The sequence below is a fragment of the Oncorhynchus clarkii genome, unplaced genomic scaffold (assembly GCF_045791955.1).
Source record: "Oncorhynchus clarkii lewisi isolate Uvic-CL-2024 unplaced genomic scaffold, UVic_Ocla_1.0 unplaced_contig_1656_pilon_pilon, whole genome shotgun sequence".
NCBI lineage: Eukaryota > Metazoa > Chordata > Actinopteri > Salmoniformes > Salmonidae > Oncorhynchus > Oncorhynchus clarkii.
This window is the reverse complement of record NW_027261069.1, coordinates 56,820-127,592: the sequence shown is the minus strand read 5'-3', so window position 1 is coordinate 127,592 and position 70,773 is coordinate 56,820. Positions and strand designations below refer to the sequence as shown.

General features: G+C 44.4%; 5 protein-coding genes across 5 annotated transcripts in view; 3 read left to right on the top strand and 2 right to left on the bottom strand.

Moving 5' to 3' along the window:
• The window catches only part of LOC139404540 (cytidine monophosphate-N-acetylneuraminic acid hydroxylase-like), an 11,284-nt gene extending 2,602 nt beyond the window's left edge, over positions 1-8,682 (top strand). The window contains exons 4-10 of the mRNA XM_071147240.1: positions 714-851; positions 1,140-1,275; positions 1,422-1,562; positions 1,944-2,118; positions 3,040-3,156; positions 8,168-8,283; positions 8,517-8,682. Coding sequence (XP_071003341.1) covers positions 714-851; positions 1,140-1,275; positions 1,422-1,562; positions 1,944-2,118; positions 3,040-3,156; positions 8,168-8,283; positions 8,517-8,682 — 989 coding nt within the window. The remainder of the gene's footprint in view (positions 1-713; positions 852-1,139; positions 1,276-1,421; positions 1,563-1,943; positions 2,119-3,039; positions 3,157-8,167; positions 8,284-8,516) is intronic.
• A 1,619-nt stretch (positions 8,683-10,301) lies between these two features.
• LOC139404542 (GLIPR1-like protein 1) lies at positions 10,302-16,000 on the top strand. Its single transcript, XM_071147242.1, has 6 exons — positions 10,302-10,570; positions 11,302-11,556; positions 11,971-12,089; positions 15,275-15,369; positions 15,566-15,592; positions 15,702-16,000. The coding sequence occupies exons 1-6, from the start codon at positions 10,379-10,381 to the stop codon at positions 15,854-15,856; spliced, it is 843 nt and encodes a 280-aa protein (XP_071003343.1). The 5' UTR covers positions 10,302-10,378; the 3' UTR covers positions 15,857-16,000.
• Positions 16,001-16,411: 411 nt separating this feature from the next.
• LOC139404541 (KRR1 small subunit processome component homolog) lies at positions 16,412-26,844 on the bottom strand. Its single transcript, XM_071147241.1, has 10 exons — positions 26,766-26,844; positions 26,290-26,465; positions 23,386-23,520; positions 23,103-23,228; positions 22,129-22,212; positions 20,956-21,012; positions 19,803-19,973; positions 18,647-18,724; positions 18,336-18,432; positions 16,412-17,406 (listed from the first exon to the last, which is right to left on the bottom strand). The coding sequence occupies exons 1-10, from the start codon at positions 26,839-26,841 to the stop codon at positions 17,264-17,266; spliced, it is 1,143 nt and encodes a 380-aa protein (XP_071003342.1). The 5' UTR covers positions 26,842-26,844; the 3' UTR covers positions 16,412-17,263.
• Positions 26,845-28,847: 2,003 nt separating this feature from the next.
• LOC139404537 (uncharacterized) lies at positions 28,848-40,178 on the bottom strand. Its single transcript, XM_071147239.1, has 16 exons — positions 40,041-40,178; positions 39,814-39,878; positions 39,608-39,701; positions 39,040-39,312; positions 38,441-38,734; positions 37,784-38,035; positions 36,892-37,212; positions 34,615-34,700; positions 34,221-34,440; positions 33,728-33,889; positions 33,274-33,464; positions 32,927-33,078; positions 32,479-32,736; positions 31,929-32,082; positions 31,266-31,398; positions 28,848-28,972 (listed from the first exon to the last, which is right to left on the bottom strand). Exons 1-16 carry the CDS (start codon positions 40,072-40,074, stop codon positions 28,848-28,850), a joined length of 2,814 nt encoding a protein of 937 aa, XP_071003340.1. The 5' UTR covers positions 40,075-40,178.
• Positions 40,179-41,538: 1,360 nt separating this feature from the next.
• On the top strand, positions 41,539-50,772 carry LOC139404543 (crystal protein-like). The gene is made up of 8 exons (XM_071147244.1): positions 41,539-42,121; positions 42,365-42,566; positions 43,342-43,475; positions 45,563-45,690; positions 46,527-46,645; positions 47,020-47,160; positions 47,801-47,973; positions 50,320-50,772. Exons 1-8 carry the CDS (start codon positions 41,603-41,605, stop codon positions 50,770-50,772), a joined length of 1,869 nt encoding a protein of 622 aa, XP_071003345.1. The 5' UTR covers positions 41,539-41,602.
• The last annotated feature ends 20,001 nt before the right edge of the window (positions 50,773-70,773 follow it).

The window sequence follows — 70,773 nt, the reverse complement described above, 5'->3', positions numbered from 1 at the left end:
GGACTCTATTGGCATGGACTCTACAAGGTATTGAAAGTGTTCCACAGGGATGCTGGCCCATGTTGACTCCAAAGCTTCCCACAGTTGTGTCAAGTTAGATGGATTTCTTTTGGGTGGTGAACCATTCTTGATACACACGGGAAACTGTTGAGCATGAAAAACCCAGCAGCGCTGCAGTTCTTGACACACTCAAACCGGTGTGCCTGGTACCTACTACCATACCACCTTCAAAGGCACTTAAATATTTTGTCTTGCCCATTCACCCTCTGAATGACACGCATACACAATCCATGTCTCAAGGGTTAAAAATCATTCTTTAACCTGCCTCCTCCCCTTCATCTACACTGATTGGAGTGGATTTAAATAAGTGATCATACCCTTCACCTGGATTCACCGGGTCAGTCTATTTCACGGAAAGAGCATGTGTTCCTAATGTTTTGTCGAGTCAGTGTACAAGTGCAGGTCACACATTCTGACTTTCATCCCACTTTATCCACCAACAGATTATACATCCATATAAAGATGGGCTCCATCAGGATAATTAAGACTAATTATTTTATTGAACATGCACATCCTGTCTGATTCAGGTCCTTGTCAGTTCAGTAGTAGAAGTATATGTCAGCGCCACCTGGTAGGCATACGATGCACCTTAAAGCCTTATCTCAACCTTATCTCATTTGACGGGTGCATCTGATCCTGGTTCTCCCACCCAGGTCATATGATCCTCAACACGGTGGACTGCACCAGGCCAAACTACGGCCGACTGCCCCACAATGTAGACCTGATGATGAGCGACTTTGCTGGAGGGGCGTCTGGCTTCCCCATGACCTTCAGTGGAGGAAAATACACAGGTGAGGTGGACAGGTATACAGCATCCAAATGTATAGCCGGACAAATAACAGAGAAATGAATTGCTCCCTTGGGTTTTCCTGGCTATTGACTGCAGATGGAGTGAATCTCAATTGTATTTCCTCTCTCCTTATCTCCTCCTCAAAGCACATCGGAACAGATATGAGGTTACTTCCCTCGGATGTTCTCCTCCAATGCATTTTGAGGAGGAGGCAAGGGGAGAGGAAGCGAGGAATCAAGGAAACACAACTGAGATTCACTCATTGACTAGTGTCGATTTCACCCTGCAGAGAGCTGGAAAGCTGATTTCATCAAGAATGAAAGGAAGAAGCTCATGAACTACAAGGCCCAGCTGGTAAAATCCTTGCAGCCCAAGATCTACTGCCCGTTTGCCGGTTACTTTGTCGAAGCACATCCCTCAGACAGGTATTACAAAACGTTTACTCTTTTGTGTACAAATTCCGTTCTAGGTTGAGGTTAGGTTTTGACCCCTCTTATTGCTTCAATTGCAGTCACTCAATATAACTTGCATCCCAATTTGACATTGACAACTGACACAAGTTAACTGACAGGTACATTAAGGAAACTAACACGAAAAACAAAGCGGAGGAGCTCAATGCCCTGATCAAGAAGAGCGCTCCAGGCATAACAACATGGACACCCAAGCCAGGCGCTGTGCTCGATCTGGCACTGGCTCTGATGAGCCCCAGCCGGTAGGATTGCTCATCAATCAGCAAATCGTGTGTGTGTCCATGTCTGTCATATCAGTCCATACTCCATAGAAATGCCAACAATCATCAATAATCACAAATCACATTTTAGTGTTTGATGTTTTCCTCTGTTGTCAATACCATTATTACCTCACTTCCCTACATTGTTAACCTCTATTACATCACTTCCCTACATTGTCTACCATTATTACATCACTTTCCTACATTATCTACCATTATTGCATCACTTCCTTACATTGTCAACCATTTTTACCTCACTTCCCTACATTGTCTGCCATTATGTTCTCTTTCTACATTCCGTTTTAATGTTGTAACCCAGGTAAAATGCACTTTAAATCATGTATGATTTGACTATAACCACAGGAAAGCCATCACCGACCCTCCATCCGGGACAAACATCTATAAGGACAGTTGGGACTTTGATTTGTACGTGGATGAACTGAACAGGGCCATCACCGCTGAGATATTTAAACATAAAAGCTGGATCCAATTTTATTACATCTGGGCAGGGTTTAAAAACTACAATCTAGTTGTCCGGGTAAATATTGCAGTCCATATAAAAGTCCTCACAGCTCTTAGTGCTCTACTGCACATCTACAAGCTGACTCCTGGGGTGGATTCATTAGTCGCAGACTGTTGCAAAACGTTTTTTCAACAGAAACCGATTACTGTTTCCTCTTGGAACCAAACGGAAGCCTGAATTTGTCCAATAGAAACTTGTTTTCATTGCAAAATGTTTTTTGTTTGGATTAAACTGACTAAACTTTTTTGCAACAGTCTGCAATTTAGGAATACACTCCTGGTTACTCCTGACTCGCATTCAGTAGGCAGTAAAACATGCAAGGACATTTTTAAATATTATTGGACAATCTCAATTTTAAAACGTTTCTAGGTTTTGTACCGACTGAACGCGACCCCTTCCATTCACTTCCTCTCTCTGCAGATTTCTGGAATGTTTAAAACATGTACGGACGCTCTCACGGACACAGACTAAGCCTATTCCTGAATTGAAAAAAAATAAAAGCTCAATGGAGAATCTCTATCGAATTTTTGGGGGGTTCCAGGACTAGGCTTAATGTCCAGGAAACTGCCCTTGGAACAGCTGATTTTGGCTGCTTGGATTGCCAGATGGGCAGGCTTGACACTCTAGGGACTATGACCCTTGGTTCCATTGTGCCAGGCATGTTCAATCAATTTGAAAAATAAAAAAATATTTTTTACCCAAATCTAGTGGGTTCGAGGGTTGAAATTAGAACAAATCTTTTCCAATTCTTCTCATTCTTTTGCTACTTTCTTTTAAGATTCTGGTAATTCTTTAGATTCTGTTTATTGATTCTGGTTATTCTGGTTATTCATATTCTAGTTATCTGGTATTTATCATAACTGCAGGTCAGTGAATAACGCAAATTGTTTGAATTCCAACTAAACATAGCCTAACTGTTTGTAATATGTATTTAAGGTCATAGAGACAGATGAGGACTTCATTCCGATAGCCAATGGCTACAACTATCTGGTGGACTTCATGGATCTGTCCTTCCCTACTCAGAGGCCCACTAGAGAGCACCCTTATGAGGAGGTGAGCATGGCTACAACACCTGCTCACCTATATACTATTAAGTACACTGCACTCAACTTGAGAAGGATCAAAACAAACATTGTGGAGCAGGAACATAGCATGTTACAAATCTGTCATAACGGTGGCAGGTAGCCTAACAGTTAAGAGCACTGGGCCAGTTACCGAAAGGTTGCTGGTTCAAATCCCTGAGCTTACTATGTGAAAAATATTTTGATGTTCCCTTGAGCAAGGCACTTACAGTGCATTCGGAAAGTATTCAGACCCCTTTACTTTTCCACATTTTGTTATATTACAGCCTTATTCTAAAATGGATTAAATAAAATAAATCCTCATCAGTCTACACAATATCACATATTGACAAAGCAAAAATAGGTTTTTAGATTTATTTTTGCAAATGTAAAGAAATTAGAAAATACCTTTTTTACATAAATATTCAGACCATTTGCTATGAGACTCGAAATTGAGCTCAGGTGCATCATCCTGTTTCCATTCATCATCCTTGAGATGTTTCTCCAAATTGACTGGAGTCCACCGGTTGTAAATTCAATTGATTGGACATGATTTGGAAAGGCACAGACCTGTCTATATAAGGTCCCACTGTTGACAGTACATGTCAAACCAAGCCATGAGGTTGAAGGAATTGTCCATAGAGCTCCGAGACAGGATTATGTCGAGGCACAGATCTGGAGATGGGTACCAAAAATGATCTGCACCATTGAAGTTCTCCTAGAACACAGTGGCCTCCCTCATTCTTAATTGGAAGACATTTGGAACCACCAAGACTCTACCTAGAGCTGGCCGCCTGGCTAAACTGAGGATTCAGGGGAGAAGGGCCTTGGTCAGGGAGGTGACCTAGAACCCGATGGTCACTCTGACAGAACTCCAGAGTTCCTCTGTGGAGATGGGAGAACCTTCCAGAAGGACAACCATCTCGGCAGCACTCCACAAATCAGGCCTTTATTGTAACGTGGCCAGACGGAAGCCACTCCTCAGTAAAAATGCACATGCCAAAAGGCACCTAAAGGACTCTCAGACCATGACAAACAGGATTCTCTGGTCTGATGAAACCAAGATTGAACTCTTTGGCCTGAATGCCAAGCGTCACGTCTGGAGGAAACCTGGCTTTGGGACAAGTCTCTGAATGTCCTTGAGTGGCCCAGCCAAAGCCCGGACTTAAACCCAATCTAACATCTCTGAAGAGACCTGAAAACAGCTGTGCAGCTACGCTCCCCATCCAACCTGACAGAGCTTGAGAGGATCTACAGAAAAGAATGGGAGAAACTCCCCAAATACAGGTGTACCAAGCTTGTCGTATCATGTCCAAGAAGAATCAAGGCTGTAATCGCTGTCAAAGGTGTTTCAATAAAGTAAAGGGTCTGAATACTTATGTAAATGTGATATATATATATTTTTAAATGCAATACATTTACAAAATTTCTAAAAAGCTGTTTTTGCTTTGTCATTATGGGGTATTGTGTATAGATGAGAGTTAAAAAAAAAATCAATATTAGAATAAGGCTGTAACGTAACAAAATGTGGAAAATGTCAATGGGTTTGAATACTTTCCAAATGCGCTGTAACCCTAATTGCTACTGTAAGTCGCTCTGGATAAGAGTGTCTGGTAAAATTGTAAATAAGAATAAACTTTTCCCTTTATTCATGTCATTCTCATGAGGTGAACGCTGTTCACAGATACAAAGAGATAGCAGGCTGCTATGCATAACTTCAGGGGTTTGAATGTGTTGTTGTTGGCAGATGCAAATCTGATGTAAACCTGTTTTCAGTTGAAGATAATTGTTTGCTGGATTAAATGCAGTGCTTGATAAGTACAGTGCCTTCAGTATTGGTTTGGGGATGCTTTGCTGGCTCGGGACCTTAATAGAAGGATCGCTACACTCGCATTAACATCTGCTAACCATGTGTATGTGACAAATAAAATTTGATTTGATTTGAATAGAAGGATCCATGAATTCTGCTCTTTATCAGAGAATTCTACAGTAGAAAGTCAGGACATCCGTCTGTGAGCTGAAGCTGTAGTGCAGCTGGGTCATACAGCAAGACAATGATACAAAACACACAATCAAGTCTACATGAAAATGGCTAAAAAGCAACAAATTTGAAGTTTTGGAATGGCCTAGTCAAAGTCCAGACCTAATCACAATTGAAATGTTGCAGCAAGACTTTTGAAATGTTGCAGCAACAAATGTTTCTGAGTTAAAGCAGTTCTACATGCAAGAGTAGGCCAAAATTCCTCAACAGCGATGTGAGAGACTGATCAACAACTAAGGGGAAGAATTTGGTTGCAGTCATTGCAGCTAAAGGTGGCACAACCAGTTATTGAGTGTAAGAGGGCAATTACTTTTTCGCACAGGGGAACCGCACAGGTGTCGCATTACTTTGTTAATTAAATTTAAAAAATTTAAAAAAAATCTAAACTTAGGTTCCCTTTATCTAATATTAGGTTTGGTTGAAGATCTGATAACATTCAGAATCAAAAATATGCAAAAATTGAGAATCAGAAACGGGGCAAATACTTCTTCACGGCACATCGGTAACAGGCTGACCACACCGCTGGCGTCACGGGCGTGAGCGTTGCAAAATAAATTTAGGAATCTATATTCAATTATTGCACTCGCACTGCTCGCACGTGCCAACGAGCGTCTGCGTTGCCAAGGGCTAAAATAGAAGTCATTTCTATTTCTGATGCAGATTGCGCTGCAAGTCCTGCCTCTCCCTTCTCCTCATTGGTTTATAGAAGCAGGTACACACGTGCCATCTCCTCATTGGTTATACCTACGTGGGTGACTAAAGACGAACAAGGTCAGTGGCGGTAATGCACCTAATTTATGAAAGTTGCCAATCGTAATATAAAGTCAAGAGAAGAAAAAGCCTGGAAGGATGAGAGAAGACTAGAAACAATTCGGTTGACCGTTTTATGTGTGGATTAATTGGTGGAGTAGAGTACCTTGTGCATTTCAGGAAAAATAACATCAATGTTTATATCCCAGGACAAATTAGCTAGGAACAGCAAGCTAGCTAAATATGACAAATTAGCTAGCAAGTGCAAGCTAGCTAGCTAAATTGCCATAAATGTTTAACGCTTTTTGACCTGTCCCCAAATTAATATAATTGGTTCAGAGTTTGTTTTGATATTTTAACCTGCGTGTCGTGATCGCATCTGGTGTGGGGTGACAAAATACATTTATGCACGATGGCGCACGCGTGCAGCCGGTTTGGGTTTCTAGTTAGTCTCAGAGCTTTGCACACCTGGATTGTACAATATTTGCCCATAATTTTATAATTCGTCAAGCTCTGCCAAATTGGTTGTTTATCATTGCTAGACAGCCATGCTATAGATTTTCAAGCTGATTGAAGTTAAAACTTTAACCAGGCCAATCAGGAACATTCAATGTCGTCTTGGTAAGCAACTCCAGTGTATATTTGGCCTCTTGTTTTAGGTTGTCCTGCTGAAAGGAGAATTTGTCTCCCGGTGTCTATTGGACTGAACCAGGTTTTCTAGAATTTAGCCAGTGCTTAGCTATATTCCGTGATGTTGCGTTTTCTCCAAATATTACACTTTGCATTCAGGACAAAAAGTTACTTTCTTTGCCACATTTCTTGCAGTATTACTTTAGTACCTTGTTAAAAAAAAATATTCTACAGGCTTCCTCCTTTTCCCTCTGTCATTTAGGTTAGTATTATGGAGTAACTACAATGTTGTTTATCCATCTTCAGTTTTCTCCCATAACAGCCATTAAACTCTAACTGTTTTAAAATCATAATTAGCCTCATGGTGAAATCCCTGAGCGGTTTCCTTCCTCTCCAGCAACTGATTTAAGAAGGGCGCTTCTATCTTTGTAATGACTGTGTGTATTAATACAGCATCCAAAGTGTAATTAATAACTTCATTATGCTCAAAGAGATATTCCATGTCTTCTACTCCCTCCCCCCACCCCATCTACCAATAGGTGCCAGCCCCCTGGTCTTTGTGGTTGACTCTGTGCTTGAAATTCACTGCTTGACTGAGGCAACTTACAGCTAATTATATGTGTGGGGTACAGAGATGGGGTCGTCATTTAAAATAACAATGTTAAATAATATTATTGCACACAGTGAGTCAATGCAACTTGTGACTTGTTAAGCACAGTTTTATTCCTGAACTTATTTAGGCTTGCAATAACAAAGGGGTTGAATACTTATTGATTAATTATTTTTAATTCATTTGTAAGCATTTCTAAAAAACATAATTCCACTTTGACATTATGGGATATTGTGTGTAGATCAGTGACACAAAAGCTAAATGTAATCCATTTGTAATTCAGGCTGTAACAACAAAATGTGGAAAAGGTCAAGGGGTGTGAATACTTTCTGAAGACACTGTACACTGCAATCCATTTATGAGAAGGATCAATACAAAATACAACTGGGGCAGAAACATACCATGATACAAATCTGTCATAAGAATAACATTTCCCTGGACTCATGTCATTCTCATAAGAGGTGAACGTACGAGGCACAGACACACCGAGATGGCAGGCTACTGCAAAACTTTAGGGTTTTGAATGTGTTGTGGTTGGCAGATGAAAATCTGATGCCAAGCTGTTTTCAGTTGAAGATAATTGTTACTGGCTCAGTTCTCACTACTGCCTGAAGTGTAAGTTCCGGATTACTGAACGGGCACACAGGGCAAAATGTGTAGAATAGCAATACATTCGATTTAACATGGAAAAAATGTTCTGTCATATGTGTAGAATAGCATAAATTGAACTATAAAACAGCACATTTTTCTCTCTGCCCCATGGCAAAATGTGTTGAAATGCAAGAAGTTAGCTGTTTAGCTGGTGGTAGGGGCCCCGGGGCCCCAGATGCTGTAGTCCTGCCCTGCTTAAATGCCAACATGCTTTGTAAGGAACCGCCATTTATCTGCAAGTGGATCGTTCGTTTGTTTTCCATTTCATGTAACTTGATTGGACTGAGAGATAGACGGTGTACTACTTTCTCTTCTGTAAAGATCAAGAACAGGATCGGAGTCATGAGGCACGTGGTGAAGAATGGCCTTCTTTGGGACGACCTGTATATCGGCTTCCAGAACCGTCTGAGCAGAGAGCCAGACGTCTACCACCACCGGTAAGTCCTCGTCTCCTCACCTTCCCTCCTTTGCTTTCTTCCTCCCTTACCAGACATCTACCACCACCGATAAGCCCTCGTTTACTCACCTTCCCTCCCTTCCTTCCTAATTTACCAGACCCAGGCATCTACCACTACCAGTCTATTGTATTGCATTGCTGTACACTAGAGCAACGATTCTCAACTGGTGTGTCGGGACCCTAATATTGTACCTGTCTTGGTTATTTGTCCAGGTTCTGGAACCACTTCCAGACAGAGTTGCCAGTCACTGGGCCGGACTGGGACTTGTTCCTGCAGCAGGTGCCATCATACCAGAGGTCTGCTGAACCCCAGGGAATCCAAACAGAAAGTGTCTCTGCTTCTACATTCTTAGAAAAAGCAGACTGTACTGTCTCATGAGAACCAAGATTTGTGCCTGTATCTATTAATGAATAGTAATGAATAAGAAGAGCTGCTCTCCCTGTCACTGTAGGCACCACCAACCTCCCTGTGCTACTGAAACAGGGAAAAGGGACGTGGCTGACAAGATTTAATTTCTGAATTGGTTCAAATAATAGCTTCATTTAGGGTTCATTTTCTAATTCGTTTTTTCATGTAATGGTGAAATCTGTTAGCATAGCGTCTATTGTTGCTTGGCAGGTCTGTATGTAGGGGACTAGTAACAAAAAGTAGGAAAATATATGCACTCACTACTATGTCGCTCTGGATAAGAGCGTCTGCTAAATGACTAACATGTGAATGTGAATATGAATAAACTTTGTATCATTGATTATGTGATTTTGGACGTGTGCTGAAAATGCATTTGTTACTCGTCCAATATCTATTCATTGAACATAACTTAGTTTTTATTTTTTTCATAATAAAAATAGGTTAGGGTTAAGTTAATGTTAGGGTTAAGGGTTTGGTTAAGGTAAAGCCAGTTTTAGATTTTGGCTAGTAAGGCTGTGAATAGGATGCTGGTCAGAGAAATCAGCTTAGTCATTTATGAATGTACAGATATAAATCTATTGTATTAAGCTGCTGTACACTGTGGCTCAACTAGAATTTGTCAACTTAAAATGTTATGAACTGTTGTGTGATTTCAATGTACCTGACAACCAACGAAGTTCCTCTGGGAGAAATCTAGTTATTCTAAGTTATGAGTAGGGCCCGATACATGGAATATATAGCTTCTCAGAAGTAACTCAATCCTCTAGAAATTATTTTAAAAAACAAGAATACTTTATCTGTTGCATTGATTGATAGACATGTAAGATACTGTGACAAAGCTACCCAGAGTTACTGTCTGCCTGAAGAGTGATGAGAAGTTCACAGAACTGACTCAATAGAAGTTCAGAAAACCACAGCCTTGTTGAAGTCACGCACACACACACTCCAGTAGATTCAAACAGAACTGCTGAATTCTCTCGTTCACACACATGAATAAGGGAAGTTAAGCTAAGCACAATACCACACTTTTTCCTAGCCTTACAGGATCCTAGAGAGACAGTAACTCTCTCTAGCTATCGCTCTAGATAAGTCTCTCCCTGTATCTTCCTCGCTGCCTCTCACTTTTCAACAATGACATGAAATGACCCTAATCTCCTTTATGAGTTGGATGCCATCATCACCAAGGCTTTCCCACTGTCCACAGACGTCAATTCAACGTCTAGTTTTGATTTACATTTGTTTGAGTTGTCAACTGTCAATTCAACGCGAAATCAACAAATGTCACCATTTCATTGGATTTAGGTTAAAAGTTGGGTGGGAAAAAAGATGAAATGTGCTTATGTTGACTTCTTGCAAATCCTATCAGTTTTTCAGGTTGATTCAACGACATCACATGGATTTCTTTCCGGTTTAAATGACGTGGAAACAACGTTTATTCAAACATTTTCTGCCTAGTAGGTTACCTCCATCTTTTGCCAGTTTATTACACTACTACATGGACTCACTAGTACACAGAATTTCACATCGACTTCCTTCCTCCTCACCATCCAGCAGTAAAATATGCAGACGTCTCAGTTCCTGTTTGAAACAAGCTGCTTTACCGAGAAAGGAGATGTGATGTGAGACGTTTGTGACCTGTCTTGGTTCAATCCTCTGTACCTGAAGCATGGGGCAGCTACTGCTGCAAGGATTGCTGTGGGCTGTGATTTTCCTGGGCTCATCTGTCCCTAATATCGAGTCCTCAGAGTACAACCCATTTCCTGGCATCACCGATAAGAAGTTCATCGACGACTGCGTGAGGATACACAACGCCAACCGATCCTCTGTGAATCCACCGGCCAGAAATATGCTCTACATGGTAAGCAGTGAGACAAAGAGACGGGGTGGCAGGGTAGCCTACTGGTTAGAGCGTTGGACTAGTAACCGGAACTGACAAGGTACAAATCTGTCGCTCTGCCCCTGAACAGGCAGTTAACCCACTGTTCCAAGGCCGTCATTGAAAATAAGAATTTGTTCTTAACTGACTTGCCTAGTTAAATAAAGGTTTAAAAAATGAGAGCATGCAACACTGTATTCCCAAGTCAAAACTCAGTAATACCATAATATAGCTAATACTGCTTCCATGTAAATGATTCAGAATTGGATTTGCTTTTGCAGTTGGAAAAGTGACAATTACGAATATGCAATACGTGAATAGTGCTTAAACGCTTCCTAAAGCAACAACAATGCATATAAACATTGCCTTGTGAGTAAGCTATAGTTGAATAAGACAGGGCTCTACACTGTCCTTTTTTACAAGAACGTGTAACGCCTAAGTTGAAAACTGTAGGCACACAAAGAAATGTAGGAGCACAATGAAACATTTGAGGTAAAGTAATAAAGCTAGAATCCTACATTTTCCAGGTCGAAGACAAAATATGTAGCCGCATAGGCAAGTAAAATGGTCGCACTGTAGAGCCCTGTAAAACAATGTTAGAATGAAAGGAGGACAAGCCAATCAGATCCATAGAGGCGTGTAATCAGTTTCATATCACAGATACTGTCATTTTTTTAGACACTCACTAATTTGGTTGCTTTTTTTCCTTCAAGACGTGGGATGAGGGCTTGGCCATCACTGCAAGGGCCTGGGCAAGACACTGTGATTTCCAGCACAACATCTACCTGAAAGAGGTCAGACGGGTCCACCCTGTCTTCTCCTCCGTGGGAGAGAACATCTGGGCAGGATACCCGCCCTCCACGTTCTCCGTCATGCGGGCCATTGATTTATGGGTCAAAGAAGTGAACGATTACTCATACCAAAGCAATGCGTGTAGACCAGGGAAAATGTGTGGCCACTACACACAGGTACGTGTCCTCTACTGAATAAAACAGCATCACTGCTAAAAACCATCAAAACGACAAAATGCAGTTTTAGCGTTGGGCCAATAACCAAAAGGTTGCTAGTTCAAATCCCCGAGCCAACTAGGTGAAACATTTACTGATCTGTCCTTGAGCACGGCACTTAACCCTAATTGCACCAGGGGCACCGTCAATAACAGCTGATCCCTGGCCTTGACCACACTCTCCGAAGCTGTCTCAGGGAGCATGGGATATGCAAAAAACACCTGTTTCACAACACACAGGTTGCACACTTGTACATGTGTGAAACAGAACAAATATAAGCACCCACTATTTGACCTATTGTAAAAACATTGCTATAAAAGGGGAAACTCAATATTTCATCATCTTTGCCGACTGTATGCTTGCTTGCATTCCCAGGTTGTTTGGGCGACAAGCTACAAGGTTGGTTGCGCCGTCCAAATATGCCCAAATGGCGTCGACAGGACTTCGTTTTCTGATAAAGAGGGAGCCATATTTGTTTGTAACTATGCCGAAGCGTAAGTCAGACTGAATCACATATTACATTCACAAAGTCAGACTGAATACACATATTACATTCACAAAGGCAGACTGAATACACATATTACATTCACAAAGCATAAGGCAGACTGAATACACATATTACATTCACAAAGCGTAAGGCAGACTGAATACACATAGTACATTCACAAAGCGTAAGACAGACTGAATACACATATTACATTCACAAAGGCAGACTGAATACACATATTACATTCACAAAGCGTAAGGCAGACTGAATACACATAGTACATTCACAAAGCGTAAGGCAGACTGAATACACATATTACATTCACAAAGGCAGACTGAATACACATATTACATTCACAAAGGCAGACTGAATACACATATTACATTCACAAAGCGTAAGGCAGACTGAATACACATAGTACATTCACAAAGCGTAAGGCAGACTGAATACACATATTACATTCACAAAGCGTAAGGCAGATTGAATACACATATTACATTCACAAAGCGTAAGGCAGACTGAATCACATATTACATTCACAAAGGCAGACTGAATACACATATTACATTCACAAAGGCAGACTGAATACACATATTACATTCACAAAGGCAGACTGAATACACATATTACATTCACAAAGCGTAAGGCAGACTGAATACACATTACATTCACAAAGGCAGACTGAATACACATATTACGTTCACAAAGCGTAAGGCAGACTGAATACACATATTACATTCACAAAGCGTAAGGCAGACTGAATACACATATTACATTCACAAAGCGTAAGGCAGACTGAATACACATATTACATTCACAAAGCGTAAGGCAGACTGAATACACATATTACATTCACAAAGTCAGACTGAATACACATATTACATTCACAAAGGCAGACTGAATACACATAGTACATTCACAAAGCATAAGGCAGACTGAATACACATATTACATTCACAAAGGCAGACTGAATACACATATTACATTCACAAAGCGTAAGGCAGACTGAATACACATATTACATTCACAAAGGCAGACTGAATACACATATTACATTCACAAAGCGTAAGGCAGACTGAATACACATATACCAAATGAAATCAAATTGTATTGGTCACATACACATATTTAAAGATGTTATTGCAGGTGTAAAGAAATGCGTGTGTTCCTAGCTCCAACAGTGCAGTAATATCTAACAATTCATGTACACTGAAAGGAAAATTCCACCCCAAAACTATTTTGGTATTTGTTTCATTAGTCCATTGTATATATAGTCCCAAAAAGTGTTACATGTCAGCAATTTCAAGACACAGTCAGAAGTTTACATACACCTTAGCCAAATACATTTAAATCTAGTTTTTCACAATTCCTGACTTTTAATCCTAGTAAAAATACCCTGTCTTAGGTCAGTTAGGATCACCACTTTATTTTAAGAATTTGAAATGTCAGAATAATAGTAGAGAGAATTATTTATTTAAGCTTTTATTTATTTCATCACATTCCCAGTGGGTCAGAAGTTGACATACACTCAATTAGTATTTGGTAGCATTGCCTTTAAATTGATTCACTTGGGTCAAACGTTTCGGATAGCCTCCCACAAGCTTCCCACAATAAGTTCGGTGAATTTTGGCCCATTCCTCCTGACAGAGCTGGTGTAACTGAGTCAGGTTTGTAGGCCTCCTTGCTCGCACACGCTTTTTCAGTTCTGCCCACACATTTTCTCTGGGAATGAGGTCAGGGCTTTGTGATGGCCACTCCCAATACCTTGACATTGTTGTCCTTAAGCCATTTTGCCACAACTTTGGAAGTATGCTTGGGGTCATTGTCCATTTGGAAGACCCATTTGCGACCAAGCTTTAACTTCCTGTCTGATGTCGCTTCAATATATTCACATCATTTTCTTACCTCATGATGCCATGTATTTTGTGAAGTGCACCAGTCCCTCCTGCAGCAAAGCACCACCAAAACATGCTGCTGCCACCCCCGTGCTTCACGGTTGGGATGGTGTTCTTCGGCTTGCAAGCCTCCCCCTTTTTCCTCCAAACATAACGATGGTCATTATGGCCAAACAGTTCTATTTTTGTTTCATCAGACCAGAGGACATTTCTCCAAAAAGTACGATCTTTGTCCCCATGTGCAGTTGCAAACCATAGTCTGGCATTTTCATGGCGGTTTTGGAGCAGTGGCTTCTTCCCTGCTGAGCGGCCATTCAGGTTATGTCGACATAGGATTCGTTTTACTGTGGAAATAGATACTTTTGTACCTATTCACTCCAGCATCTTCACAAGGTCCTTTGCTTTTGTTCTGAGATTGATTTGCACTTTTCGCACCAAAGTATGCTCGTCTCTAGGAGACAGAACGCATCCCCTTCCTGAACGGTATGGCGGCTGTGTGGTCCCATGGTGTTTATACTTGCGTACTATTGTTTGTACAGATGAACGTGGTACCTTCAGGCATTTGGGAATTTCTCCCAAGGATTAACCAAACTTGTGGAGGTCTACAATTTTTTTCTGAGGTCTTGGCTGATTTCTTTTGATTTTCCCATGATGTCAAGCAAACAGGCACTGAGTTTGAAGGTAGGCCTTGAAACACATCCACAGGTACACCTACAATTGACTCAAAATATGTCAATTAGCCTATCAGAAGCTTTTAAAGCCATGACATAATTTTATGTAATTTTCCAAGCTGTTTAAAGGCACAGTCAACTTATTGTATGTAAACGTCTGACCCACTGGAATTGTGATACAGTGAATTATAAGTGAAATAATCTGTCTGTAAACAATTTTTGGAAAAATCACTTGTGTCATGCACAAAGTAGATGTCCTAGCCGACTTGCCAAAACTATAGTTTGTTAACAAGAAATTTGTGGAGTTGTTGAAAAACAAGTTAATGACTCCAACCTAAGTGTATTTAAACATCAGACATCAACTGTATAGAACTTTCAAAATACAGAAATGCAGCCGGTATGATGCATTTTGCATCATAAGATTCTGCGTTGTGCATCATATGATGCAAAATGAATCATTTCTGGAACACCTGGGGATTTTTTGAAAGGTTATTGGACTTATGCAACCTTGCACACATTGTACTTTCCCTTCGGCAAAAAAAAAAATTATAATTCTAAGATGCTCTGATTTTAGAAATATGGAAACATTTTAGATAAATTAAAAGGATGTGCATTGCTTTCTCCAGGGGAAACGTGGTTGAGATGTTACCATACCAGAACGGGTTGGAAGAATGCAGCTCTTGTGAGGGTGCAAACAATCAATGCCAGGCCAAGCTCTGCCGTGAGTCTGTCAGCTACCATTTGCCACACCCAATAAAATAACAAGATGCAGGACAACCCTGTGGTCTGAATCTTCAACATATTCCTCCACAACACCCCCAATACTCTTTCCCTTGTACATGCTACACCTTCAACACCCAAAACCATGTTCTATTCGTGACATAATAAAGCTGCCTTGTTGTCTTCTCTCTTTACAGACGATCCAAAACGAGATGAACAGAAAAGTATGTTTTGAATACACAATCCTTCATTTAAATGAACTTCCTAAACCACAATGGCAGAATGTGTTCTTTGTGACCAACATTAGCCTTTACTTTTCTCACCTGTGTACAGGTTACAGATGGACCCCCGACTGGGACCCCACCCTGGCCACCTGTGGCCCCTGCTGCATGGCCATATTGGCCATCCGACCCCTGGCCCTTCTCCTCACCTTTGTCGCCGCATTTGGAGTACACAGACTGTACCCAAGCATATTTTTTTACGAATAGCTGAGAGGTTTAGATTAATTGACCTGCACTGTTCTCATTGTTGTCATGGCTTTCTCAATGTGGTCCTGTCTTTTTAAAATTCCTGCAGAGCCTCAAACCAAACTCCCATTGTGGTACAATAAAGTGAACTACTACTAAAATGTATATGCTGCTTTTGCTGCTTCCATTAATGTGTTAAAGGGAAAGTTTACCCCAAAACGTAACCAATAGTTGATTTACTGACCTCAAGGAGTTATGCAGCAGTCTTTAATACAAACTCTAAAGTAAACAATGCCTAAAATAAGAGCAGGAAAAATAGTTCTCAAATAGCTCACATAAATTTCACAATCTGTGTTTCTGTTAAATTACATTTTTGAAAATAACTGTTTCTCCCCCAAAAATCATGTTTGCTTAACAATGAGCAATTGTTGGCAAAAGCACAAACAAGTCTGGGACCAGGCTCACCAACCACTGACAGCAGAACTCATAACGCAAGAGCTTATGAAGGTTGAAGAGCGGTGTCTAAAATCATCTCATTTGGCCTAACAGGAATATCAATTCTACAAATACAGAATAAGAGATTATCATATACTTGTTTTATTGAGTCTTTAGAAGTAGAAACACCAAATTACAAAGAATGCAGCCCAACACACAGTTCTCCTAAACATCACAATGCTATGTCACTGTTCAGCAGTCCTCTAGGCCCATTTCTGCAACACTTGACGTCTGTAGCAGCACACGACAACAATGTTCATTTAATCATGAACTAAAACTTTCAGTGCCTTTTCTCAAAGCCTGCAGGTATATAGCTTAATACCTTGTTAATCATTTATAATAAGGACTATAAAAAAAAGCTTTAAAAGCTTTTAATAGTATGCATGTTTTTTTTAATGAGTATATTAACAGACTAAGTCAGCATCATTATGAAACATTACTAGCCTTCCAATGCATTATACTTGCAGTCTTCATAAAGTAGAGTGCTTACTGTAAATATTAACATGGACAGGTGTTGGTGGAAAGCAGTACAAGTTGTTCTGAGGATTAGGACAAGAGGAGGAATCTGTGGCGTCGGGATGTGGTGAACCACATTCTGTGCACGTCTTACAAACAGTTGCTAAACAATATTGAAGAACGGGCCTCGGTCACAGGCTAACTAGGTAACACTGAGGCATTGGGTGTCACATATAGGGAGACACCTTTACTGTATACTGTCTCCTCTGAGGACAGAGGCATTCCAAATTAATTTCATCAAAACTATGAGGAAGATTCATCTCTGTGAGGAATTGGGGATATTCTATTAATATCCCAAATACATGTTTAGACAAACCCATGTCCTGACAAACCTGACGTCCTTCACGCCAGTGATCTGCATACCTCATTTGAATGCAGCAATAGTGAATATTGTCCATTGTCCAAGCTTTTCCAAGGTTAGCCCTTGTTCTTTTTCTTCTTGTCATAGGCGGGTTTGGTCTGTGGGACAGGGTTAACAGAGGGGGCTCCTAGCTTCTTGGTCTTGGCTTTCCTTACCTTAGCCTTGATGGCCTCAATGTTGATTTTGGCTTCTGAGGGAGCTAGGAAAAAACATAGTAAAAGAAAAATAACATTAAACAGCTAGGTGTGGCTGTGTGGGAGTATGTGGTCAGGCAATGCTTCATTTAACCAGTCAGTTAATGATATCTAGAAGAATCATTTCAAAGTGCATCAAATCATTTTATTATAATAGAATGTTTCTGAACACCTCTATATTCATATGGAGTATAATATTTGTGTGCCTAACTTTCGCACTCATTACTATTCACGATTCATTCAGGGTTATCCGTCATCACTCATTACTATTCACGATTCATTCAGGGTTATCCGTCATCACTCATTACTATTCACGATTCATTCAGGGTTATCCGTCATCACTCATTACTATTCACGATTCATTCAGGGTTATCCGTCATCACTCATTACTATTCAGGGTTATCCGTCATCACTCATTACTATTCACGATTCATTCAGGGTTATCCGTCATCACTCATTACTATTCACGATTGATTCAGGGTTATCCGTCATCACTCATTACTATTCACGATTCATTCAGGGTTATCCGTCATCACTCATTACTATTCACGATTCATTCAGGGTTATCCGTAATCACTCATTACTATTCACGATTCATTCAGGGTTATCCGTCATCACTCATTACTATTCACGATTCATTCAGGGTTATCCGTAATCACGGTAGCGTCCACATTATCCATATCATGAAAGCAACAACCAAAGTCTAGGAGGAAGGGTAGGCCAGCTGATAAAGATGAGTCTTAAGGCCGGCTTTAAAAAGCCCCAAGAATGTGGGGAAGAGAGTTTCAAAAGATCTGTGAGTGGGAGGAAAGGGCCTGGCTGCCTAACTTGTGTGGGACATGAAGCAGTCTGGTATGGCTTGAAGGAAGTGGGTGCAAAGGTCAGGTGGAGAGAAGGTAGTTAAGAACATAATTATTCAAATGATTCACTGTACCTTTGTTGGTCTTCTTCATAACAGGTTTCTCCTTAGGAGGAATAAAGGCCCTGTTTCGCTCCTCTCGCCTCTTAGACAACACCTCGGCTTGTTTCACCTTGGAAACACAGACACAATCAGGCATAGGACAAATGGATTTGGCACAGTAAATCCTGTTGTGCGTCTTTTGAAGGTCATTAGTTTCTCATGCAATGCTATACAAACAGTAACTGGTGCATAGCTATCAAGTCCAGTGATGGTTGCGACACCTAAGGACAAAGCTGTGTCAAGTAACAGCTACGTGATAACAGCCAAGTGATATCCATGGTTACCTTTATCTCTTCCATCTTCTTCCTCTTCTTAACACTCTCTCGAAGGAAGAACTCTCCCGTTGCCAGTTCCTTGTCAATCTAGACAACCAGGAAACACAACAAAACAGTGAATCCAGGAACATGGGTATGAACAAGCTTAGTGATAGGTTTAGTGATGGATGGGTTATATCAAGTAGTTATAGACCAAGTCATCTGTTGATGTTAGGCTCTATGGCTGTTGTATGTTATAGTACAAGGATGATTAAAAAAGATTGGGAACTTCTAAGCAATTTGCGGGCCGGAAAAGGGGCAGTTTAAAATATATTCATAAGACGCTCAAGAGTGGTCTGGAGTAATCATTTCCAGGCTTGGAGTAATAATTTCCAGGCTTGGAGTAATAATTTCCAGGCCACTCTTGAACTTCTAAAACTAAATAGAAATTACGCAGAAATAATGGACTCTTTTTTTTTTTAAGTGCCCTTTTTCCAGCTCGCAAATTGCTTTTGACTTACAAATCAGTTTTAAAAAATCTGTGCCCTCCGCTGAATTTTGAAATCCCAATGTGGGCCTGGAGCCAAAGTTATTACACACCCCTGTTACAGTATGTGGAAGAGGACTTGTCAATGTCCTGTGTTATCTTGAAACTGAACTTTAAAAAAATATATTTTTTATTGTACTGTGCTTGCACTTTGTATGCTACGTTTGACGTGCCATCTACATGAAGATTAGTATACTGGGCTGACATGTATGGCACAGGAACCGATACAAATAAATATATCATGCCTGTGTGGGGGTTCTGACCCACTAACCTGGCTCTCAGGCTGCTGCGGGGGGAGGCGGTTCTGACCCACTAACCTGGCTCTCAGGCTGCTGCGGAGGGAGGCGGTTCTGACCCACTAACCTGGCTCTCAGGCTGCTGCGGGGGGAGGCGGTTCTGACCCACTAACCTGGCTCTCAGGCTGCTGCAGGGGGGAGGCGGTTCTGACCCACTAACCTGGCTCTCAGGCTGCAGCGGGGGGAGACGGTTCTGACCCACTAACCTGGCTCTCAGGCTGCTGCGGGGGGAGGCGGTTCTGACCCACTAACCTGTCTCTCAGGCTGCTGCGGGGGAGGCGGTTCTGACCCACTAACCTGTCTCTCAGGCTGCTGCGGGGGGAGGCGGTTCTGACCCACTAACCTGGCTCTCAGGCTGCTGCGGGGGGAAAGGCGTGTACTCCTTCTTTGTCGTCTTTTTCTTAGGCTCCTTGCGCTTGGTCAGGTTCTTGTGTCGGAAGTTGGGTAGGAATCGCTCCCAGCTCTGCAGCCGCAGCTCGGGGTCCTTGGACAGCTCGCGCTTGATCATGAGCGTCTGCGGCCGACCCCAATCGAACGGTCGCAAGAGGAAAGAGGGAGAAAGGTGTTGGAAGAATTAACTTGGATTATTGAAACGGAGGGCGGTTGAAGTCAGACGACATGCTGGTAACTACATGGCAAAGCTCCAGAAATGATGCAGTAGTTCAAGCCAGTTCCTTCATTAAAAAGGGGCAATCTGCAATTGCTACATCCATTTTTGTACTTTTAAATAAATAAATAAAATATATATATCCCTTGTTCTTTTTCTTCTTGTCATACACACCCATTGATTCGTGAAGAGTATAATTCAGCAGAACCCAAAATATAAGATTGTTTGTAAACAATATCATTGTAAACAAACACGGTGTAGCTTCAACAAACATCTTTAAACTATAATTTTGATATCTTGGATCAGTCCTTGCATCCATAGCCGTCTATGAATTTGAGTGGTTACATTTCTCAAAGGCCCATCCCTCATGGGATTTAAAGGATTGCTCCTTTAAATCCCTTGAGCCACAGCATTAAAGAAGCAACACCTCACATTTTTGATTTATTTGACTGCTTAGAAACGCCTAAAATAGTTTAAGTATGGCTTCCTCCCTGACCATATAAAAAAAACTGTTTTGCTAAGATTTTGGTTATTGTTGACAACCTCGTGTACGAGAGCCAATCGGAATAAAGGAATTTGTAAACTGTCCAAACACGATAAAAAACTTGAAAATAAGTTATGACAGATAGAATAAGTCGGTCTGGAGCATGTTGTTCTCAGCTGTCAAGGAACTTCAAACTTCCCCTTTTGGGATCATGGTAAGTTCAAGTCATCTATTCTAAAGGACTCCAGTTTGTTTTGGACTTCCTCTGTGGCGTCAACAAAAACCCCACATCCTCTTACATAGAACAGTGTCGGTTGCTTTAAGTTTACCACGAACCATGACAAAGTACCACACAGACCACCTTTCTCCTCCTCATTGGATGTGGAGGAGAAAGTTATCAATTACCTTGATGTTGTAGATGGGGTGGATGTTCTTCATGGTATCCAACACCACTTTCCGTACCTACATACGAAAAAATAATATTTTAGCAGATAATAATTGAGTCACTCAAAGCACAAAAAACAATTATTGCTCACTCCAGGGAAGTTTAATATACTCCCCCCAATTTCGTGATATTAAATTGGTAGTTAGTCTTGTCCCATCGCTGCAACTCCCCTATGGACTCGGGAGAGGCGAAGGTCGAGAGCCATGCATCCTACGAAACACGACCCTGCCAAGCCACACTGCTTCTTGACACACTGCTTGTTTAACCCGGAAGCCAGCCGCACCAACGTGTCAGAAGAAACACAGTCCAGCTGGCGACCGGGGTCAGCTTGCAGCGCCTGGCCCGCCACAAGGAGTCGCTAGAGCGCGACAGGAAAAGGAAACCCTCCCCTAACCCGGACGACGCTGGGCCACATTCTCATTTACAGCAACAACCAGCGGAATAGTAACAGGGGAGAGACATTAGTCAATTGGAGGCTGGGGATGATTAGGTGGCCATGATAGTATGAGTGCCAGATTGGGAATTTAGCAAGGACACCGGGGTTCACCCTTACTCTTATGATAACTGCCATGGGATCTTTAGTGTCCACAGAGAGTCAGGACACCCGTTTTATGTCCCAATCCAAAAGACTGCACCCTACACAGGGCAATGTCCCCAATCACTGCCCTGGGGCATTGGGATAAAAAAAATGTAAACCAGAGAAAAGAGTGCCTCCTACTGGCCTTCCAACACCACTTCCAGCAGAATCTGGTCTCCCATCCAGGGACCGACCAGGAACAACCCTGCTTAGCTTCCGAGGCTATAGTGATAGTATGCATCTGAAAGGGATTTATTACCATCAATTGAAACATTTGTACGGCCTAATCTCCCTATGGAGAGGTGGGCCTAAGCCAATTCAATAAATTATTTGTTGCCATAGCAGAAATGGGCACCTGATGAATTCAACAGGCTTATTTCAGTGGTTCCAGTGTGTGGTTAAGAGAGAGAGCAGCATAGTGCTCAGTAGGGAAAAAGCATTTAGAAACGTAATGAAATGGAGAGGTACTACCTAAAAACGCATATTTGCCTTACAAAATGTTTTGCTATGGTGTACCCTACTGAACATGGTCCTGATTGAGGAAATCAGCGCTTACCTCTTTGAGGCCGTTGAAGGGTCCCAGGGCTGACACAGTGTTCCCCTGCACCATGACGTAGCAATTGGTGAGCAGCTCCAATGCCTGAGGGGGAAACAGGTTAGATAAATGCCTGTAAGAGGGAGGTTGAATGTGTTCCACGGAGAGCAATCTCCATCCGCCGAGAGTACCGCTACTACGACCGCCGACAGTACCGCTACTACTGAACACCTGCACTGCCTCTCCGCACCTTAGCACAGACATACTTGCTGATACCAGACTTTTTTACTACTGCACAATTGAAACACTTGCCCTCCAATCCCCCCTTTCTCTGATACATGTGTAAATATTTGACTATAAATTGGGCCTTCCTGTATTATACTTATGCTAAATTGTTTATTCTATTCTACTGAGCCATTTACATTGTTTGTATTCTGATCTTTTATTATTGTTGTTGTTGTTATTGTTGTTGCACTGTCGTGAAGGAACCTGCAAGTAAGCATTTCATTGGATGCTGTATACCATGTGTATCCTGTGCTGTTTACCATGTGTATCCTGTGCTGTTTACCATGTGTATCCTGTACAGAAGACCAACAAAACTTTAAACTTCTTACTGCACAGTGCTTCTTACTGCACAGAATAATTTCCCTATCCATATCCCCTACAAGAGTAAATATACTTACTTTGAATAGGTGCTTTTACTTTTATATTTATTTTGCACATTCTCTCCAGCTATATACTGTCCTCATTTTTTCTTCTACTTATTTGAATTCAATATTTTTGTTGTAGCACTGTTGAGAGGAGAGCTTGCAAGTAAATGTATACACCCTGTGCATATGACAAATAAACTTTGATTTGATGAGCTGACTGATTCTGAAACGTTGGGAGGTGTTAATAACACTATGCTGCCACCTAGTGATGCTAACATCTAAACACAAAACTACTATGTATCACATTGAACGCTCTCCCTGGCTGCATGGTTGAACAAGACGCACCTTGAGTGTAGATCCTTTAGGTCCGATGAGTCTCTGCCTCCTCTTCACAAACCGTTCTCTGGTTCTGACCAGCGTGCCAATTTTGATGATGTCACACGCCATGTCATCCTCCAAAATACGCACGGCCTAAAGGTGGAAGACAGAAGAAAACATCAACCAAATGAAGATGCTTGTACTGGTTTCTTTCTTTGGGGTAAGTATAGAGTTTTGACTATTCTTCCACATTATCAGGATCATTGTTGGAAGTTCAACTATGAATTGATGAACAAGAGAGCATGCCTACCTGCTCAAAAGGCACACTTCTGGCCAACAGCTTGATGAGGTCCCGTGCCCTCACAACGGCATATGGGTCAAAGGTCTTTTTGGTGGTGCAAACAGTGATGCTGCCCTCGATCAAATCCAGGGTGGCCTTGATGTGCTGTTGATGAGGAAGAAAAGAACATCAATGTTTTGGACAATTTAAAGGCTGTGTGCCTAAATCTAGGAGAGGATCATTCATCCTCACATGGCTACATATCTGCATGTTCACAGACACCTATACACGGGCTGATAAGAATGGATCAACTCTTGTCAACATGTAACATTATTCTTAAAGCTGGAACCCTTAATGGTGAAATTACCTCGTCACATTGTGATCTTACAACAAATAAGTTACTGCAAACAAAAATGTCCCCCTGAGACATCATTGCACAGTCCAGGGGAGGCTGCTGATGGGAGGACAGCTCATAATGGCTGGAACAGAGTGAATGGAATGGCATCACACATGGAAACCATGTGTTTGATACTACTCAAACCCAGCCATTACCACAAGCCCTCTACCATTCTCCCCAATGAAGGTGCCACCAACCTCCCGTGTTGCACACGCTATAGAACAGCAGAATACGTACTGCCATTTCTTACCACCGCTCGACACACCTCTCCTCTGTTTCATCCACAAAACAAAAACAATAACATAGGTGCTGGTCCAGACAGTGACACCACAGACAGATTAATGAGCCAGATATTTCACCGGATGTGTAAATGTGAAGCATCCGGTTGGCGTTGCTACAAGGGCTGGGGGGTATACCATATTTCATGATATACTGGTATTGATGCAGGGACCGGTTTGGGGTTTTACTTTACCTTCTATACTGAATGTTTGGTTTGTTAAATGTGATACACCATGTGTAATGTCAATTTTTATAATTCACTTCGCTACTTGAGTCATCTCGCTCCACTTTCTCTCCGTGCCATTTTCCACACAGACCTTGTCACTCAAGGAGCGCATTTGATGTTCCTCAACCACGAGACACTTGCCTTCAGTCTGCATGGTCAATGTATCAATGTTGATGACAACAATGCTTTTCACTTTGCTTCTTAATAATAATCCACTAGCGTTCTATAATGACACTATTAGTTTGTGTTTCTTACATCAGCAAACAGCTAGTCTGTCTTTTCTTAGCAAGTTGCCCTAAATCTTGAGAGACAGTAATTGTTAGCCACTAATGCTAATAGCTAGCTAATAAAGACACTGAGTATGAGCAAACGTAGCTACCTAACACAGCCTGATAATACCAGTGATGGTGTAGATCTAAATCAGCATGTTGTTTGTGCAACAGTATCTTCAAAATCAAAGAGGAATATGCAAAGCAAGAATATGTTAGCTACATCAAGTAGCTAAGAGAACACATGAAATGTAGCCAAAGCTTTGGGGTCCCCTAGGAAACACTTACTAACAATTTAGTTCCTACCCAATCACAATAACTCCTCCCGGGCATTTTCATTCGTTGTCATCTCAAACACTGTATTCAAAGAGCCCACTATTATAATCTAACTATAGAATTAGAATAGTCATTATATTTCCATGATTCCAACAGTTTTGCTCTAATTCGCAAGTCACATAGCAATTGCAACATTTGGTTAAAAATACATCCTAGATTATTTGCCCATATCGTGCAGCCCTATGTGGCAGTGTGGAAATTATCAATTGAGCAGTGGTGTAAAGTACTTAAGTAAAACATACTTTCAAGTACTACTTAAGTAGTTTTTTGGTATCTGTCCTTTACTATGTTTTTTAAACTTTTGACAACATTTACTTTACTACATTCCTAAACAAAATACTGTACTTTTTACTCCATACATTATGACACCTAAAAGTACTCGTTACATTTTGAATGCTTAGCAGGACAGAAAAATGGTCCAATTCACGCACTTTAAGAGAACATCCCTGGTCATCCACTGCCTCGGATCTTGAGGACTCACTAAACACAAATGCTTTGTTTGTAAATTATGTCTGAGTGTTGGAGCCCCTGGCTATCCATACATTTTTTTTAAAACAAGAAAATGGTGCCATCTGGTTTTGATAATTAAGTTAATTATATCAATTACATTTCCTTTTGATACTTAAGTATATTTAAAACCAAATACTTTTAGAATTTTACTCAAGTAGTATTTTACTGGGTGACACTCACGAGTCACTTTCTATTAACGCATCTATACTTTTACTCAAGTATGACAATTGGGTACTTTTTCCACCACTGCAATTGAGTGCATGAAATGCAGAAATGATAAGTGCTGAAATTTGTTTTGGTTGAAGTTGAATTGAACAGTATAAAACAATCAGAATGGAGACCCATTGAAATCACTTATAATGTATGTGTTGCCACCCTAGGATCACTCACTACTCAAAGCAAATGTAGAACCTTTATTATTCAAAAACTAAAAAGACTGTCACACCATACATTTTTTTTTAAATACCGTGATATAATATTTTGGCCGTATTGCTACTCACAACCAAATATGGTGATGAGAGGAAGCCCACTGCCCGGCAGTGTGAGATGATGGAGCGAGATGGATTTTGTCCGACATTCTGCTAATTTTCTACTATTCCTACATCATTTTTTAAACGTTTTAATTATATATTGCCATTGACTCTGGAATAGACCCTATAACTGCCCCGTGGGTTTAGTTCAACTGCCCATCAGAGTCCAAAATACATTTTATATTCCAATAAACAATGGAGACACTATAGCCTCGAGACATTGTTAAAGCTATAACTTCGATCTCATGGATGGTTAAATCCTTGCATTCATAGCTCTGAATATGAATTTGAGTGGCTACATTTCAGCTTTTAACCAAACCCGTATCAGAATGGACGCTTTGTTATTATTTCAACTGCATATTTCCCTTTTAAATTGGCTTAACTTACTGAATCGCCTAATGCTTTTTGCACCAGTGGCCAGCATTCTTTCAGGTATGCCTCTCTATACTTCGGAAAGAGAGTGGCGAAACTGCTCTCCTCCAGTAGACCTTTGGGGTTGTCATCTTTTGTGAATGCTGGCTCCTTCCATCCATCGGGAACAGCGAAGAGTTGAGATTCATCCACTGAAAATACAAGATTAAAGCTAGGATATAACACACCTAACGTTATAGCTAGCTTCATAACTAGGTAGGTAAATTGCATGCACGTTTTCCCATAGAACAAACGTTATTTCACTGAGAACAAATTGGTAGCAGTCTTCAAGCAGTGCTCATACTAGCAAAATAAATAATCATGAGGCCGGGCGCGAGCTACACAAATCAAGGGAAATCAGGCTTCTGCTCAGATACATGTATCCAGAAACGTGGACTATTATTAAGAAATAATACATTTGTTTCTGATACTAGACAATGTCGTTGTAATACCTTGGTTTGTATTCTTTTTCGACTTCTTCTCCGACCGCGTTTCATTCACGCTTCCCTCGTTAGTGGAGGACGCCATTTTTGTGATGCCGGAAATATAGACCGGAACTGCGTAGTTTGGAACTAAGATGAGGGTTGCATTCAAAATTGCTGCGTTGCATTACGTGCTAAGAGCGTTCTTGAAACTATATCCCAATGTGTAAGAGTCTTTGCAAAATTGTGTCACAACAACCCTTTCGATCCTTACAATATTTGCTATTATTTATCTATCCTTCATATTGATTTGTCGTTCCTATCACTACATTATTGGAGCGGTAGGTAGCCTAGAGCCTAGATACGATCAATGATTTGGACAACGTTGATTCTTGGTTTTGTCGGGTTTAGCTGTACAGTGCGTCTCTACAATGTGTGTGATGATCGGTGTTCTATTGACTTGAATATGATTTGTGTGTGGTTGGTTTGAGTTTTGGTAGCCGTTTTTTAGTTTTCGGCCAGTAACCGAAAGGTTGCTAGATCGAATCCCCGAGCTGACAAGGTAAACATCTGTCGTTCTGCCCCTGTACAAGACAGTTAACCCACTGTTCCTAGGCCGTCGTTGTAAATAATAACTTGTTCTTAGCTGACTTGCCTAGTTAAATTAAAACAATTTATAATAACACCCCTGTATTTCATTTGCAGGTGTTAACTTCGCTTCGTTGGCTAATTAGTTACTGATTAGCCATAATTACAGATTTTCGACCAACCTGGCGATACCTTCTTCGTTCTCATTTCGGAAGTCACTGGTGTCTTCAGAACTCCTATAGCTAGTTGCATTGAAATAGCTATAGAAAATGCTCCATTATTAAATACAGTTTTGCAACAATTTATACGCCGCCATTTTAAGTGTTAAGATTTTGGCTATTAATTGTAACTAGCGTTAGCACATTGCCTGGAAGTCTATGGGAATAGCTAGCATGTTAGCTGCTACCATAGATGTCAATGCATTGTGCTTATGCCTAGAAGTATATGGGAATAGCTAGAATGCTAGCTTCTCCCATAGACGTCAAGTCAATGTGCTAATGCTAGTTAGCAACTTCCTTCAAAGTGCATATTTATTGGAGTTGCGGGCAGTGCGCCTCTCAAACACTTCAGTATAATTAAATTGGCTTGAACAATATAAATGCAACCATTTCAAAGATTTTACTGAGTTAGTTCATTTAAGGAAATCAGTCAACTGAAATAAATTAGGCCAGTTATCTATGGATTTCACATGACTGGGTAGGGGTGCAGCTATGGGTGGGCCTTGGAGGGCATAGGCCCAGCCAATCATCATGAGTTTTTCCACACACAGGCCTTATTAGACAGAAATACTTCCAAGCCTGGTAAGGTCTACAGTTGTATTCAGTGAATGTGACAAACAGTTTGATTTGATGTCTGAGTGTTGCAGTGTGCCTCTGGCTATCGGTAAAAAAAAAAAAAAGTGCCATTTGGTTAAGGAATTTTAATTATTTATACTTGTACATTTTTGCAATTACATCTACTTTTGATACTTAAGTTTATTTAAAAGCAAATACTTTTACTCAAGTAGTATTTCGCTGGGTGACTTTCACTTGAGTCATTTTCTATAATGGTCTCTACTTTTACTCAAGTTTGACAATTAGGTACTTTTTCCACGACCACACACACACACACCATTCAGGTGGATGTATTATCTTGGCAATGGAGAAATGCTCACTAACAGGGACATACAAATTTGTACACAGTATTTGAGAGAAATAAGCTGTGTGTGTATGGACAATCTGTGATTTTTTTTATTTCACCTCATGAAACATGGGACCAGCACTTCACATGTTTCATTTATATTTTGGTTCAGTGTAGTTAAGTCATTTGATATATTGGCAAGTGGTTTGGGTGTGCCCGTCACAATTTGTCGACTGAGGTAGCCTACCACCAATAGCATTAGAAGCCACCGTACACCTACTGGTGGCATTTAATGTTAATTGTTCATTTTGGCAATATTTACTTAGTGAAGACATCTGTACAAAACATATTGAATGAATCCCTGATACTCAGGACAAAAGGAAAAAGAGATGTGGTTCTGTGTTTTTATTGAGGCCTTGCTCTCTCATAATAATTCATTATAGCCTTTGTTGCGCTCACACCAAGCATCGTCAACATCAAGACACCCATGGTTCCTCCCACAACGTAGATCATTGTCAAAGCCTCATCCCCTGCAAGGAAACAGACATATTGAATTATAGCTGTACTCTGTAAGGGTGATGTGTATGCTTCCATACACCCGCAATTTGTTTAATAACCTTTAAAATGTTGATACATTTTCAACTTGAACTTTCCGGGTCTTCTCAACTCCCATCTCTAGTTGCAGGTGAAACATTGGAATTTAGTAAATGCTCCATAATCAAATAACATTTTTGCTTCATGAAGTAATAGAACAGGATACCTTTAGCATCTGATATTTTAAGTAGAAATTGTCCACCAATATTTGATTTTAAAAGACGAAGTTCCCATTAATATTGACCACATGGAAAATGTAATTAAATCTGATTTCTAATAATACTTTTACCCGACTTAGGACCAACATTTTTCCAAGTTTTCACCATCATTGTAAAGCCCTAGATATTTTTGCTGCTTTGACAAAGTCATTTCTGAAGAGTTATTTATTTCATACGATTAGAGATACATTAAGAAAAAAACTTGTCCCTCATTTTAAGGTCAAACCTGTTACGTGAACTGAACTCACGTTTTAATATGATGAACCTAATCGATTTTAAATAATTTTTTCAAAAGACACATCTTAGTCAAATCATAATGTAAAAGCTGGTTCTACTCTTTCTGGTGGAAAACTGAGCAGGTTGAGCATAACATGTTAATAACCCCGTTAGCCATATACAGGCTAGAAATGTTTTAACAGTTAAATTTATTTTGTAAAGCTTGCATTCAATTGTCCCTCCCTGTTGCAAACAACAAACTTCCATCCCCCGTCACAAGAGGATTTAGGGCTGATTTAAGATGAAATCGTCAACCCTGTCCCTTTAATTGCCACTTACAATTACTATAGTCAGTGCCTATTATTTAACCTTGATGGGGGAAAAAAACAAGTATTATGTTGAACATGTGTTCATTATGACAGAATGTTAAAATCAGGTGAAAAAAAAGAAAAGTTACAACACCCAAAAGGGACAAATTTCCTGGAACCACCCAACAATTATACACCAGCATCTTAGTCATCTCTCATTGATTGGGACAGGCGGGTGTCAAAGCGATGGCATTTACAAAATGGCCTCCAACACTCTACTCAGCAAACTGGATGCAGTCTATCACAGTGCCATCTGTTTCATCATCAAAGCACCATATACCACCCACCACTGGCCCTCGCTACATATTCGTCGCTAGACCCACTGGCTCCAGGTCATCTATAAGTCTTTGCTAGGTAAAGCTCCGCCTTCTCAGCGCACTGGTCACCATAACACCCACCCGTAGCATGCGCTCCAGCAGGTATATCTCACTGGTCATCCCCAAAGCAAACACCTTTGGCCACCTTTCCTTCCAGTTCTCTGCTGCCAATGACTGGAACAAACTGCAAAAATCGCTGACGTTGGAGACATATCTCCCTCACTAACTTTAAGCATCAGCTATCTGAGCAGCTTACCGATCGCTGCAGCTGTACACAGACCATCTGTAAATAGCCCATCCAACTACCTACCTTACCCCCATATTGTTTTTATTTACTTTTTTTGTTGTTGCTCTTTTGTACACCAGTATTTCTACTTGCACATCTATCACCCCAGTGTTAATTTGCTAAATTGTAATTACTTCGCTGCTATGGCCTATTTATTGCCTTACCTCCTTACGCCATTTGCACACACTATAGACTTTTTCTATTGTGTTATTGACTGTACGTTTTACACATGGAATAAATACTGTTGTTTGTCTCTCACTGCTTTACTTTATCTTGGCCAGGCCGCAGTTGTAAATGAGAACTTGTTCTCAACTGGCCTACCTGGTTAAATAAATGTGAAATAAAATAAAGAATTGACACTTGATTTCTGAGTTGCGGTCATGACATGAAACACTTTGGCGTGGACACCTAAGTGTCTTGATCGATCCGGAAGATCGGAAACAGACAATATGGTGGAGTACACATTGTTAAGATCACCTCATTGAGCAATAATGTATTTCATTTTATAAACTGAGCATTTTCTAAGTTCCAATGCTCCACGACGGCAGTTGAGAAGACACTGGTAAGTTCCAATTATGGAAGTATCGCCATGTAACAGTTTGTTGAAAAATTGCTGCTGGTGCTTTACACGAGTTAAGGTGTAACTGCTGCATGGAAGCATTCACATATCACTGTTACAAACTGAATTAGTATCCAATACATCATTTGGAGCATCCCCAGGTACCACAGGCCTGTTCAAGAATGTTACAGAAGTTTCAGAAATAAATGTATAGATTAAAACGATATCGGCAACGCTCAAAACGTTTCACATCACACCAACTCACAGTTGGAGAGTTTGGTCCCTGGTGCCGCCTCGGGGGTGACCATCAGTGGTCCTGCAGACACGACCACAGCTACATTGATGTATGGATCCCATCTAGCTGTTGATCTCTTTGAAAGTCTGTGGGTGGTACAGTTCTACAGAGAATCATAGGAAAATAGGTATAAAAACAATAATGACCAAGTCATTACTAATAAATGTGCATAACTGTTTGTCCGATCAATACAGATGTTTGTTGAGCAAAGGTGAATATCAGCTTTAAAAAGATGCACTATGCAGAAATCTCAACCATTTCCTGGTTGCTAAAATGCTAATAGTTTGCCTAATTTCAGTTTGTGACTAAACAAGTAAGTATAGTGTAAGAATCATTATACCATCTAAACCGCTGTGAAATATTTTCAGCCGTTGGAAGCTGGTGTACAAAAACTAAAGAGACACAAAAACTAAACTTAGAAATAGAAAGCATAGAAATAGCTCATATAGAAAGATCTACCGCTTCTTAGACTTACTTTCAATTAAAATGACTGCTCTGTAACACATTTCTATGTGTATTTGTAAGGTCTAATACATATGTCCTAATCATTCTTACCATTTTTAAACTGAACAACTACTAAGATTTTCAATATATTTATAATGGCAAATAGACTTGAACTTGTTAGAAATTTACCGTAGTACAGTCCTCATCGTGACTGCATATCCGGGCCAGGCAGTGCATGTAGATGGGTAACTCCTTGGGCATAGTGAACATGTGAATGGAGAATCTGCTCCTCTGTGACACACCGTTCACAGACAGCCAATGAAAGGTGCTGTCAACAGGGCAGCTGAGGACAAGAGAATAGGGAATGATCCCAAACTGCTTTTTTTTAAGTCTTGAAAATCCAGGGTCATGCCCAGTAGGTTTGAAACAGAAGATAATGTTTGAAAACATGGAGGTACCATGTTGTCCAAAAACAAATAATATTTTATACCTCAACAAAAGAACCCTATACTCTAATAACCTATCCCCACCATCACATAATGCCTCTACATGACATTTTATATTGCTCGATTGAACGCAGCCCCGAGTTTAGAATACCATATTTCACACCAGGGTCATATTCACTAGAAATCAAACAGAAGAAAATGGACTAAAACAGGCGAGGCTACCTGAACTTCTCCAATAACAAACTCTTGTTTTTTGTGTGCACAAATGAATATGACCCAGTACAGTAACCCACCCATCTAGGAGAAAGAAGCCCTTGGTTTCGTCTTGTGGATCCGGGCTCTCTGTGGCCCAGCAGGAAATCACTTCTAGCAGGACCTCCGAGGCGAACGTGTTGTTTGTCAGGAGGGCCACCTCGAAGAAGAGTACGTCACTGAGGTGGAGGGCGATGGAGTCTCTGTAGCCGTAGGAGAAGGAGTTGTCGCTGTACATGGTCATGGCCAGACCCAGCTGATGGGAGGAGTTGTACTCCACCACAGAGTGGGAGGTGATCCTGGAGGGGGTAGAGAGGGGATTCTGATCCATTGTATGAATCAAAAGATTACTTGTACATTTCAAAAGGTACCGGTAATATTCCCTCCATTTGCAAGCCTTGCCAGGCTACAGGACCAGTTTTTCCTTGTAGGTCACCTAATCAGAAACATCTCCTGGCCCCAGAATTACTCCGATCTATCTTTTCTTACCACTCCAGATCTACGTTTATCTGGGTGTTGCGGACATAGTTCCGGGGGTAGATGCACTTCCAGATAACCTTGAGATCTCTTCGTGTGATGGTCCTCTCTCTGCTCAAGGTCACTGTCAGAGTATTCCGGAACTCGATGTGTGTTCTGTTCACCTGGACACACACAAGCATGTAAACACACACATTCGCACAAGCATACGCATGCACAAACATACAATCCCATTTAATCCGCAGTGCTGTGCACAATGGCATAATTACATTACAGTAGTGCTTGGCAGGTATCCAGTGTGACCGGTTATATAGATTCCATTATAATCCCTTTGCATATCTGAATGCATGGTCACTCACCAGCCGTATCGTTCCACACTGCGAGGGTTTACGCAACACGTGGAAGTGGTAGAGCGTCCCGCTCTCCTCCATGGTACAACGGCCTTCATTCAAGACAACCGTCACGTCGCCACCAAAGTAGCCAATCAGGAAGGCTTTGGCGATACCTCCGGCCATCGATCTCGTCAGGCACTGGGTGAACATCCCTTTTTCTGTTGGAATTAATTTCTTTACCCTCAAAAGGATTCAGCGTCTTATTCATTAGGCACAGAACAGAAGAAACCAGACAAACAAGGAGGGACTGCCTGAACTTCTCCAATGAAAATGCTTGTTTTCCATTGCAACACGTTTAAAACAAAACGTTATCCGCTGTGTGCCCTATTGAACATGACCCATCAGTAAACAGGGGTGGTGTAGTATTGAATACAAAAAAAGGTACACCAACAGACATATTGATAACAGGAAGCTAACTGACCATAACAGACAGGATGTGAGGCAGGGGTAGGAGGGGGAACGAAGGCGGGCCCGACGTCATAGAAGCCATGTTGACACACACAGGTATAGGAGTTCAGAGTGTTGACGCACAAAGAGTTGGCATCACACCTGTTCAGGTCAGGCGTCGCACACTCATCTGGGTCTGTCCAAAAGGGAGGGTAAAGTTACCCCTAGGCGCTGCTTTTGGGTCAGTTTCTCATTTCCCCCACTAATGGTTAAGGTTAGAATTGGGAGAGGGGAAGCTGACTTTACAATGGAGCATAAAAAAACAGCAGCAGCATTCTGTGTAATGCACAGAGTTCCATTATTTCAGTGATAGTGTGCCAAGCAACATACAAACCCCACATTTGGGACAGGTAACCGCCTAGGTAGGCAAGAATTATAGTTTGAGCGCATCACACAAGTTTAAAAGACATGAAATGTTAAAAGAAATCTGACGATACTCCATGCGATGCTGTTAGTGGTTCTCTTACCATCCCAGTAGATGATCCCGTCCTTGACTGTGATATTGGGCGGCTGGAGGGACTGGATATGGTCCAGCTGCTCGCCAGGTGGTAGCGGTAAGTCTACGTCGGTTATGGAAGCGTCAAAGCCTTGAAAGGTAATCTTAGTTTTGGATTCGCCTTCCAGCTCCTTGAACGCAACCAACTCCACCCTGGTCTTAATTGGGTACTCTTTCAAAAGCTCCTCCAGCTATGGGCATGAATAAATGTCAGTGAGAGGGAGGCCAGGGTTGTGTTCATAAGACCACATGACAGAATTTTTTTATTTTTTGTAATATGTTTAAGTTAACGTTTCTTGTCAAGTCCAAGTAGTCCCTCTCGGTTTCAGTCAGTTTTATTCCATTTGGTGCCCAAAGACACTCACTAGTTTTTCGTAGATGCGCTTCAGCTCAGCCCAGGGCTCAGTCTTTGGGTCCAACACCATTAACCAAGGCACAATAAAGGCTAGAACTGAGAAAACAAAACATCAACCCTACAGCAAAACAAAGCCATAAACATTGTGTACATGGAAAGTCTGAGTATATAAGCCAAAGCAGTTTAATTTCATAAGTAATAGCATAAAAATGCACGAGAAGACAATTAACAAAGCACTCGTTTAAAGAAAACGCTTTAACTGATCATATCAAGTGCATGTAGAATAGCAAATCTGTTCCTGCAACATCCATTTCTTCCTCTCCTAAACCCACCCAACAATATAAACATCCATTTCTTCCTCTCCTAAACCCACCCAACAATATAAACATCCATTTCTTCCTCTCCTAAACCCACCCAACAATAAACATCCATTTCTTCCTCTCCTAAACCCACCCAACAATATAAACATCCATTTCTTCCTCTCCTAAACCCACCCAACAATATAAACATCCATTTCTTCCTCTCCTAAACCCACCCAGCAATATAAACATCCATTTCTTCCTCTCCTAAACCCACCCAACAATATAAACATCCATTTCTTCCTCTCCTAAACCCACCCAACAATAAACATCTGGCGTAGGTTCAGTAGACAAACGTCATGGAACACGGGATCGAAATGACGTTAATAGAGATAACGTGCTTCCTTACTCTACGCATCAGAGGCACGTTTGCACATACAATACCAGTCAATACCAGTCAAAGGTTTGGACACACCTACTCATTCAAGGGTTATTCTTTATTTTTACTATTTTCTACATTTTAGAATAATAGTGACGACATCAAAACTATGAAATAACACATCTGGAATCATGTAGTAACCAAACAAGTGTTAAACATGTCAAAATATATTTTAGATTCTTCAAAGTAGCCACCCTTTGCCTTGATGACAGCTTTACACACTCTTGGCATTCTCTCAACCAGCTTCATGAGGTTTTCACCTGGAATGCATATCAATTAACAGGTGTGCCTTAAGTGAAATTTCTTAATGCGTTTGAGCCAATCATTTGTGTTGTGACAATGTAGGGTTGGTATAGACAGCCCTATTTGGTAAAAGACCAAGTCCATATTATGGCAAGAACAGCTCAAATAAGCAAAGAGAAATGACAGTACATCATTACTTTACGACATGAAGGTCAATCATTACAGAAAATGTCAAGAACTTTGAAAGTTTCTTCAAGTACAGTCGCAAAAACCTTCAAGTGCTATGATGAAACTAGCTCTCACGAGGACCGCCACAGGAGAGGAATACCCAGAATTATCTGCTGCAGAGGATAAGTTCATTATAGTTACCAGCCTCAGAAATTGCATCCCAAATAAATGCTTCAGAGTTCAAGTAACAGACATCAACTGTTCAGAGGAGATTGCGTGAATCAGGCCTTCATGGTTGAATTGCTACAAAGAAACCACAACTAGACACCATTAAGAAGAAGAGACTTGCTTGGGCCAAGAAACACGAGCAATGGACATTAAACTGGTGCAAATCTGTCCTTGGTTCTGATGTGTCCAAATTCAAGATTTTTGGTTCCAACCGCCGTGTCTTTGTGAAAGGCAGACTAGTTGAAGCATGTAGGTGGTGTGATGGTGCTTTGCTGGTGACACTCAATTATTTATTTAGAATTCAAGGCACACTTAACCAGCATGGCTACCACAGCATTCTGCAGTGATACACCTTCTCATCTGGTTTGCGCTTAGTGGGACTATCATTTGTTTTTCAACAGGGCAATGACCCAAAACACCTACATAAGGGCTATTTGACCAAGAAGGAGAGTGGTGGAGTGCTGCATCAGATGACCTGGGTCCACAATCACTGACCATAACCCAAATTAGGTGGTTTGGGATGAGTTGGACCGCAGAGTGAAGGAAAAGCAGCCAACAAGTGCTCACCATATGTATGAAGACTGTTGGAAAAGCATTCCAATGTGACTACCTCATGAAGTTGGTTGAGAGAATGTGAAGAGTGCGCAAAGCTGTCATTAAGGCAAAGGGTGGCTACATTGAAGAATCTAAAATCTAAAATATATTTTGTTTAACACTTTTTGGTTACTACATGATTCCATGTGTGTTATTTCATAGTTTTGATGTCTTTACTATTATTCTACAACGTAGAAAATAGTAAAAATAAAGAAAAACCCTTGAATGAGTAGGTGTCCAAACCTTTGACTGGTACTGTATATATGATAATTCCACAACGTTGTGCCCTACTGAACACAGCCCAGATGACACCAACCTTTGTCTTCATTCGGCCTCAGGGTGGACGCCACCGGCAGCACGAGGGCGTTGACGGAAACGTTGACTCCATCGAAACACACCAGGGCCGGGTCGGCGCTCCACTCGCCATCACACTCTTCCCACACGTCCAGGGCATAGCGCGCACCCTCAATGAGCCCCAGGAGGGGGAGCAAAGGCTCCATCAGCCGGCCTTGCTGGATGGTCGAGCCATTGTCATAAGACAGCTGGTACTGAAAGGCCAGGCCCTGTCCGGTCCCACCAATCCACAGCGCTGTAGAGTCCTCAGGACGGTAGCGCAGTTCTGAAACACCTCTGGGTCCTAGGAGAGAGAAGAACGGAGTAGGGTGCAGTTGACCCAAGATAGTAGCTACTAAAAAACAATTGGATACCACGAAATTGGGGAGAAAAATTCACACACACAAAAAAAATAAAAATAGGATTGGGGGAAGGGAATGTGATCCTAGATCTGTACCTAGGGGAAACATCACCTCTGAAAAGAGAGAGGAGAAAGCAAATACCCGCCCAACATAGCAGATACAGGTCTGCAATACTGTAGTGGTCTTCAATACTGGTCCTATAGTCTCTACAGGGTGGGCAGGTTTGTGTTCCAGCCCAGTACTGCTGCCATACATACTGTCTACTGAACTAATCAATCAATCACGAATAGTTGAATCAGGTGTTGGATTGGAACAAAAGCATGTACATAAAAGCATGTGATCGCACTTTATTTAATCACCAATCAAGCTGATTAAATGATTAGGTTATCGTTATTCATTTTATCCATTCAATCCCCCCTAAATGAATCTCTAACCTAGTCAAAAATAGACATGAGCTGCCCAAACATCAATCACGCAAACGCTCAACATGAGCCCAGTTTGGCTCCAGTTTACCTGTGCGAGCGAGTACGGTCTTGGAGCTCATGACCACGCTGTCTCCACACAGCGCCTCTACTCTAGCCAAGTACTGGCTGCACGGCAGAAGGCTGGCCACCGTGTGGCTGGTGAGCAGGGTGGTGTAGTGGAGCACCCCCTGGTGGTAGATCCTGAACATGGAGATAGAAGAAGTGTTCCTCACCACCCAGCTCAGGGTGTAGTTGTCCGGCCCCGAGGAGGTCTGCCACAGGTTCTCGATTTCTGAGTGGACTAAAGAGAAGGCCGATAGTCATTTCCAAAAGTGTTCACCGTAAGCAAAGTAGGAGAAAGGCAATTCAAGACTGTGTGAAACCAGTGCCTTGGATGAACAGATGTTATGGGTTTACTTTGGCTGCATGTCAATAGAAGTGATTTCCTCTTTTCTCCTTCCCCTCATTTGCAGTGATCAGAGAACTCTGTTAGAATAGGTGAAAACACCCGTCCTACCCTCCTCAGAACACCGGTCCTACCCTCCTCAGAACACCGGTCCTACCCTCCTCAGAACACCGGTCCTACCCTCCTCAGAACACCGGTCCTACCCTCAGATTTGCGCATATAAAAGGGAAGGAGACGAGGGGATGAAACTTAAGGCTATTGACACTCAGCCTAGCATAGCATCAACTAGGTGGATCTTACCAGTATTCCCTTTGATGAGGACCATTCTGCTGTGGCGAGCCTCCGTGCCTGCCTGGCACACCGTCTGCAGGCCAAACTTCACCCTGCTACAGGGCGGCAGGTCAGATTGAGAGAACACAAAGGTGTCCAGTGTGTGCCTGAATGACCTCTCCTCCAATACATGGTTGGTGCCATTGAGGTAGAGGACCGTGACAAGGAAGAAGGAGAACTTGCGGTTGTCGGGACAGTCCCAGGACACTGTGACACTGCTGCTGTTCCACGTCGTCACCTGGAAATGTCTGGGGACTTCTGGGTCTGGATATGAATAGCAATTATGCAGCAATATGTAACAAAGTAATTACTCCATAAATATCAATACAACACAGTGCTACTCATCAGTAGCGAGCTCATGGGACAGGACATAAGTTATATTCCTCAAAAATCTATACTTTATTATTTTATATCATCAAAAAGGCCTGTAAATAACAGTTTGAACCTCTAAGAAAGATCGGTGCGATTACACAGGGTGACAACGACTAGAGCTACCAAGAGTGTATTCACTAGGAACTAGTGTATTAGTTTTGCTACAGTATGCACTAATGAATACACCCCAACTGTACCTGTGATAGTGGAGAGACAGGTAAGCGAGTGGCTGCCTGCCACCTCCACACAGGCAGCATAGGAACTGCAGGATTCCAGGGCTGTGAAGCGGTAGTGGTTGGAGTGGGTACTGTCCACACTAAGGGCAGCGTAGGCCTTCATCTCAGAGTGGTATAGGGACACAGAGTGGACGGGGACAGGGGCAGCCGGGGGCTGCATCTTCTCTTTCCAGGACACCAGTAACATGGAGGTACTCCTGGACTCCAGCTTCAAGGGGTAGCGCACGGTGTGACCTAGGAGAGGAGATGGGAGTGATGACTACATTTATGACCTGCACACCAGTGGTATAGTAGGCATATTCCCAGATCATCACCTGAATTCTGTCTCCATCTTGATTTCACTTTTGCTCTCACTCCCTTTTGAGTCTCATGTCTGTCTGCCTTTCTGACGATCCATGTTTCCATCTACCTACCTTCCTTCATCTCTCTCCTTCCATCTCCCTCCCTCCATTTATTTATCCCTCTCCCTTTGTGGCTCTCTCGGTCCCCCTCTCTCTCTCAAACAAAGACAAAGACGTAACAACGTTACCGAGCATGAGGATGAAGTTTGGATCCTGATAGAGGTACAGAGTGCTGTTTTCACACGCAAACACCTCATTGGTGGAGAACAACTCCAGGGCTTCCTAAGAGCGATAACATGAGAATGGACAAACATTAATCTTTCATTCAAAAGGGACATTATGGTGACACCAGATAAGAGGAGAATGTCATCACTTATATTACAGGTCTACCCACCAGAGTGCTATTGATGGGCTGTTGGTCAGGTTTATGTATACTTCTGAACTCAATGGAATGTGAACCTTCAAGTGAAGAAAACAATTATTATACTGTATCCTGATCTAATGAACACCAATGGTAATCTCAGAATCACAGAACTAAAATATTGCATAATTTGTTTAGATCAATGGATACAGAACAGTGTTTGTACTTAAATAAAGTCAATGAGTGGAAGTGTGGAAGACCTGGGAAGATGGAGAATATCCACTTCCGAACCATGACACCATAATGAAGTGTCAATTTGTGTTCCACAGTAGTGGCAACTGTCAAAGACGAAAATGTGTCCTCTCTCCAAATGGATTTCAATTTGGTGGTGTTCAACCATAAATGTCCTTCTGGCCAACTGTAGAGAATCAAAGTGAACAAGACACATAGGTGTAAGTTAGTGCCAAGTGCATGGTTCAGAAGTTTGGCATGATTATGTGTTTATGAAATACTGGACTTGTTTACCTCCCAAACAAGGAATTGTTGCTGATTTTCCAACATATGGAGAAAGTAAAACTACTGCAGCTTCCTGCAGATTGTAAGAAGCTAACGTTACAACCAAAACCTCGCGTCCCGGGAGGAAATTAAACTAAATATATGTTTGTGTGTAACTCATAATTGATGTGGAAACAGCATAGCCACTCAGTATCAATTACAAACACGACAATAACGCACTTAGCACGCACAGGCTACTTACCGAGAGATATCGTGTGAGGTACAAGAATGAACAATATAAATGGAAACAGGTCCTGCAAAAGCAAATTCGGTGTTCTTTATCAATAATCATGGCCACCTTAATTCACCATTAAATGAATAATACAAGAACGAAATTAAGTATATGTTTAGCCTACATGTTTATTGCGGCTGTTATTTTGCACTCAGGTATGGGTAAGCGTGATTGAGTTGACGAAAACAAACGACTGACCTGACGTCATCGACTAATAATGACTAACAGGTGCAGGTCAATCTGATAGGGCCCACTGTCTTGGTGCAGGTTTGATCACAAATGATTTGCATAATATCATATATTATGATGTTTAACTAATGTTACAGATATGGATTGGGGGGAGGGGAATCTGATCCTAGATCTGTATCTAGAGGAAACGTCACACAGAGCAATATTGTGACCACCCAAGAATGAGCTGAGCTTCACATCATGGGAACCTATTATCTCGTTAGGTAAAGGAAAGACCACCTGCCTCCCATTACTGGAAGTGCATCACAGGGTCCTGGCTATCCCAAGTATATCAGTCATGAGTCCTAATTCACAGTTGTCTGACAAGGGAAGTTCTGTCTGAGAACTGTCCAATTGGCCAAATTAGTGTCATGAGTATCCACACAGGCCTCTGTAAGAACCAAAGATTCTTATTGTTAAACCCAAGATCGTTCACATGGGGCTTTTACATGGGAATCATTTTCACACTGTGAACACTCAATCAAGGAGGTGGGCAGAGCCAAGCGCAAACTATAAATATATTATTGGTGCATATTAGTGTTAATTTGCATATTTCTGTTAGGGAACGCCTACTCTCTTTGTCTTTGTCTTGATTGATATAGTCCCTCTGACCTGCCACTCGACTTCCTCTCCTTACCAAATATGGTATGAAAAGGAAAGCCTGAAAAGGAAGAAGCATTTCCCCCTTACTCATCTGTGTAGGAGTTTAGGCTTCCATTTTCTGCCCCAGCTAGGACGCAACTGGAGAATGATCTGACCTGACTGAGAGACCCTGGCTAATACTTTCTAATAATTCATTCAGGAAAGATGGAGAGCTGTCACTGTTTCTTGCTGCTTTGCTCACTGGTCTTTGCGATGTCTTTTGCAGAGGAGGCAACGTTTGAGAATGAGATCGACCTTACAGAGTTTATTAGAAGGATTTCTTCCTCTGGACTACTGGTCAGGGATCAGCCTCTGGCTATCAACAGGGACCTTCGCGTTGAAACAAACTCACTGGAGGAGCTTGGAGATCCAGAGGATTCCATTCCCATCTGGACTGATGAGGAACCAGTCATCCAGAATACACTCAACACCAGGACTACCATCCCTGATATTCCTGACTATGGCCCCATAGTGTTGACCAACAATGGGTTGATCAAGGGACTCACAGTGGAAAAGTCCCACATATTTTATGGGATCCCGTACGCGGACCCACCTGTGGCCACGCACCGCTGGAAGCCCCCCAGACCGGTGACCCCGTGGCCGGGGGTCCACGACGCCACGTACCCGAGGGACGCCTGTATGCAAGGCTGCAGTGGCCCTATATCTGACAGGTGCCCTCAGAAGGTAGGGGACTAACACAGATGGGCTCGATAATTATGTTGTTATGATTTAGCACAATGTTCTAGCAGTGTGTCATGTGCAGCGTGTTGACAGTGAAACATGAAATTAACAAAGTCCTGAATAATCTCCCGATAACATCCAGGAATGTCTTTGATTCATCAATAATGTGAGTATTTTATTTGCCGTGTGAAATGGCGTGTGAAATGTGAATATTTGGTTTCTGAAATGAAACGTGTCTTCCCATAGGTGAGTGAGAACTGCCTCTACCTCAACATATTTGTACCTCTGGATGTTAACTTCAGTTCCCCTTTACTGACAACCCTGCCAGTGATGGTGTGGATCCACGGGGGAGATTTCATTGCTGGCTCAGCCTCCAAGCCCCTGTACGATGGGAGGTTCATCAGTAACTTCACTCACACTGTGGTGGTGAGCATGGCGTATCGGCTAGGTAAGACAGGTGTTCTTTAGCTCCGGGGTGGAGTTTCTCTAGGTACATATCTAGGATCCGTTTCCCTAAACCTAACCTTAACCATTAGTGGGGGAAATGCCAAACTGACCAGGGTCCGTATTTCAAGGGAACGTCACCCTACACCTCTTCACTATACAACCTTTATCTAGTTATCCAGGCTAGTTTCCTTGAGATCAAATCGTTTCTTTCATAAGAGACCTGGAACAGGGCAGAGACAGTACAGAGACCTTTTGTGATTCATTAGTGTGTTTGCTGATTACATTATCTTACACAGTCCCAAAACTAGGATGGTGATTTCAAACATTTCTGAACAGAGAGCTTGTCTGATTTAGCAGAAGACCCTGGGTATATCAACTTGCTGTATATATAATATACTTTTCTCAAGTGGACTTAGACTTCTACCATCCCCTCCTCAATAAATACCATTTGGTGGGTGTAGCGAGTTGCGACCCTGTGGTGGCCTGATCAATATGGGTATGTGAGACCATTGAGAAAAGGCCATTATCTGTGTGGGTGTCAGAAGAGGCTGGTGGGCAGAGATGGGAGGATGGGTTAATTGTAATGGCTGGAATGGCATAAATAGAACCATATCAAAACGCCATGTGTTGATGTGTTTGAATCCGTTCCATCAATTCCACTTCAGACATTATGATTAGCCAGTCCTCCTATATCTCTGCCCACCAGTCTCCTCTGAGAGGTGTATTGTTTTGTGTATAGTTTTTCATGGTCCAAGGAACTTGCTGTATCATTGCAGGGGCGTTTGGTTTCCTCGTCTCGGGAAAAGACCCCAAAACCTCAGCAACCGGGAATTATGGGATCCTGGATCAGCAGGTTGCTCTTCTCTGGGTTCAACAAAACATTGCTCTGTTTGGAGGCGACCCCAGCAAGGCAAGCACGTACACATTATCCTGGGTTGTGTTCATTAGAGCAGGCAAGGGAAAATATTTACAAATGTTTCGCAATGGAAAACGAATATGAGTGTTTCTTAGACTAGCCCACGTAGTCCCTGCCTGTTTGTCTGGTTTTTTTTATATATTTAACGCCTAATGATCCACAGTCACACAGTCATACAAAATGACAACATCTGATTTTCTTCCACCACCTCAAGTCCTTGATGATCTCAACGGACTCAAACTGATCTTTTTGTTTTGTTGCAGAGTTGGGGGTCACTTCTTTTTGTGCAGGGTTGGGGATCAGGTGCAGGGTTGGGGCTCAGGTGCAGGGTTGGGGCTCAGGTGCAGGGTTGGGCGTTAGGTGCAGGGTTGGGCATCAAGTACCAGGTTGGTGGTCAGGGAAAGGGTTGGGGTCAATTCCATTTAAATTCAGTCAATTCGGGAAGTAAATATACATTTATATTCCAATTGTTGTCATTGAACAGTGAATTGGAATTTCTGTCTACTTCCTGAATGGACTGAAGTGAAATGGAATTGATTCCAACTCTGGTCAGGAAAAACTCCAGATACACTGACCTAGATATTCACATTCTGACCATGTATAGAAATACCTTGTTGGTTTTATTTCAGCAGTGGTTGTTGTTGAATGACCTCTATATATCCTGTGGTGCTGTCGTGACTGATTTGTAGTGAGGCCACACCACGGGGAGAATAACAGCCTCTGTGAGGCATAGAGAATAACAGCCTCTGTGAGGCACAGCGACGCGCTCCTCCAGCCCTGATGACATTTCTCTGAGTGGTTATTGAGTGGGGAAGGTGCTGTCCAGAGAAGAGCTCCTCCAGCCCTGATGACATTTCTCTGAGTGGTTATTGAGTGGGGAAAGATGCTGTCCGGAGAAGAGCTCCTCCAGCCCTGATGACATTTCTCTGAGTGGTTATTGAGTGGGAAAGGTGCTGTCCAGAGAAGAGCTCCTCCAGCCCTGATGACATTTCTCTGAGTGGTTATTGAGTGGGGAAGGTGCTGTCCAGAGAAGAGCTCCTCCAGCCCTGATGACATTTCTCTGAGTGGTTATTGAGTGGGAAAGGTGCTGTCCAGAGAAGAGCTCCTCCAGCCCTGATGACATTTCTCTGAGTGGTTATTGAGTGGGGAAGGTGCTGTCCAGAGAAGAGCTCCTCCAGCCCTGATGACATTTCTCTGAGTGGTTATTGAGTGGGGAAAGGTGCTGTCCAGAGAAGAGCTCCTCCAGCCCTGATGACATTTCTCTGAGTGGTTATTGAGTGGGGAAAGGTGCTGTCCAGAGAAGAGCTCCTCCAGCCCTGATGACATTTCTCTGAGTGGTTATTGAGTGGGGAAGGTGCTGTCCAGAGAAGAGCTCCTCCAGCCCTGATGACATTTCTCTGAGTGGTTATTGAGTGGGGAAGGTGCTGTCCAGAGAAGAGCTCCTCCAGCCCTGATGACATTTCTCTGAGTGGTTATTGAGTGGGAAAGGTGCTGTCCAGAGAAGAGCTCCTCCAGCCCTGATGACATTTCTCTGAGTGGTTATTGAGTGGGGAAAGGTGCTGTCCAGAGAAGAGCTCCTCCAGCCCTGATGACATTTCTCTGAGTGGTTATTGAGTGGGAAAGGTGCTGTCCAGAGAAGAGCTCCTCCAGCCCTGATGACATTTCTCTGAGTGGTTATTGAGTGGGGAAAGGTGCTGTCCAGAGATGGGACGATGCTGCAGAGTAGGGTTGCAAAATCCCAGGAACTTTCAATAAATTCTCTGGTTTTCCAGAAGCCCTAGTTGTGCCCTACTGCAGACCCAACACAAACACATTCGTTGGATCATGCAGAAAGAGAAATTGCTGGCATCTCATACAAACAGCTAGTACCACACGCTGGTTGGTTCAGTAAAAGTGATGTTGAAAGCCTTTCAGTTCTGTATCCCAACTCCATCAATCAAAGATAAACAGCTTTATCATCCTGCGTTATATCTAAATGAGGCATAAAACCATCAGGATTATGTGTTTGTGTACGTTGTTATTTTCTCTGTCTGTGGATATACAACACAACCCTGATTATGGCTCATTAACATCCAAAACAGGTGACCATGTTTGGGGAGAGTGCAGGAGCCCAGTCAGTGAGCCTCCATCTGATGGTCCAGAGCAGTAAGCTCCTGTTCAAACAGGCTGTGTTCCAGAGCCTACCCTTCTCCATCCCTCTCAAGACCAGGTCGGTGACCTCTAACTCCTAACATCTGGGTAGTGTTCATTAGGGCACACTGCAGCAAAAACAAGCATTTCTCATTGGACAGATCCACATTTATCTTCCTGTTTCAGTCCGTTTCCTTCCGTTGGCCGAATGTACACATGACTCAGCTGGTGGTCTTGATCGCTAACTCCTTTAAAATATGAAATCCGCCGTAGTGGAAACGGTCCCACTGTCCGCCCCACCGCCGTTGTTGTTGTTGTTGTTTTGTTGACGAAGCTGAGCGCCGTGCAACGCAACAAAATAAATGTCAGTACGGATTCTACTGTTCTATCGCGCGTGCGATGATGGCAAAGAGAAAAATACAGTGTTCATTGTTTCCAGTAACTTCTTCGTTGTTATAATATCCCAAACAGACGTGGCGGTTTCACCATTCAGGATTTCAGGTTTAAGAAGGAGACCCTCACTTTGCTTCTATCATCTATATAGATCAACTTATCCTTCCCACGTTTTGAATGAGTAATCCTTGCCATATGTGAAATTGACTACAAAAGTGAATCGCCAACCTTCCTGATAAGTGTTTTGTTATACGGCCTGCCAAGCTACAAGGAATAAATGGGATTAATTCAATAAAATTGAATTCAATCAATTAAATTCAATGTTATTTCTCCCCTCGGGGTTACAGTTTAGACATGCTAATGCATCCAAGAAGACGAGGTACCTTTAAGTTCCAGTCCATGTCCTAGTAAAACAGTCATTCCATCTCCAGCTGTCGTTACTCTCCTGGAAGAGATGTGGCACTACCTAATGTTCCCATTGAGCAGAGAGAGACTATCTGTGGTCTGTTTTCTTTGTTCCAGACATGATGCCCTGAAGCTGGGGAGGGACTTTGCCAGACAGGCCAACTGCTCTGTGAGCGACATCGTGTGCCTGCTGTCCCTCAGTCCTCAGGCTGTCCTCGCTGCCCAGATTAAGTCAAGTAGGAGACCAGTCTTCTTCTGTGTCTCTGTCTGTCTCTGACTGACCGTTTTTAGACCGAGTTGTGACCCAAATGGCCCCCTATCCCCATAGAGCTCGGGTCAAAGTAAGGAACAATTTGGGACACAACAAATGTTGACCCTCTAGATATCTACTGTTGACCTATCTCAGTTGGCCCTTATTCATGACAAAATCAACATCTTAGAGTTGCTTAAGTGTGTTTCATTACAGAGCTAGTTGTTTAGCATTTTGAGTGGAGTCATTTTATGTATATTTGCAGGATGTATTTTGGTAAGTAACTAATTGTTGTTTTCTCTGACTCTCTCTCTTTCTTACCCTTCCTCATCTCTCTTCTCTCTCTCTTCTCTGTCTCAGGTTCCAAAGTGGTGAATCCCTTCAGGTTCCTGGAGATCTTTGAGACCTGGGGGCCCTACGTGGATGGAGAGCTGATCAAGGAGCAGGCTGTGACTGCCTTCCAGAAAGGCCACTGGCAGAAGGAGAAACCAGTCCTCCTTGGTATGGACCACTTGAAATACACTCACATTTAACCAGAACAGCTTTTAACGGCTGGCCCCATAACACTTAATACATTTAATTTGGCAAATGTCTTTCAGGACACTCCAAGAACAACTTACAGTATATTAAAAGTAGGTACTCTGAACTAGTGAAGACATCTGTTACACACTTAAGGTTACAGAGATGGTTCGGTGCATGTGTGATGACGAGTAACCATTGCCAGAGACCTGAAGAGTTGCATTGGCTCCCCAAGTCAATGCCTGGGCTTTGGCTAAGCTGGCTAAGGGTGTGACTTAATTAGATTGAGTTGTTGAATGTTAGATGGTGAAGTGCATTTGGTTCCCTCTCAGCTGGCCACTCGACATAACACATCTGTAGGAGAGATTCTTCGTCCCTGATGTGTTCTGTGTCCTTCCCTTCTACAGGATCCATGGTTATATTCATACCATTGTTGTGTTCATTATGGCTCGCAAATGTTTAAAACATTCTATAGAAAATGTAAATGATTCCAGATAGTCCCTCCCTCCCTGTTTCATCCCGATTTCTTCTGTTTGGTGCCTAATGAACACAACCAAGATTATACCAGAATGTTTGGACCAACATTTTGAAGGCATGCTGTTGACGTACAACAACCTTGCAGGAACCACTTCAGAGGAGGGGGTGATATTTGTGTACGGGGTCTTCACCAAGCCTGTGTCTGCGGTGGAGTGCACCGTCTACACCGCGGCCATCTTCAAACAGCACGCCCTCAGGATTCTACACAAGTACCTGCCCCTGTACAAGGACATTGACCGACGGGACATGCTGGCTCAGGTAAAATATTACTTTCACAGAGGGTGCGTCCCAATACTCTCTCCTTTCTCCCAAAGTGTGCACTTGTTCACTTCCCTTAATGGATTTGGCAGGAAATGACTGGTATGGAAACTCCAGCCTATGCCTACACCAATCCAATGCTTTTAAATGAGTAGTGAACGGGTCCAGACATCAGGAAGACGAGATCATTGGGACGTAGCCAGGGAGAAACTCAGTGTTGTCCATGCAAACATGTTAGATAAAAGACTAATCGAATGTAAAAAGGACATTGATTAATCATCCAAAAAGTAATGTTTTACATTAAAGTCAACAAAAGTTTTGGCAATGTTCATTGTCAGGCTCCAGATCAGTGGTTGTAGGGCTAGACTGTCACGTCTGCAGCCAGTGGACTGTAGAGAGAGACCTCGGAGCGTGATGAGGACACATCTGCCCATCTCCTCGCTTCGTCTCACCGCATCTAGATGAGCCTTGTTGAGCTCTGGGGAGAAGGTTTCAGTAGGTACAGACCTAGGATCAGCTTCCCCTCCTCCCAATCCTAACCAACAAAAAATGATAAACTGACCCAAGATAAGCGTCTACTCTAGCGGTACCTTCACCCTACTCCCCATGCTGAAAATCTCTTACTCAATTCTCTGTGGGAATGATCTGTCCAAGTCATCAAAAAAATCCGGACGGACTTAATCATTATAATTATATGCTACAAAATTTGTATTAGGTTCCGATTCTTTTTTTGATTAACCAAACTATCACAATAACCCAGAGAGCTGGGTTTCTAACTGCCTGAATTATTTTAGAGGTAAACGCTTTATATTTTCTGATTTTAATCTGTGTAGAGATGGGTTACTTCTGATCGTTTGGTTCTTCATAGTGCAACTCCGCATGATTACCAGCAGAGGGTGCTAAAATACTAATTTCTGTTTAGGCTCCTCCCATGGCCATCCTCCTCAAAGAATCATTAGTGGTGCTGTCTGGAGCAGAGTGCCATTGTCTCTTTGAGATGTATACCACACAGTGGAAGCAGATCTTTAGGAAATAAGAGACACAGAGGAAGACTACCCAATCACAGTTTCCCCAAGCTACAGATCTAGGATCAGCTTCCCCTCCCCCCATCCTAACCTTAACCAGTATTGGGGGAAATGCAAAACTGACCAAAGATCAGTGTCTAGGGGCAACTTCACCCAGTCAGCCAGAGAGTTGACATCAGATAGAGCCATATTCAGTATGCAGCCCAGGCTATTTCACTACCAGCTCAGGCTAGATGATGTTCAGTGTGGATTACAGGATAAACTGACTCCAACCACACTAGAGACAACAACAGACAATGAATACATAAACTGCATCAGTAGAATACATGCATTCACTGTAGTGAGGGAAACGCTCTCATTTCCAAGTCCACATCCAAAATGTGAAACAGAGAGCTCGGATGGTAAATAGCCTCAGGTACTTTCTCTGGAGGTTTTGAATCTAAAGTGAGAGATGAGTGTGCTGAGAGAGGCAGGGGGCAGAAGGTGACACTCCCATACCTGTTTAGTATTCATATACAGTTCACTGTCTGTGTGTGCCCAGTGAAGAGGAGCAGAATAGGAGGAAGGACCCCCCCCCCCCCCCCCCCTTCCTAAAGGACAGGTCCCAGGGGAGGGGAGGGTCATGACAAATGTCAGCTATTGCACTGAGGCCACATGGCTCAGCCTGGGAGGTGCGAAGGAGAGGTAAAGGGGAAGAGAGCGGGGGAGAGAGAGAGAGTGGTAGAGAAAGTGAACTGGGGAGAAGGGGAGATGAAGTGAGCTGTTGAGCAAGCGAAGGGGAGGTATCTGTGACCAACAGATGCATATCTGTATTCCCATTCCTGTGAAATCCATAGATTAGGGCCTAACGAATCTATTTCAATTGACTGATTTCCTTATATGAACTGCAACTCAGTAAAATCTTTGAAATTGTTGCGTTTTATATTTTTGTTCAGTGTATATCCTTTGAGGACACTGAGGGTTACAGGTGTTCTAGATGATTCTGTGCCGCGTAGGCGGCTGCACTGAGTGTTTTCCTGAGTATAGTTTCCAGGTAACAAGCGAGACAAAATGCTTTGAGCGGCAGTTCTGTAGCACACACACTAGCCACTAGGGACTCTTTTCTCTTTGTTGAACTCAATGACCTCTCTGTTTACTCCCAGATTCTATTGAACTCAATGACCTCTCTGTTTACTCCCAGATTCTATTGAACTCAATGACCTCTTTGTTTGCCCACAAATTGTATTGACCTCTGTTTAAGCCCAGATTCTATTGACCTCAATGATCTCTCTGTTTTAGCCCAGATTGTATTGAACTCAATGACCTCTCTACTTCCCTCCAGATTGTGACAGACTACGTCTTCCTTTGCCCCTCCCGCAAGGCAGCCCGGGCAGGCACCAAAGTGGGCAGCGCCGTGTGGATGTACGTCTTCGACCATGTGATATCGGACCACAGTGTGTGGTCCGGTCTGTCCTTCTGCTACGAGCACGTGTGTCACGGCGCTGAGCTGCCCTTCCTCTTCAACACTGCCTCCATGGCTAACTTCACGCTGGCCCCACCCGAGAGGCTGCTGTCCAATCGGATGTTGTGTTACTGGGGGACATTTGCCCACACCGGGGACCCGGCCTCACGGATGCAACAGAGCGGCTTCTGTAGACAGCAGCGCCTGCCGGCCTGGCCCCGCTACTCGGACACCAGCTCCTGGTTGGTCATGAACTTCACTGTCCGCTCCCATGCCCAGGTGGGCACCAGGGACCATATCTGTGACTTCTGGGACAAGCTGGGCATCTATTAGGGCATGGGGTGGGCATGGGGCGGGCAATGGTGTTGGTATTGGTTATGTATGCATACATAGAGTGGGGGAAGGAGGGGAAGACGACGAGGGGAAGAGAAGAAGATGATGGGAAGGAGGGGAAGGAGGGGATGAAAAGATGCAGTCATCCTTCTCTCCCCTGACGTATGAAACATATCTGTGTATCTACTTTGGAAGGATTGCATGTTTTTAGTTTTCTAACCATTTCTCATACCCAGCTGCTTCATTTGATGTGATTTGTGCAGTGACTTGTTGGCTACTTGAGAACTCCTACATGAATACCCCACTGTCGCTGTACATGTGAATCAGTTTGGATAATGTTTTTTCTATGACAAATAAATCACAGTGAGAAATACTCAATGTTATCTTCGTAAAAAAGCATGGCCATTGGGGGAGAGAGAGAGTGGTAGATTGGTCAGTCAGATGCATGCTGGGTCAGAACGACCTGAAAACATACATACTGATGATTGACATCTAGTAGGTCTCCCTAGCTTACTCGTTCCCCCCTCTTCTCTCTAGCTCTCTTTCCATCCCCCCTCTCTAGCTCTTTCCATCCCCCTCTTCTCTCTAGCTCTCTTTCCATCCCCCCTCTCTAGCTCTTTTTCCACCCCCCTCTTCTCTCTAGCTCTCTTTCCATCCCCCCTCTTCTCTCTCTAGCTCTCTTTCCATCCCCCCTCTTCTCTCTCTAGCTCTCTTTCCATCCCCCCTCTTCTCTCTCTAGCTCTCTTTCCATCCCCCCTCTCTAGCTCTTTTTCCATCCCCCCTCTCTAGCTCTCTTTCCATCCCCCCTCTCTAGCTCTCTTTCCATCCCCCGTCTTCTCTCTCTAGCTCTCTTTCCATCCCCCCTCTTCTCTCTAGCTCTCTTTCCACCCCCCCTCTTCTCTCTAGCTCTCTTTCCACCCCCCCTCTTCTCTCTCTAGCTCTCTTTCCACCCCCCCTCTTCTCTCTCTAGCTCTCTTTCCATCCCCCCTCTTCTCTCTCTAGCTCTCTTTCCATCCCCCCTCTTCTCTCTCTGGCTCTCTCTTTCCATCCCCCCTCTTCTCTCTGGCTCTCTCTTTCCATCCCCCCCTCTTCTCTCTGGCTCTCTCTTTCCATCCCCCCCTCTTCTCTCTGGCTCTCTCTTTCCATCCCCCCCCTCTTCTCTCTGGCTCTCTCTTTCCATCCCCCCCCTCTTCTCTCTGGCTCTCTCTTTCCATCCCCCCCCTTCTCTCTGGCTCTCTCTTTCCATCCCCCCCCTTCTCTCTGGCTCTCTCTTTCCATCCCCCCCTTCTCTCTGGCTCTCTCTTTCCATCCCCCCCTTCTCTCTGGCTCTCTCTTTCCATCCCCCCCTTCTCTCTGGCTCTCTCTTTCCATCCCCCCCTTCTCTCTGGCTCTCTCTTTCCATCCCCCCCTTCTCTCTGGCTCTCTCTTTCCATCCCCCCCCCCTCTTCTCTCTGGCTCTCTCTTTCCATCCCCCCCCCCTCTTCTCTCTGGCTCTCTCTTTCCATCCCCCCCCCCCCCTCTTCTCTCTGGCTCTCTCTTTCCACCCCCCCCCCTCTTCTCTCTGGCTCTCTCTTTCCATCCCCCCCCCCTCTTCTCTCTGGCTCTCTCTTTCCATCCCCCCCCCCCCTCTTCTCTCTGGCTCTCTCTTTCCATCCCCCCCCCTCTTCTCTCTGGCTCTCTCTTTCCATCCCCCCCCCCTCTTCTCTCTGGCTCTCTCTTTCCATCCCCCCCCCCCTCTTCTCTCTGGCTCTCTCTTTCCATCCCCCCCCTCTTCTCTCTGGCTCTCTCTTTCCATCCCCCCCCCCCCTCTTCTCTCTGGCGCTCTCTTTCCATCCCCCCCCCCCCTCTTCTCTCTGGCGCTCTCTTTCCACCCCCCCCCCCCCCCTCTTCTCTCTGGCTCTCTCTTTCGTCCCCCCCTCTTTGAAATTGTTGCGTTTTATATTTTTGTTCAGTGTATATCCTTTGAGGACACTGAGGGTTACAGGTGTTCTAGATGATTCTGTGCCGCGTAGGCGGCTGCACTGAGTGTTTTCCTGAGTATAGTTTCCAGGTAACAAGCGAGACAAAATGCTTTGAGCGGCAGTTCTGTAGCACACACACTAGCCACTAGGGACTCTTTTCTCTTTGTTGAACTCAATGACCTCTCTGTTTACTCCCAGATTCTATTGAACTCAATGACCTCTCTGTTTACTCCCAGATTCTATTGAACTCAATGACCTCTTTGTTTGCCCACAAATTGTATTGACCTCTGTTTAAGCCCAGATTCTATTGACCTCAATGATCTCTCTGTTTTAGCCCAGATTGTATTGAACTCAATGACCTCTCTACTTCCCTCCAGATTGTGACAGACTACGTCTTCCTTTGCCCCTCCCGCAAGGCAGCCCGGGCAGGCACCAAAGTGGGCAGCGCCGTGTGGATGTACGTCTTCGACCATGTGATATCGGACCACAGTGTGTGGTCCGGTCTGTCCTTCTGCTACGAGCACGTGTGTCACGGCGCTGAGCTGCCCTTCCTCTTCAACACTGCCTCCATGGCTAACTTCACGCTGGCCCCACCCGAGAGGCTGCTGTCCAATCGGATGTTGTGTTACTGGGGGACATTTGCCCACACCGGGGACCCGGCCTCACGGATGCAACAGAGCGGCTTCTGTAGACAGCAGCGCCTGCCGGCCTGGCCCCGCTACTCGGACACCAGCTCCTGGTTGGTCATGAACTTCACTGTCCGCTCCCATGCCCAGGTGGGCACCAGGGACCATATCTGTGACTTCTGGGACAAGCTGGGCATCTATTAGGGCATGGGGTGGGCATGGGGCGGGCAATGGTGTTGGTATTGGTTATGTATGCATACATAGAGTGGGGGAAGGAGGGGAAGACGACGAGGGGAAGAGAAGAAGATGATGGGAAGGAGGGGAAGGAGGGGATGAAAAGATGCAGTCATCCTTCTCTCCCCTGACGTATGAAACATATCTGTGTATCTACTTTGGAAGGATTGCATGTTTTTAGTTTTCTAACCATTTCTCATACCCAGCTGCTTCATTTGATGTGATTTGTGCAGTGACTTGTTGGCTACTTGAGAACTCCTACATGAATACCCCACTGTCGCTGTACATGTGAATCAGTTTGGATAATGTTTTTTTCTATGACAAATAAATCACAGTGAGAAATACTCAATGTTATCTTCGTAAAAAAGCATGGCCATTGGGGGAGAGAGAGAGTGGTAGATTGGTCAGTCAGATGCATGCTGGGTCAGAACGACCTGAAAACATACATACTGATGATTGACATCTAGTAGGTCTCCCTAGCTTACTCGTTCCCCCCTCTTCTCTCTAGCTCTCTTTCCATCCCCCCTCTCTAGCTCTTTCCATCCCCCTCTTCTCTCTAGCTCTCTTTCCATCCCCCCTCTCTAGCTCTTTTTCCACCCCCCTCTTCTCTCTAGCTCTCTTTCCATCCCCCCTCTTCTCTCTCTAGCTCTCTTTCCATCCCCCCTCTTCTCTCTCTAGCTCTCTTTCCATCCCCCCTCTTCTCTCTCTAGCTCTCTTTCCATCCCCCCTCTCTAGCTCTTTTTCCATCCCCCCTCTCTAGCTCTCTTTCCATCCCCCCTCTCTAGCTCTCTTTCCATCCCCCGTCTTCTCTCTCTAGCTCTCTTTCCATCCCCCCTCTTCTCTCTAGCTCTCTTTCCACCCCCCCTCTTCTCTCTAGCTCTCTTTCCACCCCCCCTCTTCTCTCTCTAGCTCTCTTTCCACCCCCCCTCTTCTCTCTCTAGCTCTCTTTCCATCCCCCCTCTTCTCTCTCTAGCTCTCTTTCCATCCCCCCTCTTCTCTCTCTGGCTCTCTCTTTCCATCCCCCCTCTTCTCTCTGGCTCTCTCTTTCCATCCCCCCCTCTTCTCTCTGGCTCTCTCTTTCCATCCCCCCCCTCTTCTCTCTGGCTCTCTCTTTCCATCCCCCCCCTCTTCTCTCTGGCTCTCTCTTTCCATCCCCCCCCTCTTCTCTCTGGCTCTCTCTTTCCATCCCCCCCCTTCTCTCTGGCTCTCTCTTTCCATCCCCCCCCTTCTCTCTGGCTCTCTCTTTCCATCCCCCCCTTCTCTCTGGCTCTCTCTTTCCATCCCCCCCTTCTCTCTGGCTCTCTCTTTCCATCCCCCCCTTCTCTCTGGCTCTCTCTTTCCATCCCCCCCTTCTCTCTGGCTCTCTCTTTCCATCCCCCCCTTCTCTCTGGCTCTCTCTTTCCATCCCCCCCCCCTCTTCTCTCTGGCTCTCTCTTTCCATCCCCCCCCCCTCTTCTCTCTGGCTCTCTCTTTCCATCCCCCCCCCCCCCCTCTTCTCTCTGGCTCTCTCTTTCCATCCCCCCCCCCTCTTCTCTCTGGCTCTCTCTTTCCATCCCCCCCCCCCTCTTCTCTCTGGCTCTCTCTTTCCATCCCCCCCCCCTCTTCTCTCTGGCTCTCTCTTTCCATCCCCCCCCCCTCTTCTCTCTGGCTCTCTCTTTCCATCCCCCCCCCCTCTTCTCTCTGGCTCTCTCTTTCCATCCCCCCCCCTCTTCTCTCTGGCTCTCTCTTTCCATCCCCCCCCCCTCTTCTCTCTGGCGCTCTCTTTCCATCCCCCCCCCCCCCTCTTCTCTCTGGCGCTCTCTTTCCATCCCCCCCCCCCCTCTTCTCTCTGGCGCTCTCTTTCCACCCCCCCCCCCCCCCCCTCTTCTCTCTGGCTCTCTCTTTCGTCCCCCCCCCCTCTTCTCTCTGGCTCTCTCTTTCCATCCCCCCCCCCTCTTCTCTCTGGCTCTCTCTTTCCATCCCCCCCCCCCCCTCTTCTCTCTGGCTCTCTCTTTCCACCCCCCCCCCCCCCCCCCTCTTCTCTCTGGCTCTCTCTTTCCATCCCCCCCCCCCCTCTTCTCTCTGGCTCTCTCTTTCCATCCCCCCCCCCCTCTTCTCTCTGGCTCTTTCTCTCCCTTCCTACCAACCCACATGCTCAGAGGCATAACATAAAGTATCGATTTCACAGCAGTAAGTTCAGATCAATAGAAAAGGTTATCTAGAATCTCAAAATGGCCCTAAAGGCAACTGAGGTCATGTTCCCTCTACTTCCTTGTTTAAACAGCAGGGCTACAGATCTAAATGCATTTGCAATAGTGGTGTAGGGTGAATTTGCCCCTAGATGCTGGTTTTGCATTTCACCCACTAATGATTTGTTTTTTTAAATATATTTTTTTAACCTTTATTTAACTAGGCAAGTCCGTTAAGAACAAATTCTTATTTTCAATGATGGCCTAGGAACAGTGGTTTAACTGCCTGTTCAGGGACAGAACGACAGATTTGTACCTTGTCAGCTTGGGGCTTTGAACTTGCAACCTTTTGGTTACTAGTCCAACGCTCTAACCACTAGGCTACCCGCCACCCCAAATTAAAGTTAGGATTGAGGGAGGGGAAGCTGGTCCTAGATCTGTTCCTTGGGGAAACTTCACAGAGCCTCAGACTACTCATGTTATCCTAACCATAATCCACTATAAGATAGCAGACATAAAATGATTAATTCACCTGTGATATATGTCATCTTGACCTGTATTCACCACCACCCGGATGGTGGGTATAAAGCTCTGAGGACAAATGGTATTCTATCATTGAATTGTAATATATATGGAAATAAGCCGAGGGGAAATGCAATACATTTTTTCAGGCCTGATGTTGTGGCTCTGTATTTCAACATGTCACTTTCCCCCTGTTGTGGAGTTTACCCCCTGCGTTGCTAGCATTCAGCCACTACATTGATTCAGTGTATTTACACTGCATATCTGGAGCACATGGTTCTGTCCCAAATGGAGCCCTATTCCCTTTACGGTGCATGGGCCCTGGTTAAAAGTAGTGCCCTATGTTGGGAATCAGGTGCCATTTGGGAAGCAGTCCTGGAGTACATGGCTCTCAATGTCAACGGAGGCCACTGTGATGTGTCCCTATTTTCCTCTCTCTTATGGTGTCCTCTCTTCTAGATGCCAAACTCACTGCAGTCTCTGACCTTTTCCCTCTACAGTGCCAGCCTATGCCACACACACACACACACATACACACCCACTTGCATGTGTGCATGTAAACACACACGCCAGGACACACACACACATAAGCACAGACATACACATACACACACTGCCTGTACAGTCCCACACTGATTATGAGATGTGCTGACACCAAAAGAGTGCCAACTCAACCTCATTAACACTGAGCTCTACTGGATGTTCCCCTGCCCTTACACAGTTGTCCAATACCAACATGAACTGCATATCAACCTCATTAACACTGAGCTCTACTGGATGTTCCCCTGCCCTTACACAGTTGTCCAATACCAACATGAACTGCATATCAACCTCATTAACACTGAGCTCTACTGGATGTTCCCCTGCCCTTACACAGTTGTCCAATACCAACACGAACTGCATATCAACCTCATTAACACTGAGCTCTACTGGATGTTCCCCTGCCCTTACACAGTTGTCCAATACCAACATGAACTGCATATCAACCTCATTAACACTGAGCTCTACTGGATGTTCCCCTGCCCTTACACAGTTGTCCAATACCAACATGAACTGCATATCAACCTCATTAACACTGAGCTCTACTGGATGTTCCCCTGCCCTTACACAGTTGTCCAATACCAACATGAACTGCATTACAATGCCATCGATTGAGTGATCAAAGATGGCTGGATGTACAATCAATGGCAGCTAATCATAGCACCACACTAATGGCTAGTTCCTGACTGGGGTTCTCTCTCTCTCTCTTTCCAAATCTTATGATCATCAGCGAGGACGAGAAAACTCAGAGAGACTATCCACCTCATCCACTTATAATGAGGGAATGGCCTGAGTCAATGGCTGATTGTCACTAGGATCTAAATTATCTCTGGCACTCTTTGCGAGCAGAGGCTTTGCATGGATGCATTCCAAAAATATCTGATTATGGCCACGATGGCGGCAATTAAAAATCAGATGACAGCTCCGCTCGGCACATCGGCCATGCAGCCAGCCAGGATGCAGAAGTGAGAAGTGCTGTTGTTGTTGACGGTGGAGACTTTGAATGAAGCCTTCACATGAAAGAGAGACTAAATTAGTTTTAAACATTCTGGCCGTGAAAAACCCTTGTAAGTAAAATCCCACAAACACATACTGTGATTTTACAGTTTTTCTGACTACATCAGGCTGTGTGACAATTAGACAAGCTATTACAATTAGATAGGGAGGAAAAGGATACAGAGGATCACATTTTTTTGAAGATTACATTTTGACTGATTGACTCCTTTGGCATCAGAGGCAACTGATGGAATAAGAGGCCTCAACCCAACCAGTATTCATCCTCTGAAATTGCCTCAACGTGTTGAAGTCTCAAGGGCAACTGTGAGTGGAGATGAAATTAGTCCTCTTGTCGTTGTGAATTCAAAATGACTCAGAAAAGCTCCTAGCAGTTGTCTCTAGAGCTCTGTGTAAAAGTTTACTTGTTTTCCAAATGGCACCCTATTCCCTACATAGTGCACAACTTTTGATCAAAGCCCTATGGGTCCTGGTCAAAAGTAGTGCACTACATAGAGAATAGGGTGCCATTTGGGACGTAATCCTTTGAGTTGCTGTTTTCGTGTTCTGGCTAATGTCCAGCTGTTGTCTTACATCTCAATAAGAGAACATTGTTTTGTCTTGTGTGCTGGGGGCATGTACCAGGGAGTACAAAGTCCTGTCTTGTCTGAAAACGAGCAGATATTATTCCTCTCTTTGGTACTCAAATAACAGTCTTTGATACATTTCATTTCTGAAGACGTTTGGACACAAAATAGCTACCAATGGGTCATTGTGAACGCAGATAAGATAAGTACGTAAGAGATGTGTGTTATTATGAGTTGAATTGAGGGGTACTGCAACAACACCATGGAGTCTGCATGCACAGTTGAAGTCGGAAGATTACATACACCTCAGCCAAATACATTTAAACTCAGTTTTTCATAATTTCTGACATTTAATCCTAGTAACAATTCCCTGTCTTAGGTCAGTTAGGATAACCACTTTATTTTAAAAATGTGAAATGTCAGAATAATAGTAGAGAGAATTATTTATTTCAGCTTTTATTTCTTTCATCACATTCCCGGTGGGTCAGAAGTTTACTTACACTCAATTAGTATTTGGTAGCATTGCCTTTAAATTGTTTCACTTGGGTCAAACGTTTCGGGTAGCCTTCCACAAGCTTCCCACAATAAGTTGGGTGAATTTTGGCCCATTCCTCCTGACAGAGCTGGTGTAACTGAGTCAGATTTGTAGGCCTCCTTGCTCGCACACGCTTTTTCAGTTCTGCCCACACATTTTCTATAGGATTGAGGTCATGGCTTTGTGATGGCCACTCCAATACCTTGACTTTGTTGTCCTTAAGCCATTTTGCCACAACTTTGGAAGTATGCTTGGAGTCATTGTCCATTTGGAAGACCCATTTGCAACCAAGCTTTAACTTCCTGACTGATGTCTTGAGATGTTGCTTCAATATATCCACATCATTTTCCATCCTCATGATACCATCTATTTTGTGAAGTGCAGCAGTCCCTACTGCAGCAAAGCACCCACACAACATGATTCTGCCAGCGGGTACTGTAGTGGGTACTGTAGTGGGTACTGTAGCAGGTACTCTATTGGGTACTGTAGCGGGTACGGTAGTGGGTAATCTATTGGGTACTGTAGTGGGTACTGTAGCAGGTACTCTATTGGGTACTATAGCGGGTACTCTGTTGGGTACTGTAGCGGGTACTGTAGTGGGTACTGTAGCGGGTACTGTAGTGGGTACTGTAGCGGGTACTGTAGCGGGTACTCTATTGGGTACTGTAGCGGGTAACCTATTGGGTACTGTAGTGGGTACTGTAGCGGGTACTGTAGCGGGTACTGTAGCGGGTACTCTATTGAGTACTGTAGCGGGTACTCTATTGGGTACTGTAGTGGGCACTGTAGTGGACACTGTAGTGGGCACTGTAGTGGGTACTGTAGCGGGTACTCTATTGAGTACTGTAGCAGGTACTGCGGTGGGTACTGTAGCGGGTACTCTATTGGGTACTGTAGCAGGCACTGTAGTGGGTGCTCTATTGGGTACTGTAGTGGGCACTTTAGTTAGTGGGTACTCTATTGGGTATTGTAGTGGGTACTCTATTGGGTACTGTAGCGGGTACTGTAGCGGGTACTGTAGTGGGTACTCTATTGGGTACTGTAGTGGGTACTGTAGCGGGTACTGTAGTGGGTACTCTATTGGGTACTGTAGCGGGTACTGTAGTGGGTACTCTAGCGGGTACTGTAATGGGTACTGTAGCGGGTACTGTAGCATGTACTCTATTGGGTACTGTGGTTGATACTGTAGCGGGTACTCTATTGGGTACTGTAGCGGGTAATGTAGTGGGTACTCTAGCGGGTACTGTAATGGGTACTGTAGCGGGTACTGTAGTGGGTACTCTAGCGAGTACTGTAGCATGTACTCTATTGGGTACTGTGGTTGATACTGTAGCGGGTACTCTATTGGGTACTGTAGTGGGTACTGTAGTGGATACTGTAGTCCTTATTCCAGCCTCCCTCAATGTCACCCTCTCCACAGGGACACTGGCTCAGAGGTCCTGCAGGCATAAATTCCCATTCAAGTGCAATTAAAATTGAGAAATTCAGTTGATCAGCTTTTATTACTTTGTAATACGGAAACAACGTGAATGTAAATTGCTATTTTCGGAAGGCCCTAGGACCAGGTTCCGCTGAGTCGCATAGTTGTACCCTATTCTCCAAAGGTTTTGCCATGTAATAGAGAAGCGTTGAGAGATTTGTGCTAGAATTGCATTGGTCTCCAGAGCTCCAGAGTGTAACTTCAATAGTGATTGTGCAATTAGCAATTTGTAGAACACATAATTCTGTCTATCCAGCAGATTTAGGAGGGAAATAGAACATGTGGAAAACAGTAGATTAAAATGGTTTAACATTGCTTTGTGTACAGTCAACTCTTCCAATGACATAGCATCATGGCAGGGCTATTGTGACATTGTAAACCACAGTTCATTCAGTTTGTTTGTGTATGTGAAATACAACCGGCAAACAAACACACAGAAACATCTGTGTACAGGCATATTGATTTCATAGCATGGAAATAAAAGTGTAGCTATGCATACTCGTCCTGGAGGAGAGGGGGGGGGGGGGGTGGATCAATTATTTGTTAGGCTCTGTAATTGATTTGTGTTGCTGTTGTGATGCTAGCATGCGCTGCACAAGCTCTCAGCCAGAGGGGAGGCCCAAAGGTCCTCTTCACCAGCGCGTGGGAGACATGCGCTAACGCAAATGACAGTTTCCCTCGTGTCACACCGCTGGTAGAATGGAGGGTGGTGGGGGGAGGAAGTGTGTGTGTGTGTGTGTGTGTGTGTGTGTGTGTGTGTGTGTGTGTGTGTGTGTGTGTGTGTGTGTGTGTGTGTGTGTGTGTGTGTGTGTGTGTGTGTGTGTGTGTGTGTGTGTGTGTGTGTGGGAGGGGTAGGGGAGCGGGACAAAGATCTCTCTGTCAGGGCTTTACCATCACCGTTGATTAGTGATGTTCTGTCAACTGCCATTTGCGGCTAATTAAACTAGAGTGCAGAGAGGCTAACGGTCAGCGGCCCGGCACGCTGGGCGGAGGGCAGGACATAGGGGACAGGTTCAGCTGTGTTGGGAATATTAATGGGCCTGGAGGGGGAAACAGTGGTCAGGCCCTGCGTGCCGTTGACAGAGAGAGGGCAAAGGGGGGCATTACTCTCTTCCTTGAGTTAACTGTGTATCTTATCAGACTCAGCCCCACAGGCTGTCGCTTTTATGGGCCTTCAAATAAAGTGCTGTTCTCCCTTTATGTGGAATAATTTTGTGGCGACACTCTCGGAGCTGCATGGAATTCTAATCCGGTCACCCTCTTCCGAACCACTAAGGCATCTTCCTCCAGATGATATGAAAATGACACAGGAGCGATAGACAGCACAATCTGTCAACCCATATCATTAGCCTCTGGAGCTCCATCTCCACAGTCACCCAAAAGGAGAGTGTATCAGTGAAGCATAAACCCTACATAAACACAGGGTGGCAGGTAGCCTAGCAGTTAAGAGTGTTGTGCCAGTAAACTAAAGTTGGCTGGTTCGAATCCTCAATCCGACTGGGTGAAAAATCTGTCAATGTGCCCTAATTGCTCCTGTAAATTGCTCTGGATGAAAGGGTCGACTAAAATGTAAAGTTTTGCACTTGGGGTCAGACTCAAACATGAATGTATTTGCTTAACTAGTGGCTGAGAATTGAGATTAGGAGACCAATAACAAATCCTATATGAAATCCATAGGTGAATTTGAATTTGTTTGCCTCGTACGAACCATCCTGATCTCTCGATCTTACATTCTATTTCGCTACAGAATGTAAGCTCAGGAGATCAGGATGGTTTGTACCATGCTAGTTGGGACCACCCTTGCCCCTAGGACAAGCTACAGAATGTAAGCTCAGGAGATCAGGATGGTTTGTACCATGCTAGTTGGGACCACCCTTGCCCCTAGGACAAGCTACAGAATGTAAGCTCAGGAGATCAGGATGGTTTGTACCATGCTAGTTGGGACCACCCTTGCCCCTAGGACAAGCTACAGAATGTAAGCTCAGGAGATCAGGATGGTTTGTACCATGCTAGTTGGGACCACCCTTGCCCCTAGGACAAGCTACAGAATGGTTTACACACTATAATTGTATTCAAAATGGCACCCTATTTCCTATAGGGGAATAGTGTGGAATAGTGTGCCAGTTAGGGAATAGTGTGCCTGTTCAGACTATTATCAACCTCAGGAACACATAGGAAGATGGGAGAGAGATGAGATTAAGAATATCAGTGACTAGTCATTATGAACAAGAAAATCATCAACATCAATAATACTAACTATCAACACTATTGCTATCAACATTAACATTACTGTTGTAATGTGTTCATTTCCCTTCACTCTGCCTGAGAGCAACCTATTTTTATTCTCCTATCTACATGCACACAAAACACCTATTTAGACTGGTAACCGAGCCAAACGCAAATATTCTTAACCCACTTACCGTAAGGCGTAGTGGACCATAACACACATTACATTTCCCAAAACGCAATTAGACATGCCCTAAACGGCCAGTTCAGGTTCAATTAAGTAATTATCAGTCACATTGATGTAGCCAAGGTTGTTAATTACAAACTGTGTGGATACAGTGAGTAAATGAGCTCTGACTCAGCCAATGTATCCTGAATGAGCACCTTGCCTTCATGTCGAACACCCTGAGAGACATACCAGTCACGTTGTACTTTGGACCGAACTGCAGCCACCTTCCATTCTTTATAGTCTGGCTTTGAAGCTACCATAAAAAGCCCACAGCTTGTCTGCCAACTATTTCCCTCAGGTACCACTACTAATGCCAACTATTTCCCTCAGGTACCACTACTAATGCCAACTATTTCCCTCAGGTACCACTACTAATGCCAACTATTTCCCTCAGGTACCACTACTAATGCTAACTATTTCCCTCAGGAACTACTACTAATGCTAACTATATCCCTCAGGAACTATTCCTAATGCTAGCTATTTCCCTCAGGAACTACTACTAATGCCAACTATTTCCCTCAGGAACTACTACTAATGCCAACTATTTCCCTCAGGTACCACTACTAATGCCAACTATTTCCCTCAGGAACTACTACTAATGCTAACTATTTCCCTCAAGAACTATTCCTAATGCTAGCTATTTCCCTCAGGAACTATTACTAATGCCAACTATTTCCCTCAGGAACTACTACTAATGCTAACTATTTCCCTCAGGAACTATTCCTAATGCTAGCTATTTCCCTCAGGAACTATTACTAATGCTAACTATTTCTAGCATTAACTCGATACACTTCAGCAGGCGTGTTCCAATCTGAGCCTGGAGGTCTGGAGTACTGCTGGTTTTCCAGCCTGGTTGTTTTACCTGTTCTACCTGATAATGAATTGCACCCACCTGGTGTCCCAGGTCTAAATGAGTCCTTGATTAGAAGGGAACAATGAAAATCAGCAGTGGAACTGTCTTCGAGGTCCAGATTTGAATTTGCCTGCACTACATGTTAGACTTGTAGCTTGGTGCTGCTGTATTCAGGTACAAAGGTTTGATTCTTGACATAGCTCATACTGTCAACATACTGTCAATTTTCTGGCATGACCAGCTAAAAAGAGTGTTGAATCTTTCTCTTACTCTCCGCAGTTACAGAGTTAGATTAACCTCTGATGCTCTGAGCTACAGCTCACGTGTAATATTTAAACTTCCTGTAGACAGTGACCAAATTCTTCAACCCATCAGACTGCTTCTCCTCAAAGAGACCAAATGGAAAGCAAACATCAACAGACAGTTTCCCAGATTAAGATTAGTTCTGGACAGCAACATTTTGTGTGTGTGTGTGTGAGAGAGAGAGAGACAGGCCACAATGAAGGTGTGGGTGAGGTCCATAATGGATGGAGGGGGGAGGTCCTGTCTACACTCCCAGGGGGGGCGCAGGGGGACCCTGTCTCATACATGACCCCCATTCCCCCTCCGCACTTCTACTTGAGGATGTTAAAGAGCATGTGACTTCATGATGTATGTCTACAACGAAATGAAAGAGACGCAGTGGAAAAACTAAAGAGACAAGTAGATTTGATGGCATGTTTTGATATAGTGGTGCAGGAAAGATTTATAGTAGTTTTCACATGTACTACAGAATACACCCTTTCTGCCTGCTTTCTCATATTCCCCTCAGACTTCTCCTTTCACCAAAATAAACAGTAGCAGCAGCATAACCTTTCCTACTACTTAACGGTATCCTAATCCAGTGCTACGCCCCAAATAGCACCCTACTTCCTATCAAGTGCACTACTTTTGACCAAAGCCCGAAGTAATGCAGTATAAATGGGAATAGAGTGCCATTTGGGATGCACACCCAGTGTTACCGGACAGCGGTAACAATGTTATTCCAATGCCTCCCCCACCCACGGCTACGTTTAACTGTAGATGCCCAGATTGCCCACAGGCCCTATCAAAACACATTTCACAGTAGCTAGTCTTAGCTACAACAAAACCCTTGGTCTGTTAGTTATTCTGTCCTCACCCAGGGCAACGAACGGGGAGCGTGACACACGATCTGGGAGGAGGATGAGGATGTGAGGGGGCGGTTTTCCTGAGGGTGTGTCTGTGTTTATTCTTCTACCCCGGCTGTCTGGTTGGTGTGCCTGTGCGTGTGTGTGTGTGTGTGTGTGTGTGTGTGTGTGTGTGTGTGTGTGTGTGTGTGTGTGTGTGTGTGTGTTGACACAGCACGTTATCCTACTCCCCCACCACAGACATAGACAGGCACACACACACACACAGGCACACACACACACACACAGACAGACTCAGACACACACAGGCACATGCACACCCACGCACACACACTTAGACACGCTGGTGGAGTATTTGGTGGAGCCATGTTGATCGCCAGAACCCCCTGGTTCTGCTGTGGTCTCCTGTTGAGATTCTGTGGTCTCCAGTTGAGATGCTGTGGTCTCCTGTTGAGCTGCTTAGTAGCTTCCTGTTGAGCTGCTGTGGTCTCCTGTTGAGCTGCTTAGTAGCTTCCTGTTGAGCTGCTTAGTAGCTTCCTGTTGAGCTGCTGTGGTCTCCTGTTGAGCTGCTGTGGTGTCCTGTTGAGCTGCTGTGTAGCTTCCTGTTGAGCTGCTGTGTAGCTTCCTGTTGAGCTGCTGTGGTCTCCTGTTGAGCTGCTGTGTAGCTTCCTGTCGATCTGCTGTAGTCTCCTGTGTAGAGCAAAATTGCAAGATTATGTTATAATACTGTAATTGCATGTGGTGGTTGTCTTATGCAACAGAATAAGGGGTTATTAGAACACTCATATCTGTGTGTTCTACTGAGGATGGGCCTCTGGGAGATTTAACACTGACAGAAGATATATGATGTCTTTGGGTGATAAACCTAAAGAGATCGTAATGTTTCTGTTCTATAAGGTACCAGGGAGAGATGGCTCAGGGCTAGACCCTGGTTTCTACACAATGAGGGCAGTATTTACAGCAGATACTGTTTGCTGTGAATTATTAGTAAACTTGTGACCCATTCCATACATCTGTTGTTTGTTATGAACATCCAGGAGGATGGACTTTGCTATAAAATGCTGTGGCTCAAATCCGCTCATTAAGTACTGTGATCACTTCCAGGGGTGGTTACCAACCAGCTCCATTACTGTCTGAGCTGCAGCTCTCTGCTTCTTGTGTTTACTGCTGTGGTCTCCAGGGGTGGTTACCAACCAGCTCCATTACTGCAGTAATTACATAATAAAGTTACTTGTTTTGAGGAAATGTAAAAGTCTCTCCTTCTGATTACAATAATTCCACGACATCCGTTGAGCTGATGTGGTCTGTTCAGCTGCTGTGGTCTCCTGTTGAGCTGCTGTGGTCTCCTGTTGAGCTGCTGTGGTCTCCTGTTCATCTGCTGTGGTGTCCTGTTGAGCTGCTGTGGTCTCCTGTTGAGCTGCTATGGTCTCCTGTTGATCTGCTGTGGTCTCCTGTTGATCTGCTGTGGTCTGTTCAGCTGCTGTGGTCTCCTGTTGATCTGCTGTGGTCTCCTGTTGATCTGCTGTGGTCTGTTCAGCTGCTGTGGTCTTCTGTTGATCTGCTGTGGTCTCCTGTTGATCTGCTGTGGTCTCCTGTTGATCTGCTGTGGTCTCCTGTTGATCTGCTGTGGTCTCCTGATGATCTGCTGTGGTCTCCTGTTGATCTGCTGTGGTCTACTGTTGATCTGCTGTGGTCTCCTGTTGATCTGCTGTGGTCTCCTGTTCAGCTGCTGTGGTCTCCTGTTCAGCTGCTGTGTAAACACAAGAAGCAGAGAGCTGAAGCTCAGACAGTGCCTGTGTCTGACATGGCACCAACATATTCCCTCTATGGTGCACTACTTTTTTTACCCGAGCCCTAATGAGGGGAATAGGGTGCCATTTGGAACATAGAGAATCATTGTACCATCTAAACCGCTGTGAAATATATTTTTCGTAAGCAAAATATAGTATTTTCAGCTGTTTGAAGCTGGTTTACAAAACTGAAAGTAAAAGAATGGGAAGCATAGAAATAGCACACATAGAACATATCTCCTTAGACTTGCTTTCAATGAGAATGGCAGATCTATACATTTGGTTGGGTCACCCAAAAAGTTACATATTACAGCTTTAAGAGGCAAATATAAACTGACTTCAGCTTAATGTCTGTCACCTACTTCCTTCCCTGTCACCCAATTCCAACTTACAGGAATCTCTCAATGTCCCTTTAATGGCATTTTGGCTATCTAGTTTCCCTTCTGTTTTTATGAACATAATCTCTTCTCACTCAATGCCCTCCTTTTACCCCTCTCTGTGGGCACGTCCCAAATGGCATCCTATTCCCGACAGTGCACTGCTTTTGACCAGTGCTCATAGCGTGCCATTTGAGATGCACACTCCTGTGTCCTACCTTCCTCCCCTGACTCACAGTAGGGCTGCTTAGGGAGAGATAGCACCTGCAGACACACACTACCTCCTTTAACAGCCCCTCACCTGGTAACCCGAGTACGCCCCCCACGTCAACCTCTTAAAGCTGACTTAAAGTAAAGAATACAGCCTCCGCTGTAACCTGATGCTCTGACTCTTCTTTCCCCTCTCCTGACCCACAGATACTCACAGTATTTTTATATTTAACCTTTATTTTACTAGGAAAGTCATTTAAGAACAAATTCTTATTTAAAATGATGGCCTACCCCGGCGACGGTGGGCCAATTGTGCGCCGCACTATCTGACTCCCAATCACGGCCGGATGTGATTCAGATTCGAACCAAGGATTGAGTGACGCCTCTTGCACTGACATGCATTGCCTTCGACCACTGCACCACTCGGAAGCGGTCTAATCTAATGGCTGTAGATAACAACTGTGAGCCCCTACACACAAACCAGCACCCACTCACCTCACCTGGTTACCCGATCCCTCCACCCACGCCAACCAAACAGCCTTGCCAGGAACTGAGACCTTATACGGGTGGGAACAAGAGAGTGCTTCTGTAGAGACAGCTGCCCACCGCCTAGCATCCTGCTCTTTCACCTTTCCACTCCTTTAAGTCTTTCACTCTACCTTTCCTCTTCCGCTCCCCCCTCTCCACCTTCTCCGTCCTCTCCCCCTCTCTTCCTCCCCCCTCTCCCCCCTCTCTTCCTCCCCCCTCTCCGTCCTCTCCCCCCTCTCCCCCCTCTCTTCCTCCCCCTCCCCCCTCTCTTCCTCCCCCCTCTCCGTCCTCTCCCCCCTCTCCACCTTCTCCGTCCTCTCCCCCCTCTCTTCCTCCCCCCTCTCTCGGACCCTGCTGCTTCCCAGGTGGACGGGTCAGCTTCCTCTATTACTCCTTCACTACTACCTTCCTCTCCTCCCGCTCCTCACTCTCCACCCTCTCTTCACTCTCCTCCTTATACTCCTCCTCCCTTCACTCCTCCTCCCCCTCCTCTCCTCACTCCTCCTCCCGTCACTCCTCCTCCCTTCACTCCTCCTCCCCCTCCTCCCCTCACTCCTCCTCCCTTTACTCCTCCTCCTCCCTTCACTCCTCCTCCCCCTCCTCCCTTCACTCCTCCCCCTCACTCCTCCTCCCTTCACTCCTCCTCCCTTCCTCTCCTCCCCTCACCCCTCCTCCTCCTCCCTTCACTCCTCCTCCCCCTCTCCTCACTCTCCTCCCCCTCTCCTTACTCCTCCTCCTCTCCTCTCTCCTCATCCCTGTCCTCCCCTTACTCCTCCTTCCCCGCTTCTCACTCCCCCTCCCCCTCCTTCCTTCACTCCTCCTCCCTCCCTCTCCTCCCCTCACCCCTCCTCCTCCTCCCTTCACTCCTCCTCCCCCTCTCCTCACTCCTCCTCCCCCTCTCCTTACTCCTCCTCCCCCACCTCCCTTCACTCCTCCTCCCCCTTTCCTCTCTCCTCATCCCTGTCCTCCCTTTACTCCTCCTCCCCCTCTCCTCATTCCTCCTCCTCTCCCTCCCTTCACTCCTCGTCCCCCTCCCTTCATTCCTCCTCCCCCTTCTCCCTTCGTGGTCCCAGCCAGTAGCTCAGTTCCAGTGTTTATTTATCCAGAGTGAGGGGGTTGGGGAAGGACACAGTGGGAGGAGGTGGCCCTCCCTCCCTCACCCTGCTATTTAAAATTGGGTCACACCTCAAATTGTGTGAAAGAGAGTGAAAAGAAAAACACCCAAGTACCTCCTCCTCCTCCTCCTCCTAGGAGGACTGGATAATGTAGGAGGACTATAAAATGTAGGAGGACTAAAATGTAAGAGGACTAGATAATGTAGGAGGACTAGATAATGAAGGAGGACTAGATAATGTAGGGGGACTAGATAATGTAGGAGGACTAGATAATGAAGGAGGACTAGGTCATGTAGAACGACTAAAGAATGTAGGAGGACTAGATCATGAAGGAGGACTAGATCATGTAGAACACTAGATAATGTACGGGGACTAGATAATGTAGAAGGAGTAGATAATGAAGGAGGACTAGGTCATGTAGAACGACTAAATAATGTTAGAGGACTAGATAATGTAGGAGGACTAGATAATGTAGGAGGAGTAGATAATGAAGGAGGACTAGATAATGAAGGAGGACTAGGTCATGTAGAACGACTAAATAATGTTAGAGGTGTAACGACGTTAGTCTGTAGAAGGAGAAGCGGACCAAAAAGCAGCGTGGTGGTTACTCATGTTCTTTAATGGAAAATGAACGATACATGAAATAACTTAAATCTACAAAACAACAAACGGAACGTGAAAAACCTATACAGCCTATCCTGTGACAACAAACACAGTGACAGGAACAATCACCCACCAACACACAGTGAAACCCAGGCTACCTAAGTATGATTCTCAATCAGAGACAACTAATGACACCTGCCTCTGATTGAGAATCATACTAGGCCGAAAACATAGAAATGCCCCAAAACATAGAAAAACAAACATAGACTGCCCACCCAACTCACGCCCTGACCATACTAAATAAATACAAAACAACGGAAATAGAGGTCAGAACGTGACAGTACCCCCCCCCAAAGGTGCGGACTCCGGCCGCAAAACCTTGACCTATAGGGGAGGGTCTGGGTGGGCGTCTGTCCGCGGTGGCGGCTCTGGCGCGGGACGCGGACTCCACTTCATCATTGTCTTAGTCCGCCTTATTGTCCGCCTCCGTGGCTTTCTCACCATGGCCACCCCTCTCAATGACCCCACTGGACAGAGGGGCTGCTTGGGACAGAGGGGCAGCTCGGGACAGAGGTGAAGCAGCTGCTCGGGACAGAGGGACAACTGCTCGGGACAGAGGGGCGGAAGCTCTGGACAGAGGGGCAGCTGCTCGGGACAGAGGGACGGCAGCTGCTCGGGACAGAGGGGCAGCTGCTCAGGTGGCCCCTGGCTGACTGGCGGCACTGGCGGCCCCTGGCTTACTGGCGGCCCCTGGCTGACTGACGGCCCCTGGCTGACTGGCGGCACTGGCGGCCCCTGGCTGACTGGCGGCACTGGCGGCCCCTGGCTGACTGGCGGCACTGGCGGCCCCTGGCTGACTGGCGGCCCCTGGCTGACTGGCGGCCCCTGGCTGACTGGCGGCCCCTGGCTGACTGGCGGCACTGGCGGCCCCTGGCTGACTGGCGGCACTGGCGGCCCCTGGCTGACTGGCGGCACTGGCGGCCCCTGGCTGACTGGCGGCACTGGCGGCCCCTGGCTGACTGGCGGCACTGGCGGCCCCTGGCTGACGGGCGGCACTGGCGGCTCCTGGCAGACGGGCGGCACTGGCGGCTCCTGGCAGACGGGCGGCACTGACGGCGCTGGGCAGACGGGCGGCTCAGGCGCGCTGGGCAGACGGGCGGCGCTGGCGGCGCTGGGCAGACGGGCGGCACTGGGCAGACGGGAGGCTCAGATGGCGCTGGGCAGACGGGAAGCTCAGATGGCGCTGGGCAGACGGGAAGCTCATATGGCGCTGGGC

Bases quoted from the DNA above. Each gene is read 5' to 3' on its own strand.
- LOC139404542 (XM_071147242.1), top strand. From the start codon at position 10,379: ATGGGGCAGCTACTGCTGCAAGGATTGCTGTGGGCTGTGATTTTCCTG. The intron at 10,571-11,301 runs GTAAGCAGTGAG...TTTTCCTTCAAG, and splicing joins CCAGAAATATGCTCTACATG to ACGTGGGATGAGGGCTTGGC. The intron at 15,370-15,565 runs GTGAGTCTGTCA...CTCTCTTTACAG, and splicing joins ATGCCAGGCCAAGCTCTGCC to ACGATCCAAAACGAGATGAA.
- LOC139404541 (XM_071147241.1), bottom strand. From the start codon at position 26,841: ATGGCGTCCTCCACTAACGAGGGAAGCGTGAATGAAACGCGGTCGGAG. The intron at 21,013-22,128 runs GTAAGCGCTGAT...TTTCGTATGTAG, and splicing joins CCTTCAACGGCCTCAAAGAG to GTACGGAAAGTGGTGTTGGA. The intron at 18,725-19,802 runs GTTAGTGGGTCA...CTGGTTGTCTAG, and splicing joins CGCAGCAGCCTGAGAGCCAG to ATTGACAAGGAACTGGCAAC.
- LOC139404537 (XM_071147239.1), bottom strand. From the start codon at position 40,074: ATGGTTCGGAAGTGGATATTCTCCATCTTCCCAG. The intron at 38,036-38,440 runs GTAAGATCCACC...CCTTCTCTTTAG, and splicing joins CCTCATCAAAGGGAATACTG to TCCACTCAGAAATCGAGAAC. The intron at 33,079-33,273 runs GTGAGTGACCAT...GTGTGTGTCCAG, and splicing joins AGTGTGGAACGATACGGCTG to GTGAACAGAACACACATCGA.
- LOC139404543 (XM_071147244.1), top strand. From the start codon at position 41,603: ATGGAGAGCTGTCACTGTTTCTTGCTGCTTTGCTCACTGGTCTTTGCG. The intron at 42,567-43,341 runs GTAAGACAGGTG...GTATCATTGCAG, and splicing joins GAGCATGGCGTATCGGCTAG to GGGCGTTTGGTTTCCTCGTC. The intron at 47,161-47,800 runs GTATGGACCACT...ACAACCTTGCAG, and splicing joins GGAGAAACCAGTCCTCCTTG to GAACCACTTCAGAGGAGGGG.